Source organism: Nothoprocta perdicaria, unplaced genomic scaffold (genome assembly GCF_003342845.1).
Source record: "Nothoprocta perdicaria isolate Ctin4 unplaced genomic scaffold, notPer1 scaffold_53, whole genome shotgun sequence".
Lineage (NCBI taxonomy): Eukaryota > Metazoa > Chordata > Aves > Tinamiformes > Tinamidae > Nothoprocta > Nothoprocta perdicaria.
This window is the reverse complement of record NW_020455788.1, coordinates 2,065,483-2,126,877: the sequence shown is the minus strand read 5'-3', so window position 1 is coordinate 2,126,877 and position 61,395 is coordinate 2,065,483. Positions and strand designations below refer to the sequence as shown.

The 61,395-nt window shown below is 41.8% G+C and overlaps 2 protein-coding genes across 4 annotated transcripts in view; both read left to right on the top strand.

Annotated features, from left to right (window-relative positions):
* Positions 1-859: 859 nt before the first annotated feature.
* Positions 860-28,818, top strand: SEL1L (SEL1L, ERAD E3 ligase adaptor subunit). Its single transcript, XM_026048311.1, has 21 exons — positions 860-944; positions 6,994-7,031; positions 7,400-7,622; positions 10,704-10,871; positions 11,462-11,567; positions 12,857-13,019; positions 14,666-14,719; positions 14,800-14,859; positions 15,475-15,556; positions 15,803-15,957; positions 16,637-16,693; positions 17,659-17,727; positions 18,260-18,337; positions 19,061-19,123; positions 19,809-19,896; positions 20,136-20,284; positions 20,429-20,594; positions 21,346-21,420; positions 22,868-23,040; positions 23,875-24,003; positions 25,306-28,818. Exons 1-21 carry the CDS (start codon positions 860-862, stop codon positions 25,507-25,509), a joined length of 2,385 nt encoding a protein of 794 aa, XP_025904096.1. The 3' UTR covers positions 25,510-28,818.
* A 23,126-nt stretch (positions 28,819-51,944) lies between these two features.
* Positions 51,945-61,395, top strand: part of STON2 (stonin 2) — a 50,478-nt gene continuing 41,027 nt past the window's right edge. Inside the window, exons 1-4 of one of the 3 annotated variants that reach the window (XM_026048274.1) lie at positions 51,945-51,965; positions 52,714-52,927; positions 53,464-53,676; positions 58,195-58,392. In XM_026048274.1, coding sequence (XP_025904059.1) covers positions 52,840-52,927; positions 53,464-53,676; positions 58,195-58,392 — 499 coding nt within the window. In that variant the 5' untranslated portion in view covers positions 51,945-51,965; positions 52,714-52,839. Of the gene's footprint in view, positions 51,966-52,713; positions 52,928-53,421; positions 53,677-58,194; positions 58,393-61,395 lie in introns of those variants that run through there. The other 2 variants (XM_026048272.1, XM_026048275.1) reach the window with 2 other exon arrangements.

The window sequence follows — 61,395 nt, the reverse complement described above, 5'->3', positions numbered from 1 at the left end:
CGCCGCTTGCGCAGCGCCCGCCCGCGGGGAAGCAGCTGCTGCTGCTGGCTGTTCGCACCCCACCAGGAAGGAGCGCGAGGGACAGGAGGACGATAGATAAACCCTGGCAGACACAGAGCGCGCTTTAACTCAGCGCAGCCTCGTGCCCGGCCCTTGGGGCTCGCCAGGCCCTCGGGGCTCGCACCGCCCTGCGGACGCGCCTCCCAGCCGGCCCCTCTGCCGCCTCCACGGGCCGCTCGCTGCCAGGGGCAGCCCCGCACGCCCCCAGAGCGGCCTCGCCCCCGCCACGCCCCAACGCCTTCGACCGTTGCAAACGGCCCCTCCCCGCGCTCCTGCTTCGAACGCTCGGCCCGCCCGCCCCCCCCCCGCTCAGCCCCCGGCGGCCGCAGCCGCCTCCGCGCGCCCCGGGCGGCCACGCCCCCTCCTTCGCCGCTGCCGCGGGGCATGATGGGCCGTGTAGTCCTCACCGCCCGTCGTCACTTCCGCCGCGACGATGGCGTGACCCGCGCGAGGCACCTCGGGGGCTGTAGGAAAAGGGGCACGAGCCAATCGCGAGCGCCGCGCCAGGGGGGTGCGCTGGCACAGCCGGCGCTGCCGGAGGCACGTGCTTTCTTTCCGTGGCGCCATTGGCCAGCAGGAGGGCGTATCGCACTATAAATACCCCCCAGCAGCCAATAGGCGCGGGCCATGTAGAGAAAGCCGTTCCCCTGGTGGGCTGTGCGCGCCGCAGTTGTGTGCCGGTGATTGGTGGGCGGCGGGCCCGTGCGCCGAGCGAATTGGCGGCGGCCGGGCCGGTGGGCGGGCTCAGGAAGCCGCTCCCGGGGTGTCTCGGCGGCGGCCCGGAGGCGGCGGCGGCGGGATGGGGCGGCGGGCGCGGCCCGCGCGGCTGCTGCTCCTGCTGCTCTGTGCCGCGCTGCTCCGCGCCCCGGCGCGGGCCGCAGCCGGTGAGTAGCGGCCTCGGGGCCCGGCGGCGCCGCGGCCCTGCCCCGCGCGCGGCCCGAGCCAGGGCCGCCCGGGCGGGGAGGGCGCCCCGGTGCTCGCAGCGCGGGCGCGGGGGCCTGGGCCGGGAGGGAAGGGCGCGGTGGCCGCCGCGCCAGGTGCGGCCCGCGGGCGGGCGGGGGTGTCCGCGGCCGCGCTCGCGCAGCTGCTGGCTTGGCCTCCCCGTTGGGAGCCATGTAGCCGAGCGGCTCAAAACGCTGCCGSCAACGGAGTGGGACCGGCTTCCCCCGCACACCTGGGCAGAGCCTTTCTGGGCAGCCTGTGTCCCTCTAATGCCACTTCTTTCCCCCCAGCTTCTCTTGYGTCCCTGCAGATGAGTTCTTCCTCCTGTGTTCTCATCAGCTTCCTCCCTAACCTGCCTCTCCCACGCCCTTCTTTCCCCCATGGGAGGGGAGGCGGGTGGTCAGAGTATTTACTTGCACAGAGCCTTTCTGACGCCAGGGCACACTCCTTTGGTGGGCAGCTTTGCTGAGTGTTTGTTGCAGGGTGCTTCTAGGCCCTTAGTGTTTGCAGGTGGTAGTGTCATCTTTGGGGGTAAGTTCAGGGGGTTGGGGTTTGTTTTCATATGTTCAGTAGAAAGCTAGGTTGGGTTACTGTTAAATTAGTTTTTATTAATTGGATTGTTATTAGAAAGTAAGTGCGGTTACTGTAAGTTGATAAATGATGTTAGGCAGTGGTGCATGTACAAAAATATAGAAAAGAAGACATGTAAAGCTTGGTGAAGCTAGAAGCTATCTGTGTGGAGTTAATAGGCTATATAAGGAGAAATACTATGGTGAGGTAGGGCTGTACATGTCTTGTGAACCATCTGTTATGTGCTTGGAAGTTCRGTGAAAATAAAGGGTGTTGTTGCCTGGCATAAGCCCCATCAGTGGCTCTTTGTAGTGTGCAGAATGCAGCTGTTCAGACTGGACTGCATTTCCCCTCTCCAGGCTGTGCTTGTGAGTGTGAGGTTCTCATAGCTTCATTCTGCATTTCAGAAGCCCTGGTGTGTTCCAAACCAACTGAACAAGCACAATGGATGTTCCCCACGAAGATGCACAGAGCGTTAGCTGCCATTCCCAACCCAGCAACGGTCACCACGCAGCAGCGCTGCCGGTCAGGGTGCAGGGGTGGGTGCTGAGTGTCCTGCTCTTGGGAGCAGCTTGTAACAGAGAGGCCTTTCCCACTCGTGTCTGCCCAGAGCCGTTCAGCAGGGGCTGGTGCACAGACATGAAGGGCCCTTGGGGCAAAAGCAGCTCCAGGGCAGTAGCTGCTCCTGTTCTGGCCCSAGCTCCTGCTTAGGAAGGCAGCCGGGGCCTTCTGCCCTTTGTGTGATCATTTGTTACGAACATCGACCAAAGGGCTCCTCTTGCTRCTCCTTGCAGATTTTATTTGATTCCTGGTTTCTTCCTTGCTTGCAGGGCAAGTTCCCTCAAGATGACTGAGCAGGGGAAGTGATTCTTAGTTTGTGTTCTACCTCTCTTGGCTCACATCAGTAATAACTGAATAATAACTGAATAACTTTTAAGCACTCTTTCATTATTTTTCATGATATGATAGTACATTCACCTATCTTCAGGAAATTTCTGTAGCTGTTCTCTCAAGACTCATGCTCTCTGTTCTTTCAAGATTCATGCTCCCTGTTCAGTCTTGGACCTTTCAGATTTTTGTTATATAACTGCAAAATCTTCTGTCATCTTGTCTGATAAGGGTTTCCATTCCTGCAAGAGAGTTGGTGCAAAGGATAACTCCTGTAAATAACTGGCCAGCTCTTGCAAGGAGGATAGAAGAGATTTGTATTCAGGGTGAGGCCTGACCTGTATCTTAATCCTGTGCTTGCCCTAAAATGAAGGCACTGCAAAGATTGTAGCTGGAGCAATTTACTTGCTGCCRAGGATATTTTGGAACAAGCCTTGTGGAATAGATGGCAGATCAGGGTTTTGCTTTACTTGCACATATGCTGAAGGTTTCTGGAATACGAGCAGTGTCTCTGTTATTTCTTTTTTAAATTTAACAGTTGGGAAAAAAAAGAGCTGATCTAGGGAAGACTTTTCTGAAGGTTTCCTTTYCCCCTCCCCCTCTCAAGCAGCAGGATAAAAAAGCCTGTGTTCTGTTTCCCAGTGTGATTAGGTGTTTGTACAGAAAGAACAATGCAAGAAATAACTAAAAATGCCACAGGTTCTCATGTTCTCAAGCCTTGCCACTTGCCTTGTTATAGTGTTGCGAGCTTGGAAAAAGAGGCAGAAACAGGGAGCAAGCTGACTGTCAGTGTTGTGCTGGGGCTTTCACCAGATCTGTGAGATTTTCTGCAGTTTCTGAATTTTCAGCAATTTTCTGAAGGTGAGGGGTCATTCTGAAGTCAAACAAATAGCAGCTGCTTCCCTGGTAGCTACAGCTCTCCAGCTCATTTGTTCCTTGGCTGCAGCAGGGCTCAAGCTTTGGTGCTCTTGGACTTTCCCAGCATGAGAGTGGTCTCAGAACTTCACAGCCCCTCGTATTCCTACCCTCCCTCCGCATCTCCTTTGAAACCAGCAATTCCCCAGAATGGTAGGATCTTGTTTTCTCATTTAGCATAGGTTGCCAGGCTATTTTTACTCTGTTTAAATAGACTCACCGAGGAAAAGTGAATGAATTTTAAAGGTTGCTTTCAATTACATATGGAGTGCTGGATGCTTGAAAAAGTATTTAGCTTTATACAGTGCCCTAGAATCCTAGCTGGGCACCAAGACACATAGCAGTGTAGGTACTTTAGCATTGATTATAAATGAAGCTTTTTTAGCAGTCACCTGTTTCAGTCCTAAGTAATTTTGTCTACTTTTTCCTTTTAATGTATCTCTGGTTTGTTTAACAAATGGTAGGGATTAGCTTCCAACTGGCTTCTTTTCAGCAACTGCTTGCAGAATTAGGCAATCTTGGTGACAGCTTCAAATTCAGGACAAAAAAAGCTAGTTAAAATGTCTGTTGGAGTTGCCTGCGGAAAAACAAATGAAACTATCAGCCTTAATCTCGGAAGCAGGTGCACAAACATATTATCTGTGATTTTGTTCAGTAGCTGGGCCTTGAGCTGTTTCTGGGTCCAAATGTGACCTTCCAGTGACCGCCTTAACACTTTTGGCTTAGCTCTATCTTGAAGTAGATGCGCATTTATGAGTAGTGGGTGCATGTTAGCCAGCAATTTGGTGTGAGGCTGTAACCTATTACACCAAAGCTTGTATGATCATTACAAGGCTGCAAAGGATCCCTTTTCTAGTCCCATTATCAGTCATTACACCAAACATATCTGTTTAACTTAAAAGGGAGCCCAAGAGCCCTAGTTAAGCCAATATTTTGTTGCTTTAGTGCTGTTTTGGAACTACTATTTTGAAGATAATTGTGTGGCTAGAATGAAATGAAATGGGTTGATTTATTTTCAAGGAAGAAGAAATATTTAATGAGCGTGGCTTGTTCTGATGCTTCTTGCTGCTTAGTTTCATAATCCTTTTGCTGTGGATATTAAGTTAAAATAAAATTGTTCTCTGCTATGTGTGTGCAGATAATCTAAACATTTTGTATTGTTTTATAATTGGCTTTGTGTGGTCTTTTACTGCAAAGTCAGCAACCCCCAAAGTGAAATTAGTTAACTCTGGGCCATTCAGCCTTTCCAGGGAAGACCTTACTTTATCATCAGGTGCATGGACTAATTTTGACCAGATTTGGAGGGAGAAAAAAATAGCACCAGCCAGTACAGCTGTTAAAAATAACAAGATGCCTGTTCCTACAGTAACAGGCACTATACAAGTCCTTGGTATGTATTAATAGCCTTGTACAAACTACTAGGTAATTTAACTCCCTTTTCCCACACTRTAGAAGCAGTCTGAATTGCTTGGGAGCTTTAGACCTTGAAACTGCAGGCATGGCACTTGGTTTTAGGACAAGATTACTTTTTATGTATTCTTTAGCGTATACTTTTAATACTTTTAATGCATTTGAAAGCAGCTGTTTTGTTTCAGATGAGATGGTGATCTGAAGTGCTGAAGTTGGGTAGTAAAACTTCCTTCACGCCTTATTGCAGTCATTCCTGTCAGATTTCTCAAGCTGAAAACCAGTGTGGTCTCTGTGGAAATGTAGTCAGCCTAGATAGCTTTTTTTGAGACCTTTAGGTGTTTCTCCAAATGGGTGTGTGTTCATCTCGTGTCCTCCTTGCTCTTTTCAGGGTCTGTTTCATCTGTGCTGCTGGCTGTGCCTGGCTCTGAAGGGCTCTTTGCCTTTTATTGGTACTACAGGTTATAGCTGCTCAGCCAGTGCCTGATCCCGATCCTTTCTAATCCCGTGTCTCCTGGGAGCTAAACTTGTTCAGCTTCACATCCTGCTTAGCAGACTGTTATCTCTTGTTTCCACTGCYAGCAGTTATTCACCTGCACTTGATCCACCTTCACCAGCCACCTTCTTGGTTTTTATTATGCTATTCCAGCTTAAGGGCAACACTTATCTCTTACGTTTTGTAAGCAAGAGTTAGATTTCAGAGAACTGAAAGGAGATCACTTCTTGATCAAGAGTCTTTCTGGGATCTGGGTTCCGCCACGAGCCCTTGCTCTGAATGTACCCACARTTGTTTCCTTATGATAACACTAGAATCTTAAAAACTTCAAGTTGCTGAAATGCCACTTGTGGTTTGACCCTTCAGAGATAATTTGTCTCTGGTAAGGTGCTTCACTTGTGTGAAAATCAAAAATCTGCAAGTTGAGTTTGCTGCCAACTAAGCACAAAGTCAGCATTGTTGCCTGAACTTTTAGCATGCGGTATTTGTGGGAGGAGTCTTTAACAGCTAATCAGAGCACACAGTGTTATATCTCATGTACAATGCACCAGGACCCAGTTTAGATGCCTTTTGTATAAGTAAAGCATTTTTTTTTTAACTTATCAGCTGCTATAGGACATTCCATACCCCGAAGTTTCAGAATGGGGGGAGAGGAGAGGACAGTCCTGGATGTAATAGGAGGTGGTGGCAGGTTTTGTGCTTGGCTGCTCATTCAGGGTTTTGACCTGCTGTTTAGGTGTGAGTTCTACAGGGGGAAGAAAGGAATCTGGCATCTCTCTAATGTCATTTTGAATTCACATAAATGAGGTGGTGTCAGCTCCCTGACGGGTAGGAACTGTGACGTTTCAGCTGTGATATATTTATAAGGCTTTTGGGATGCCAGTGCAAGCCTAGTTATTTAAAGTAGGTGACATTCCTACTAAAGGTGCAGGAACTAAAAAAAATCAGAARGAGAAATAGCTCTGTGTAACAGTTGAGAAACTATCATAAATTTCCCAAATGACTCTCCTTCCCCTCTTCACTTTTTTTACTTTATAAYGGGCATTTATCTAATAGCCCGTACTGACAACTTTTCACATCTAGAATCTAACCAAAGATATTTTAGCCCTTTCAGATGAGCAATAGGGTTAATTAAATAGGGACAGAGCTCTTGACCACTTGTGAAGAGAAAATTTCTTCTGGAGGRATTTTTTACAGCTCTGAAGTGTCTGCAAATGTTTGAATGTGCCGGTCAAGCCAAATGAGCTGGTGCTCTCAACACAGTTTAGGTATGACTGAGTTGGGTGGTGCTAACATGACTTTCTGGTCACTGTGGAAGCTGTTTGTTAAAGTTGAGCTAGTCACTAAAAGCTGTAGCTTCTGCAGGTCATTTTTATTTGTTGCCTACATGCCTAACAGGTGGTTGAACTGGAACTCCCTGGACTGTGTGATTAACAAAATCCCTTCTCTAGTTTATCTTCCATGTGCTTTTTGCAATACCGGATACAGTTGTATTTGACATAACTTGATGAAGAAGAGGATCAGTTGGAGGATCAGGGGATCAGTTTTGATTCTTCTTGACAACTGTAGCAGGCTCTTTTGAAGGGTGCTKGTTAACTTGGAGAATATTTTAGAGAAATAGTACCATTAAAGCTCAACTCTTTTTTTTTTAAGTTTTTGTTATTTTTGAGAAAATTACTGTGGTAAATTATTTTTAATTCTAACATCTCTTATAGATGAAGAGGGAAATCAAGATGAGTCACTGGAATCAAAGGTGAGGGCATATGCCATTTGTTTTTGTGTGTGGAGTGAGAGCAAAGGTCTGAAATACAGGGCACTTAATCCATTTTTATACAGCTTAATCTGTTGTTCTCATGCTACATTAGTGTTCTTCCATGCAACAGCAGAACTACTGTTGTGTTGCCTCTTGAAATATCGTTCTCCTTCAAGGAACTAAAAGGAGAAGTCAGTGGGAGCTGACAAAGGTCCCTCAGCAATATACTGCTGATATTGCTAATTAAATTTAGTATGTTAGTATGTGTTTATATGTGAGCAGATCTTTAAAAAAAAAAAAGAAAACTTTTGAAATCCTGCTGTTCAGTTGGTAATCTTCTAAGTTATAATACGGCTGCTTTCCTTCAGTCTTTATCTGCAGAGGACCAGGTAAAGGACCCCTCCACAGGAACGCGTGTGGTAGCAGGTCAGATCTTCCTTGAGGCAGGAAAAACGGACTCTCAATCTGATGATGAAGAAAACTTCCACAGTCAAGAGGAGGAAAAAGAGAATTCCCTGGAAGAGCTGAACTCTCTGGAAGTGKCAAACCTGTTAAATAAGGATTTGGAAGAAGCAGAAGTGCAGAGTACAGGTAACTGGCTTGTCAGCAAGTTGCAGGAAAGATACATTTGATTAATTTTAGCATGTAGATGAACACATGTAGTTAATTTGTATGTATTAATGTGTGTGTGTATGTCTATGTGTTGTAGTTGTAGAAGGAGAAATTGCATCAGTAGGCATACAGCCAGCAGGCTGAAACAGAGAGTCAGTTGATAGAGGAACAAACCCAAATACGAAGAGAAAGTTACCAGCAGTGCATTTAGGAGCCTTAGGGCAATACCTGAATTGTATGTRAACTTCTGAATTTTCTAATAAACTTATGGTTTTGTACATAACTTTCCYGGATAAGCCTAATAACTCTTATTAGTTTTAAAAATAAATTTGCATATTATTTTTGACTTGCCATTAATGAAAAGTAGTCACAGCTGAGTACCTTAGCCTCTTCACCTAAGGACTATTTTTGCTTGTACAGAAAATAAACCTTCAACTTGAGCATTTTTTGTTAAGATTACCAGTATGTCTCAATGCTGAGTTGGGATGTGAAAAGAAAGCAGGAGTAGGCTCTTGATTCTGCAGTATTTCCTAACAAGCATTCTGCTGTTAATGCTGAACTAGTACACAGTTTAAAAATTGCTAACAGATTTAAATATTGCTGTAGAAAAGTGTGGTGGTGTACAGGAAAATACCACCTAAAATCCATAAAGGAGCTGACTGCCTCCTCTTCCCTCCCCCTTCCAAATAAGTGAGGTAAGCACCATGCTTATTTGATTATGTTACTGGTTGGGTCTGCCTCAGAAACAAACTTGAGGATACTTTTTATCGTACCTTTTATCGTACCTTACTTCAAGAAGAGTGGGAGCAGGTGCCTTTTCTCTAGTACTGCTTCTGCCTAAGATTTTTAACTACACCTATGAAAAAAATACTGCAAGTGACTTCCTAAAATCCTAAGTGTTCAAACATTCTGTGTGAGTTTTAGAATCCAGTATGAAGTAARTAACGTGGATTGGAGGGTTACTGGTTTCATTTTTTTCAGAATGCAGTTGTGAAGAGAAGGATGCCTGKGTTTTGGGTGAGAGAGCATTGCTAAAGAGCCAGCTGTACCCTGGGCTTTATAACTCAGCAGGGCAAGCATCTGCCTCAGGTGCAAATACTGCATCTCCTGAGTGAAAAAAAACAAGTTTCCATTAAGGGAGATTAAACTTTTTTTTTCCCTTCCCTAAATGCTGCTGCTTGGCTTTTGTGTATGGTGATAAGATTGAATTAAAAAAATTCTACGCATATTTTTTGAGCRGGARGGTTGGACTAGATGATCTCTAGACATTCCTTCCGACCTTGAATATTCTGTGATTTTCAAGTTAAGCAGAAGAGATTTTTTTTAATAATTTAGTAACTAGTACAATTAAGGCTTTTTAAGTCTTTAATCCTGTCATTAGGTTAGTTTTTCCAGTCATGAGGATTTTTGTATGTAAAGAAACTTGTAATTTTTTATAGTGAGTCAGGTCACTAGAATTGTATGGGTTTTCTATGTCAGTGTGGGACTTCATTGCTACAGCTTTTGCTGAAAACTGCCCACAGGGTTGCACAAAGCTATTTATTCCTGCTGCATCTGTTTTTCTCTTTGAGGAAATAGTTCAGCAATGTAATTCATGTAAATTTGCAGTTGAGTATTCTCCAACTTAACTACAGAATAGCATGGGGATATTTTTGGACAACATGTTAGAGTACCACATATTTGCTATAGGTGTAACTACTACTGAATCCTCACTTGCACACACAATTTGTCACAAAAGTAATTCCTTGTTAGTTATATGACCTAGTTTGGTGTATTTATTATTTAAGGGTACACAAAAAAAAAACTGTAATCAGCAGTTTATCCTGTAATAGCACTGTTTTGTTGCATAAGGGTTGGCATTTGTAGTTGTGTATGGGGGAACATTAGGGCTGAATTTGGAATTAGAAAGGATGAAGCTGAGCTTCTGAAGGATGAGCTGAGGAATAAATTTTATAGCTTTTTTTAGTTTTTTTAGCAAACTCATGTAGAACATTATCTGAATTCTTCCCCTGTAAGAGATAAGTAGCTAGACAGATGGGTAAAATTCCAGGTTCTGAGTGGCATTAGTATCTTGGACCTGGAGTTTGTGCAGACCACAGTGATAAGAGATCTCCTCAACCATAGTTATATGTACCCTTAGCATGACTTTGTGTATTGTGTCTTAATAGTTGCTCAAAACTGTTCCAGGCTAATTGCATCTAGTAACATTATTTTTGAATGCAGATTTTGGAGAATTTGGAAATTTTCCTTGTGTTTTAGCAGCTTTACTTGGGGGGAAAGGAGGAGAATATTTGCCAAGGAATCAAATTGCGAAGAGAATCTAAGCAAGTTTAACTAGACCTGGAAGTATTTCCTTATGTCTCAGAAAAACTGGAGCAAAACTTCTGAGCCTTGAAGAGACTCAAAAAAGTATAGCTAAATATTGCGATATCAGAAATGTTCAAGCTCTGATGCAAGAGAAACAATAAATCTACCTGTTTAATTTTCCGTGTAACCTAAATAGATTGCTAAAGTGGAAGTTTTCAATATCAGTGTATGCAGCAATATAAAATTTTTAGGAGGTATGAAGTAAAATTCTGACTGAAATTACAAGTCAAATATACTTGCTGCTGCATTAGTACCTTTAATAGTCTCTTTGTTGGTGTGGGTGCCTCTGTTTCATGAATACATTGGAGGACAGGGTTCATGACATGCAGTGTACTTGGTGGATAGTGAAAGGCAATGGAGAAAAGAGAAAGTGAAAGGAAAGGCAGTTTATCTTGRTAGTCAAAATACAAATGAGATCTCTAACAAAAATATTTCCTTTCTTTAGAATTGAGAAGTATATGATACTTCACACCTGTTTCATTTTCTACTTTTTTATAAACTGTATTTTTTCTAAGGAGCACTTGAGAATTGCTTTCTCTTTTATAAATTAGAAAATTGACTGGAAAAAGATAGTTGAAATGCAGATCTTGGAAGTTGGAAGACTAGCATTGCAGTGCTTTCTTGTGTATGGTGGATGGACTTAATTTGTGAGTTGAAGGAAAGCAATCTTATTCCTGKGTTTGTATTTTCCAGTTTTGACAGCTATTGGGGGCACGGCGGATGGTGAACCTTGCCACTTCCCCTTCCTCTTTCTGGAGAAGGAATACGCAGAGTGCACTGCGGACGGCAGGGAGGACGGCAGGCTCTGGTGTGCAACAACCTATGATTACAAGCAGGATCAAAAGTGGGGCTTCTGTGAAAGTGAGTAGTTGGATAGCTTTATGCACAACTAAAGAGTATTTACCTTAGTGATTACTGGACTGTACCCTTAATACATGACTAGGAGTTCTAGACCCCTAAAGAAAGAGCATTAAGGACCACCTGATGCTATGGCATGTTGGTGACTATAAAAGCAAAGTTCTCATGATAGAAATCATGAAAAAGATAAGAATATAATGCAGACATCTCTGGGAGCTCTTGCAGTGGAGGACTCTAAATTCCTCCTTTCTCAGTCTGCRGGAATATAGGAATTTGGCAGTGTTTCGCACTGTACTTGTTACACAAATGCAGCCTTTTCCCAGCAAATGTCTTGCTGAAGGAAGTGAGTTTTCTTTTTACAATTTCCTTTGGAGCATTGAAAGGAGAGACCRCAACCTGAGAGATCAAATGGGAAGAAGTTGTCTCCAAAGATGTAGAACAGCTATTTCAGATAACTTTTTGCTGTYGCTTGTGCTGTTCATTGATCTTCAGAAATATTTTTCTGGATATATTTTGCACTTATGTGTCCTTTAGGAAGATTGAGAGAATAACCTGGAGCTGTGTAATTGGAGCTTTTAATGTACTTTTTTCAGCTGAAGAGCAGTCTAATAAGAGAAGACAGATGCAAGAAGCTGAGGATGTTTATCAGACTGGAATGAAAATCCTCAATGAGAGCAGTAAAAAGGCTCAGAAGAAAGAGTAAGTGTATTGCTTCCATGCCCTGCAGGAGAATGACAATGTGGTTTGTCACTTGGGTTTAACTAATAGCAACCGATGTTTTCCTGTTTTTCGTGATGTTTCTGGGACTTAGCATTAAGTTATACAGTGATGGTGCTGAAATGGTTTAGGAGTGGTGGTAGATGGTTGGGAGTGGTGGTTTAGGAGTGGTGGGAGCCATAAATCAATTTGCTTTCCTCTAAATCAACAAAATACATAATCTTGACATGAGACTGAATTTCAGTACTTCTAAGACTATGTAGTGTGACTCCAAATGTTGACTTAATATACAGACTAGTGCAGTTATCTAGCTATGATGTATATGTAGCTGCTATACAGTAAAAAACTAAGAATGTGGTACAAGGTGATTGATATATAGCTATTTATATACACACATATATATGTCACTGCATTTCTTTCTATCCTTTCACATTTTCTTGCATTTCTGTTCTCGTTCTTCTTCAGTGATCAAGTAGGAAAGATGAACAGTTCTTATCCTGTTTTGTTTTTTTCCTGTTTTCTGATATTCTTACTCACCATAAAAATGTATTGAAATAGCACCAAGCTGCTGTAATTGCATCTGTATTACTGAATATTGCTCACAATTATTCAAATTGTTGCAATTACAACTGTAGTCATTAGTATTGTACAAAGTAGAAGGAAGAGGGAATGAAAAAAGAAAGAATGAAGTGGATGTTCATTCTGGTCAGTCTACTTCCCACTGTAATATCTCCATTTATTGATTAAATAGTTTTTGGCTTCCTAGTGTAAGTTAGACAGGTACCTAGTCACGTTAATATACCAGGATTAAACTTTTCTGCAGAGGGAAGGAAGCACTGGGGAAACTGAAGCACAGCTAGATGTTTTCCATCCCACCTTGGCAAAGCCAAAGCTAGAACCTGGCTAGTGTTTGTATACACTGAAAGAGAGCGGTGGTCCTACTAGGTACATAGCCCAGGACTTAAAGTTATTGTTATAAAAATGAAATAATTTGACTCTAAACTTTTAGCAAATCTTATAGCAGGGAGGAAAAAGCATAAGGCTTTTGCAGGTGTGGTACAGTTAACAGGAAATGGCTTTGTCTATTAGGTGAATCCTAGGAGCTGTTGAACAGCATAGATGTTTTACATCTGGAACAAATACCTATAAATTTATTGTAGACATATGGAATGCAACTGTTAACACAGGAGCAGAGCACTGCAGCTGTGTATATAGTTTATGCATGGGGCCTGCTTTGGTTGAAGCTGACTAGCAAACTCTTTTCCTTCAAGAGCATATCAGTATCTTCTGAAAGCAGCTGACATGAACCATACCAAGGCAATGGAGAAGGTCTCTTACGCTTTGCTGTTTGGGGACTACCTGAAGCAAAACATCCAGTCGTCCAAGGAACTACTTGAAAAACTAACAGAGGAAGGCTCTCCTAAGGGACAAATGGTATGTATGTCCCTGAAGTCTGCAGAAGCTTTTCTTCAGATTGGGCAGCTTTAGAGGGTTGTCTCTGGTACAGGGTAAGAACAGTAAGTGCAGGAAGCTGCCTTTCTCCTGTCTGTATCTGCTGCCTGGTTATGTATGACAGCAAGCAACCTGCTTATTCATTTTGTTTAAAAACTTAATGTGCAATCTTTGGTTCAGGCTTTGACTCAATCTTTTAGTTACTAATGTTTGAGCATTCCTACACCTGACTACTCATCACCCTTACATTTCTTAATTGTGTAATTTATTTGATTTGCTTTATAGATGTTGTGCTGGCTTTGAGGGTGCAGGAACAGTCTAGCAGATACTGGATAGAGGAACAGTCTAGGTTTGTGCACTGAAAAAGTAAAAATAAGTGGAAACACAGGATAAGTTGCATCTAAATGGAAACAGGAGTTTTCTTTGAGCCTTAAATATTAAACTACTGGTAATAGTGTAGTGATTTTGTCACCTAATTTCTTCTGTTATATGACTAACTAAATTGAATGTATAATCAAAACCAGATAAATGCTGATGACTGTAGGCAACAAATCCTCTCTGAATCTCTCCATTAAATCTTCTGTGGTTTATATAGGATTTCAGATGCAGTGGCTTTTCATCTGTAATTGTATCTTAAGGAGAGATGTAGTCAAGTTTATAACTCAGGAAATGATGAGCTCCTAGGGAATCCTGGCATCTGTTCAGTGGTCATTCCATTTCTCATGTGTCTTTGAATGTGTTGGAATTGTTTATATGTACAACTTCATATGTTTGTACGTTCAACTTCCAAAAAGGGGGGATTTCATGATGGAGTGTTGGTGTTGATCAGAAAGCAGGAACATGTGCTTTCCATAGAGGTCTTGTAGCTCAAACAGACTTCAGTTTTATTGATCTGCATTCATTGCTGTTTGCCTGAGGTCTTTTAGCACTTTGAAAATCGTCTAGAATAGTCTTAGGATGTTGTGATTTTAAGTGTTTAGTTGGATGTTTTATTCTAGTTTCTCGTTTGAACCACACAGCTGTTAACAGGTGTTCTGGATTCAGCAGTATTTGTGTAAATATTAAGAATAAAAATAACTTCTGAGAAAAGCTCAGGCAAGCAGCTCCTGACATTGTAACTACTTGTATTTATAGTCATAAATGCAACTAGCCTGCAACAGAGTAGACCATGCAAAGGTGTAAATTAATAGCATCTTGGACAGAAAATCAAACAGTGAAACTCTTCTGTGTCCCATACACTGGCAAACCTATGCAAGKGACCTGACAGATGTTGCTGATCTTCCCTTGAGGTCTCATTAAACTAACGAATTTTTAATGGTCAGAACTGCTGGATCTGCATCAACACAGACCAGCAGCTGGTGCATTCTCATGTTGAGTCTGTGGGAATGAGTTCTGGCACAGCACACTCAGGGCAGTGGTCAGGTGATGCAAAATTTAGATACTTCCCTTGTTAAAAAGGGCAGGAAAATGTGTAGATATAGCAGGTACCAGAGTGGGAGCTTTTAGCTGTTATGACTTCTTTGTATGTGTGTGTGCTCCAGGCAGTCTTGTGTTTTTCAAAGTATGTACTAACTTACACATTTACTAACCTTTTGTACGCACTTCTTAATAAAATCTTTTTTTTTCAGGCTCTTGGTTTTCTTTATGCATCTGGTCTAGGAGTCAATTCTAGTCAAGCCAAGGTAACTGGCAAATATTTTGTAGGTGTTCTCATATTGTATCATGTAGGCAAATGTTAAATAACCACTGGTTTTGTTTTAAGGCCCTGGTGTATTACACTTTTGGAGCTTTAGGAGGAAATCTGATAGCACATATGATCTTGGTAAGTAACAATTCATAGTGAATTTCAGTTTTGCACATAAAACTTTCCTCCCTTAAACTTTTAACAGAAGACTTGCACTCCAATGGTTTTATCTAAGTAAATGTTAGATTAGCATGAGTGTGATGGGTGGATCATGGTGTTTTCATTGTCCATTGTTAACTTACGGAAAAATCTCTGTGCTTAGCTGGGTATGAACATAGATTTAAATGGAAAAAAATTGTGTTTCTTTTGACTTAAAGCTTGAAGCATCAGATCTTTAATTCGTAGAGGGTGATCACAAATGAAAGGCAGAGATCTTATTGGAGATCCTGTTTTATTTGATGCTGCAATTAAAGACAAAGTGCAATGTGTTTAAGGAGAAGGGCCTTTGGGTTTTCACCTATAAATGTCAGTTTGCTTATTTGCTTTTGCCTGAATAATATAACACGTATCAGCTTCTGTTAATATTTAATGGTATCAACCGGTTACTTGTAAGATACAATGTCTTTCGCCTTCATTTTGTCTGTCTTGTCAAATCTTGCTCAAGTCATGGTCCTGTGAGGACATGTTTGTAACYTGGCAGGTAATTGTTGCTAGAACACCAGGCAGTACCATGTCTTTATAATTCCCTCCTAGGGCTACCGCTATTGGGCTGGGATAGGAGTCCTTCAGAGTTGTGAGTCTGCTCTCACTCACTACCGACTTGTAGCTAATCATGGTAAGGCTCTCTTTACTAGACTTCTGTTTCTGAATGATTTAAAAATACATAAACTTCTGTTAAATTTAGGTRTCTTATTTTAATGCCTTTTTTTTAGTTTCTTTAATGCTTTTAATTCTGAAAAATTGGCAGARTAATTCTCTCAGTGAACAACATTTTGAAGCTCTATAGAGATCTGTTTACTAGGCTACAATGTAATTTGTATTGAACAAAGGTGCCTGAAACTTTTCCTCATYTTTTTTGCAGTTGCTAGTGACATTTCTTTGACCGGTGGCACTGTAGTTCAGAGAATTCGCCTACCAGATGAAGTAGAAAATCCAGGAATGGCAAGTGGAATGCTGGAAGAAGATTTGATTCAATATTACCAGTTTTTAGCAGAGAAAGGRGATGTACAAGCACAGGTAAAATCAGGTTGACCTGATGGGGTGGGAAAGTATTCAGGAGTTACAGGAACAGCTTTATGAATTGTCTAAGACCTTAGAGCTTTAGTTTCTCTTCCTCCTAAATTAAATTGTTTGCTAGATATAGCCAAATACTTATTTCTCCTTTTAGGAGAAATTAAATAAGTTTTAAGTAGAACTTGAAGAAAAAATGAAGTTTTTTGTGGTAAACAAGTGTGAAAAGTTTACAGCTTTCACGGTTTAGGAAAGAGTATGTTGGCATTCATTAGAAACAAGCCAGACTAGTTTAAGGATAACTTTGAATGTTATGGTAGAAGCCTTGATCAAAAGAGCTGACATTACCAGGGAACCTCAGTTTGTCATTGCGTGTGTTTTGCCTGGCTTCTGTGTGCTGCAAGAAGCCCTCCTGAACACACAGCCTGGAAGGAGAGGAGGTGACTAACATGGGACATGGCAAATTGTTACAGTTCAGGTTGGTTGGATCTTGTTTAAGAATTGGGAGCGAGGATACAATTGGATAATCACTATTTTATACCTAGGACAGTTACTATTTTCCAGGGTTAATTTCTACTTTGTTTCAAACTCACAGGSGAAAATAGGACTGCTTTGTAAGCCTAGGGACGAATTTGTGCCTTCAAACTGTGGCATCTTTGGCCCTAATATAAATTTACATTTTTAGGTTGGCCTTGGTCAGCTGCACTTACACGGGGGACGAGGAGTAGAACAAAATCACCAGGTACCCTTTCTGTGTACTATGAATTCCTGTTCCACTTGTGGGGAATGGGGGCGAAGCATTTGAAGTATCATACACTAGCAAAGGCCACAGTGAAGCCAACTTTTGCTTAAGGGCTGCGATACAATTAGGTGACTTTAACAGCTTCCCTGAATAAAACTTAAGTATCTKTGTACTTTTCTGATTAATACAATGAACAGGTTCTTTGCTATGCAGTTAAAGACAACTTGTCTTAAACTAGAAATGTTCTAGAAATGTCCAAAGAAAAAGAAATCTTCATCAAGTAGTATTTGAAACTGACTCTGCATGTGTGGTGAGATCTACGTGCTGTACTGKGCGTGCATTAAAAATGATACTCTGATTTGCAAGAGCATTGTGCTTCCATAGCCAAAACTCTGACTTTATGCACTGTTTGCATTAAGTGGCCATAGGAAAATTTTCTGCTCGTGTAAACCAACCTAGCTACTGTTAAATAATTTACAATAGTGAAATTTTCAATTGAAACTTTAAGACTAAAAACGAAAAATGTAAAGCTAAAGATAGAGGTCCTGCAGGTTATTGCAGCTACCAACCAGGAATGATTTCATGGCCATCGTGTTAAAATACCTCAACTGACTGCTATGTAAGGGTTCAGAGACGCTGAGTTGTCAGGCTGATTGTGTCCAAGCTCCATGTAAAGTGCAAATAGAAACTTCCAATGTCCATCTTTCTGTGCAGAGTTTTTAGGGAAAAAAATATGCAGAACAATTTCTTTTTTCCTCTGCCTTTTGGAATACTGTTTACTGCTAGCTCTTGTTTTGAGGGAACACTGTAACATACATTAAATTTGATGAGATTGATAATTCCTGTCTATTCCCAGCCAAATATGATAGTTTAGCAGACTATCTATTCATGTCTCTTCTATTTGTAAGATAAGGTATTCAGATTGTATGTTAAGCTTGCCAAAATACTTGTTTTCTTCCTTACAGCGAGCATTTGAGTACTTCAACCAAGCAGCTAATGCTGGAAACTCTCATGCCATGGCCTTTCTAGGAAAGGTAAGATAAGAGCAGTCAAAAGTAAGGAAATTAGCTGTATTGCAGGAGAATATAGTAGGTAATTCTTTACTTTCTGATCTCAACATATCTTGAGTTTGAATGGTGGAGGTACTTGGTTTTGCTAGTGTTTTAGATTGTATTTCAAGATATGGGYATGATATTGTGTTACTATTTGCTTCTTTCCTTTAGGAAGATTTATTTTCAAACAGTGCCTTCTTTCCAAATAGAGTTTTAACTAGTAAGATAGTCTGATCTATAACTGATACCATGGACCTGTCCACCTGGTTGTATTCTCTACTGCATATGGGTACAAGGTGAACAAATGTGGAGAATGTTGCCATGAACATTTTTAATTTATGGGGAGATAATTCTCCATTGCAAAGTAAACCYTCAGGTGTTTTCTGCTTCTGAATAAGTTCTATGATGATTAATCTATACTAACATAATAAGGCTAATAGATTTCCTCATATGTGAGGTTAGAGTGCTTCATGACTTATACCCTGAATTGACTTATGCTGGGTTTTTTTTTCAGATGTACTCGGAAGGAAGTGATATTGTGCCTCAGAGCAATGAAACAGCTCTTCAGTATTTCAAGAAAGCTGCTGATATGGTAGGATCCCATATCTAACTAGACTATTTGTTCTTTGAATGTTATTCCTTCCTTCTTCCATGTATTCCTGATGGTAGCATTTGCAGAGTTAAAGCATAAATAATCCTCGAGGAAAGGTGGTGAGCTTGCAAACAATGAAGTTTTGAAGGGACTCTTAAGAAGATACTGTCTACATGTTTTCTTTATGCCACAGTTAGATTGCTGCTCTGCACCTTTGCCTTGAGCAAGGATCTCRTGTGCTCAGTTCAGGTGTTCAGCAGCAGTCTCCGGAGGGCCTCATTGCCTCCTTTGGCATTGACAGGCTGCTGTAGTATTTACTGCTTGAGGGGCACTAGTCAGTAATGCAGCCTCCTCTGCCCTGAACTTCAGACAGTTTCTCAGAGCTCCCATAGTTGTTCTGGGAGCTTCTGGCACATGCAGAACATCCCAAACTTGGAGAAGCTGCATATGGAAGTATTAATGCCTCTGCCTTTCTGAAGTTTGTATCCTAGACAACATTTTGAAATTGCACTGTAATTATAACTACTACTGTATACTTTGGGTTAATATCAGCTGTGTAGTTACTAGGAAAGAATTACCTACTGTTCTTTTCTCTGTGAATTATTACTTAATAGGAGCAATGATGAATTCTGTCTTAACTGTTCCAGTGATGTTAAAGAAGTGCCAATTTGGAAACAGCCACATGTTTTGCCTTTTTTCAGAAATATTCTCCTATGTTTTCAGGGTAATCCAGTTGGACAGAGTGGACTAGGAATGGCTTATCTCTACGGCAGAGGTGTCCCAGTGGTAAGCTTTGGCAGTCTCCTTTCTACTGATAGGTGATTATGCAATTTGTTGCCAACAAATGTCATCATGGGAGGGAAGTACCATAGAGAAATTATTCAGAAGACTTCTGCTGCATTTAAAAGTATGAGCATATATACTTCCTTCAACAGTTAAGAGAAGATGGCAGAATGTGTTASAGCAGAGTGATTTCTTGGTGATAGGTTTAAATTTATGGTTTAAATGTGAACTAAGAAATCTCAACTGTTTCCATTTCTTTCTTCTGATGMAAAGAAAACTGGAGGAATGCTTGAAGCCTGAGGCATTCCCCCTGTTTTTCCCCCACATGAAGGGTTTCTTTATCAAATGCTTTGTAGTTAGCTGTGCAAACAGTTATTCAAGCAGTTKAATTAACTGAAAGTTGAGGAAGTAAGTTAGAGCTTTGTTCTTAAAATGGAACAGAGCATTCATTTGACTAAGCCTTTCCAAGTCATGGCAGTGCTGTATGTGGCTACTAGCCTTCAGCTGGGCCACAGTGACACTAGCATTTGCTACATCTGAACTCAGGCTCAGGACGTTTCCACAATAGACCATCTTGTTGCAACTCTTCTGTAAGAAAAAAGGTCTGTCCACGTACATGGGCACGTGTTGGTTCTTCAGTTTGTGGTGGATTGCATGGCTATAATGACCACTCCCAYTATCCCTACAGAACTATGAACTGGCACTCAAGTATTTCCAGAAGGCTGCGGAACAGGGATGGGTGGATGGACAACTGCAACTAGGTTCCATGTATTACAGTAAGTGGCATCAAAAGGATGGATTATCAGGATTGGCCTCTGTTCTTTCACCCAGTGGTCACTAGGTGGCATTAGAGGACTAGAAATACTTAACTATGTGTAAGGTGATGTAAGGCCTTTCTGAATATTTGCATAATGTTTCCTTCTGTAAATTTTTAATGAAGTGCATACTGTTTCATGCAGCTGTCCTTTTTTGGGAGGAATGAGTAGTATTGACTTATACATTTTTTTTCTTTTAGATGGTATTGGAGTCAAGAGGGACTATAAACAAGCTTTGAAATATTTCAATTTGGCCTCCCAGGGTGGCCACATCCTGGCTTTTTATAACCTGGCTCAGATGCACGCCACTGGCACCGGAGTCATGCGATCCTGTCATACTGCTGTGGAGGTGAGGGTGTCTCACAAAACAAAAATCTCTAGCTTTCCCTTTGAAATATTAAATACCCTGAAAAGCTTTTAAAGGTGGACCTTTTACTAAATCTGGATTTCTGAGCTGCACACCAACCATTCTCCCTGTTTTTTCCCTCTGCAGCTGTTTAAGAACGTATGTGAACGAGGCCGTTGGTCTGAAAGACTCATGACTGCCTACAACAGCTATAAGGATGGTGATTCCAATTCTGCTGTGGTTCAGTATCTTCTTTTGGCTGAGCAAGGCTATGAAGTTGCACAGAGCAATGCTGCTTTCATACTTGATCAGAGTAAGGACTCTTAGCAAAATATTTAAATAGCTTAGTATCAGTACTTAAATAGTTTTTGTAATTTCTAAGTGAAACTTTTGTCCCTCTTCTGCTCTTCACACTGACAAGGAGTTAGTTTTCTTTGTACCTCTAAGGATAACGTTCTGGCTTAAAAAGACAAGATATATTTAAATTCTTCTAGGAGTTAAAAGAATGGAGGATAGTGAGAATGATTTACATGTCTGCACAGTGCTGTAGTTTCCCAGACTTTCTGAGGAGTTTTCACTTTTTTAATTACTGAAGTAGAGAATAATATTAGTTATCACATTATTTGCTCTGCGCACAAGCTGCACTTTCCCTTGTTCTGTAATTTGTCATGGCTTCTCAGTGTTTTTTTGCTTGTTGTACACTTGAAACAGATAAAGTGCCAAGCAATTGGTTCCCTTAGGCCTAGAAAAGCTTATCACTCTTTCACTGCTACTAAGCAACTAATTTTCAGATGCCTAAAACTTGGGGGTCACAGCAAAATGACAGAAATATAAATAACTTTTTTCAGAAACTACAAAAGACTGRTTTTACATTTGCTGTTCCTAGCCTAGTGTGAGCCAGAGATACAGAAAAGACAGAGAAATAGAGGTTTTAGTTGCAAGTGCTATCTTTTCTACTGTAGCACTAATTTGAATTATGAATATAAACAGGTTTTTTGATGTGCCTTCTGGGGCTTGTGTTTACATACTGTGTTCACTCATAACTGCATTATTTTCTTCTCTAGAAGAAGCTAGCATAGTGGGAGAAAACGAAACCTATCCTCGAGCCCTGCTTCACTGGAATAGAGCAGCTTCTCAAGGTAGGGCTCCTGCCTGAGGCTTGATAGCTAGGCTGGAGCGTGCCCGGTAACGGATACCATCTTTTTATTGTTATTATTTAGTCTCCCAAAAGAGTGTATTATCTTGTATGCAGCTGGAGACAGTTTCACCAAGCAGAGCCAGCTCTTAAGACTTATGTGGCATACGAGCAATTTCCCACTACAAGCTGGATCAAATATTTAAGTGACCTGTTCCACATCTGCCTGTCCAAGTCTTGTTCATAGTCTCCTTTGCTGTAGATGATAACTCCCAGTCATTCCACAGATACAAACTGTAATCTTCAAGCTTTTTTATACTTTACATTTCCAGTTGAGTTATTTAATAGAGGCACTAATGTTTGATTTCCAGATAATGAAAAAGGAGAGAAAGCTTGTGTTTCTTCTCRGCATTAGTTATATTCTGCATTAGGTTAGTTGCCATTCTTCATTCCACTAGCAATTATAATGTCATTGCAGTATACTTGCAATTCAGTGGTGCTGAAGAATAAAAGGAAAYTCAGATTTGTGGACATAGTGTGTGTATATATTGTTTCTCTCCCTATTCCATAGGGAATTATAGAATAGTATGGAAGTATTGAATAGTATTATGAAGAATTTGTATTGAAACTGACTTTCTAAGAATAGATCACTCTGACAAAATGCCTGTAAATACCCTTTTGGATGTTGGTTCTCGTGATAAATTAAGAAGCACTGTTTCCTACTCCGAGCAAGCAAAGTTCACTGGTCAAGAATCCAGCCTTGATATGCAATGAASCAGAGATTGTGCACTGGTGCATATGACCCTATCATAAAATAAGCAGAGAAACTTGGTTATTGAACACCTGTGAAGTGTAACTTTCACACGTGTATATGCACCTACATCATGCATCTACATCAATGTCTAGTAGCTGATTATTGAGCAGGTGTCATGCAAAGAGAGACAATGGGTTTGTCCAGAAATCTGCAGGACTACAATGTTGTCCTCTGAGTATTCAGTTACCAAATGATTACTAGAGACTGCTTTTCACGTCCTGAATATCTCCATTTTAAAAAAAAGTTAAAACCCTTARGTGTTACTAAGTAACTTAATACTATAGTCCCAGTAGTGCCTAAAATTATAAAATTATGTTTTCTTGAATATGTGACTATGAACAACAACATACAGCATTTTCAACTGATGATGTTAAATAGGAATGTGGCAGAGATTGTTGGTATTATTACTTTGGTGAAAAATAGAAAAACAGTTGTGCTTTTGTTATCTAAATTCAATTATTTCWAGAAAAGCTATTTACATGGGAGAGAAATAAGTAGGTGGTGCAAGCTGGAAAGGAAGAACTTTTTCAAAAGTCCTTTTTAAAGCAAATTCCTGTAAAATTAAAGACTCCTCTCTCTGGATCTTGGGAAATGTTTTTTATTTTTCTGTATTTTTCTACTCTTCCTTGATTTATAGGATATACCGTTGCAAGAATTAAACTCGGAGATTATCATTTCTATGGTTTTGGCACCGATGTGGATTATGAAACTGCATTTATTCATTATCGGCTGGCATCAGAGCAGCAACACAGTGCCCAGGCAATGTTTAACCTGGGTTACATGCATGAGAAGGGGCTGGGCATCAAGCAGGTGAGTAAGCTGTAGGCTAGYGGTGTGAGTCAGTAAAATAAAAGGTTAATAATGCTTGACAAAAGTCATAAGCAGTGATGACCTTGCGTGCTATATCATACCTAACAAAATAGCATCTGTGTGTGTGTTCTCCAGGAGCAAATGAGTAARTATATCTACTTCAAACTTCTGTATGTGAAGAAATGAAACATAGGCAGAGAAACTCTAGAATTATTGAAAACTGGCAAATAAAAGCACAGATTTAAAATCTTCTTGAGTGGTATTTTACAGGTTCTGAGGTATGCCAGACTGAATGTAGGCTAATTCCAGAGTTAGTATTTTAGGTTGTTCTTATTCTCCCAAACTTAATTTGCTTCCTACATCATAATGTTTTGCAAATGTCTGCTCTGTGCAGCTTTAAAAAACTAGATGCACTGGTGACAGTGGTAGCTTTTCYCCTCGAAGGACTGCAATTTCATTTACAAAGTATATTCCTTAAAACAAGACTCTATACYTGGTTATATTTGGAAACTTGATTCTTGGACAGCAATGAGCAATAAGATTTGTAGGCTCCTGTAAACCCTGTGAATCATGCCCTTATAGGTATCGAAATAGYAWKWMYYRMKYRRKWMWTRCTACTGCAGACATCTGTGAAAGGAGCATCAAGTATRCTTTTATAGTATCTAGCACTGGGCATTTACTGCATTCAAAGTGAAAACRGAAGAAGTCTTAATAGCTGTTTTCGTTAATTCAAGCAGTAAGTCCTATTTCTATTTGATAGTGTAAAATAGGGAAAAAGTTTTTACTGTGACCTTTTCTGTTTTTTCAAAATTGAGTATTATATCTTAATTCTAGGATATTCACCTTGCGAAACGATTCTATGACATGGCTGCTGAAGCAAGCCCAGATGCCCAGGTTCCTGTCTTCCTAGCACTTTGCAAGCTTGGAGTGATTTACTCCTGGCAGTATGTACGAGAAATCAATGTAAGTACTGCAGAACTAAAAAGAAAAGCAGCAAAGAATGTTGTCACAACTAAGTCATTGAAAAATAGCCATCTTTGAGAAGATAGAGAATTACTGAAAAATAGAAAACTGCTGAAACAATGATCCTTCTTACTTATTTTTGCAAGTGTATGAAAGTGCAATGTGCCCAGCCAATGTTTCTGTACTATTTCTCCCTTGAAGAGAATTTSCCTAGCCTTTTTGATCATTCTTATTAATTAGGATATGTTATCAGAGTTAAACAGATGATTCAGATGACATGGTGGTTGCTTAAAGAAAAAATATTGATTTAACCCTAATTTTATAGTGTCTGTAACAATCTCATTTGAGTCCAGTTTAATTTCYGTGAAGAGATGATGTGTTAGAATGGCTATTGTTCAGATTTTTGTGCTCAGTGATGGCACTGATACTTGTCTGAAATGTTAGGTGACTGTTATCCATATGATGTCTGAAAAGGTCAATATTCTGATATCTTACTGCCCCGGGGATTACTTGATTATTTCCAATGCTATTCCTACTTTAAGTAAACCAGTCTTCAGCAATTCAGCCAAGATTGATCACACTCAATAGACTACAACTCATTTTTTTTTCTGGACAATCACAATATTCTAAATCAATTGGGCAAATGTCCATGAACACTAACAGAATCTATTGGGCCACACGTGGGTATGTCCTATTTCAAGCTGGCAAATACAAATACATTGAGAATATCTCTACAGGGGAAGGTTAGTGGGTATTAACTGTGCACTAAGCAAATTAATCCAATCTAAAAGCAGTTCAGTCAAAACTACCAGTAAGTCATTTTGGTTGATAATGTGCCTGTGCCTTAGCTATGTGACTCTCAGCACTGGATTACATGAACATCCTGTAATTTAATGTCCTGTTGTTCACTGGCATCTGCTGATGGCTTCTGCTAGAACTGGACTGAGGGGCCRAGTTTGCTGTCTCTATGCATTTGGCATTTGCTCCTCTTGTTTCAAGACAAGTAGAATTGTTACGTATGCCATTCATATTTAAATTATGTTTCCTTTATTGCTACGTATCTGAAAGTCACAAAGCTACGTAGTGAGGAGTTCTTCTTAGAATAACTAATCTTCCATAACGTGGCTCATATACACCTTAAATTCCTGGAAATTCAAGATGTCACTGAGGTAACTAATTCTTCTTAGAGTAAAAAAACACCTAGARTCTTAAAATTACATCTTTGTATGTGAAAAAAGTCAAATTTAAAAACAACTTCTCGTTCTTGCTCTTTAACATGACCCTGTGGGTTTCTTGTCTCAGATCAGGGAAGTATTCTCGCATATTGACATGGACCAGCTGCTGGGGCCCGAGTGGGACCTTTACCTGATGACCATCATCGCGCTGCTGCTGGGGACAGTGATAGCCTACAGGCAGAGGCAGCAGCAGGCGCTCCCCAGAGCAGCAGGACTGCGGCCCCCGGCGCCTCCCCAAGAGCCACCACCAGAGCAGCAGCCGCCRCAATAGCAGCACGAGCCTCCACGGAAGAACTGGATTTTTCCAACAGGAACGACTTTCGTTGTGACTTAGGACTTTGGATTAACGGTCCCTCCCCCAAAAAGAGGCGCAAAGAAGTTGAGGGGAAAAAAAAAGTCTGAAAGCTGCTTAGAATGATGCCTTTTTTCAGGGAAAAGAAACTTCTTTTGAAACTGATTCGAATGTTATTTCAGTGCCAATGGAATAACACTATGGCTTTTTCCATGGAAGCACAAGTGTGCTACTACAAAAATGTTGCCTGCTGTATCTAGTTGCTCTTTATTCAAAGTCTTTTTCATCTCCTAGAGAGCAGAAGATGAGTGTTGGAAGGTTTTGCCTACCTGATAGAAGCTACCCTATTTAAAAAATATATATGACCAGTTTAAGTTCCAGAGGCTTAAAATATGTGAAGTCAAAGATATAAGTCCTACAATTCTAATTTTTTTCTTAATATTTCTTAATAGAGTTTGGTCTCTTATGTTGTCTTGGGTGGTTTAATGTGGTTTATTCATAAAAATCCCAAACTAAGCCAGCAAACAAATCACTCTAACTTTGTGCTGTTGTTGCAAGTTATTTTCCTCTGTTGACTTCAGCGTAGTCAGTAGCCAGTACGTAGCCCAGGAGTTTGCTTGGGACAGATTGGGCTTTTAGGACTAGTCAGTTGAAGCTGTATACACAGGGCCCAGACTTCTCCCCTTTCTAAAACTTTTGGAGTTCATATGTAACTTGCCATCCCTCCTGAAATAAAGATAAGATGCTAGTATTCGTAAACAGCTTGCACCTAGCGAGGCTTGGGCTAGATTGCAGAAATTGGCAGTATTAGGATGGACATTGAAGAGAGGAGAGAGGCAGAAGTCTTCTTGGTGAGTCAGCTTTCCTGTATTTACATGTGAAAGTCTTGTTTAATCCCAGCAAGTGACCTGCTTAGCAAGAAGGGGTTCGTGCAGCAGAAGTGGATCTGGTGTCTTCATGCATGTTTCCTGCTCAAGTTTGCCCAAGTRGCAAACTGTGAAGCAGCGAGGACTCGGGGCAGTAGTGCAGAGGTGCAGCTGGGTGGTTTAACAAACGCTAGATGACAGCAGTGCTCTGGCTGTGGCCTAGTTCCCCTGTCCTTGGCATATCATGGAGGGCCAGAAAGACATTCCTAAATAGCTAGGCCATCTGAGGATCCCTTTTAATGACAACAACAAAAAAAAAAAAAGACACAAGTGACTAATTTTTTGTGGCTTCTTGATGTACCACCAGGTCGGTGCAGAGGTCTTCTGGTAGGAGTAAAGAAATGACCTGTGGATTGATGTTTTTTTAGACTGCAGTAAGAGCCTTGACTTTTCTTTGAACTATCATTTGGGGGGKAGGAGAGGGCAAAATAGCTCTTTGGGACAAGAAATACAGATATTTCTGTTCCTTTCTGTTCAATAAGTTAATTTTTTTTCTGTATTAGCATTAAACTCTCTGAATATGCTCTCAGAGTAATGAAATATGAATAGGGAGGTCTTGCTTTCTGACAAAATTTGTTGCATTTAAAGGATTACAGGCTTCCTTTCATGCACAAGCTTTTTTTCTTCAGTGGATTGGCAGCAACATATCAATATGCTGTAGAATTGAGATGTCTGTATGACTTTATACTTAATGCAGTTGTAAGGAGACCATTGCACAATATATCTGCAGTTTGGGAACAACGGTAAGAAATCCACTGTCTTGGAAACTGAAATGTTATCAGTGACTAGTATTAAAATACAAGTAGTGCTTCTGAGTGCTTAGAAGTGCTGATGCTGGTTATGTGCTGACAAATTTTTGATGTTAGTGTGGGGGATGCAGCGTGATAAGAGCAATGTTGTGTTTCAGTCCCAATTATCATTAGCAAATGAACAGTATTGAGCTTAAATATAGTGTCGAAAGTGTACAGCACTCTCCAGCTCCATTTCTAAGATCTCCGTGATTTCTGAACACTTCCTCTGAAGTATTTTTACCTCTGTCACTTAATAGCTCTTTTTAGTTCAGCATGAATAAATTAATTGTATGGAAGCTGTTTTCTCCAGTTAACTGCCATTGGTTCATTGGTATTGGTCTTTTAGTATGTTTAACAATTTTGTTATGACTTTCTTAATCTTAAAGTTTTTCTTGTGTTTAATCTGTGATAACTAAATTATAAAAATTCTATCCTAATTGCATGAGAATCTCTCATTGTTGCTGCTATGTGAGAGTCTTAGAGCTGACTGTTCACTGAACTGTTGTATTTTACACCCAAGGAATCAGCAAAACCAATTGAAGATCAGTAAGTTGTTTCACTTGAACTGCTTTTTGAAGAAGCAATAGGGAAGTCCTGCTCTTTCCCTTCCCACCAAATTGCTGCCACTTAACTTTTTCAGATGGCATTCATCTGAGGTGTGGTAGTGGTAGATACCATGAGTAATAGCAAGTTTGCTCAGGGACTAAAGTGCATACGTTTTCTAAATCTGCCTAKAACATCACTGAAGTTTTTCTGACAATCCCCTGCTAGACTTTTTGAAACTTGCATCTGGAGAGAAGCGCGTATGACTCTTACTAGCGATCTTTTGTGTTGTGCACCCAGTTCATCAGACAGCTTCTTTCCTATGGGAGATGGGTTTTACTGGAGTGAAGTACCCTTCCCTTGTTGTAGCACACGTATTGTCTTATACTTTATATGCAGGAGTAGTTTAGAAGGGAAACTAAGGGCTGCCTTCCTAGGAATGTGCAGTGTGCATCTGAATGGAAGAATCGTCATCTTTACTAGGGAAATACCCTGGGTTTGACTTTCTCAAACATGTCCTCTCTGCATGGAGAATAGAACAAGAGAGCAGGAGCTGTTGTCAGTAGCAGCTCTGCATGTAGAAGAGCAGTGGAAAGATGATTTAAGGGGAAAATGTTGTGCAGCATCTCAAATGACTAATCAAACACATCAACTATGATAGCAGTTTGAAAAAAATAGCATTGAACTGTTGTGGAAGAGGGACTCTAGTTCTTCCCTCTGGTGCAGTTTGACTCAGAGCTTAGTCTGTTAATACTTCTTGCTTTATATTGTCTGTCAGAGGACAATGTAGTGGAAGATACAGTCTTTGATTATAAATATCCCCAAGACTTTTGAGACAATTTTACTTGTTTTTTAGTTATATTCTGTAAGGCATCAGCTCTTTTTGATTAAATTTGCAAAAAAAAAAAAATCTATAAAATGTTTGAGGAAGAATATTGAAACTTGGCTGTGAAAGGACTTTTAAAACTATGCATTATCTAGCTTCCACCTACTATGTGGCTAGACTTTGACCTATAAAAGGATTATTACAGGAGACTACACTCCCCTTTGCAAGTTGCTTCCTTTTTAGCTAGGCAACAAACAAATTCTATTTTTGTTTCAGAGAATATTGAACTAAGAAGATTTAGTTTGATTTGAGAACTACTGCAAATGCATATGGCAAATAGGGATTATTGGGGGGAACCCTTTGTTTTTATCAGCTGCAGTTCTTAAAAGGGTGTTGTAGGAGTTTTGTAAATTTATTTTGTATTTAAAAATCAGTATAAAGGCTGGTCAAATGTAATATAATTGTGTAAACAAATTCTGTTAATAGAAAGATGTACAGATTCATTTTGTACTGTATCTTTAATCTTGTGAAATAAAAACACCACGTGTGTGGTYACCCTCTGCTCACAGTGACTATAATACAAGGATGTCCATTGCTAATGGTGTTTACTGATATAGTGTGACCAAATGAATCTCTTTCTCTGAGGACACTCACATTTCTTTCACTCCTGTTCAATCTTGAATTCTGGAGGAGCAGCAGAAATTTCTGGATTACGTTTTCTGCACTGCTGGAGATTTACTGTASGCATTTTGAGCAGCCTGTGCTGTTCCTAGCAGGTGTGGAACCCCTGTGTGATCTGAGAAGGGGGCAGTAATTTTAGGACTAATATTGTGTCTTTAAGACTTGGAGCGGCACAGGTACCCTGATGAGTTGTGGTAGGTGCTGGGGACAGGGTGTGCTCCRACCGAGCAAGCTGCCTCCGTGTGCTTCCCGCCTCCCGGCCCTGTSGGCACCTGCTCGGCCTTCCAGGCCCTGCCTAGCGGCCTGTGTGTCCTCCCTCAGAAACACCATGGGCCTTTGCTCTCCAGCGTTGCCTGTTCATGGGGAAGGAAAACAGTGAGCAAGGAGGCAAGGGATGTACGAGCCATCAACAGGACAACTGAGTCTTKGATGGTCTGATAGAGTTGTCTCTTGGAGAGAAGCAGGTTCTAAACAGAGCTGTTGACAGCACTTGTTATGTAATTAGGTACTTCCCAATCCTCCTGATACTGACACCAGCTTCTGCCAAATGTAGCTCGGGTTTAGGGCTTTTCTGCTCTTCCCAGCAAGGCTGGGGTTTGCAATGCGAGTGCCCGTGTGCTCAGCTGAGGTGGGGTCAGAGCTGTAGCCAACTCCTTTTACCTTCCTAGCTCTGAATCAGATTTGTGGAGAGCGGGAGAATGGATTTGCTCGTTTGTCTGAAACGCTATTTTAGCCTTCTAGGTTGGTAAGCTTGTAGCAAATGGGGAGTTGTGTTCTGTGGAGGGTGAAGGGGCCTGGAATATGAATGAGCATGGAAATAGCCCTGCATCTRCTTCATTGGAAGCAAGGGCACCTGCAGGCTCCTGGCTCTCTCAGCTTGGTGGTTCTTGTTTGTTTTTCAACTGCTGTATTCTTTTTAGTCTAAAAATGATATTTTGCATTTTCTGTTTTTAGGGTTACTTGATAAGTACCAGAATGTTCCTACTCTAAATGATCAGCTTGAAGGTATTTTTGGGTCATGATGGTAATGCCTAGTTCCATAAAGAATTTGGGGGGAAAAAAGGGTTTGCCAGCTGCAGGGGTCAGAACACTGTAAATTACTTCTTCCCAAAGCAAAGGTATGGAGGAGTTGGAGTCTTCCCCTCAATGAAGACTTCAATACTTAGCTMTGACTTGCATCTACAGAAAAGCAAGTAGAGATGGAGCACCGTGATTGCACCATTGTGATTGTGCCGTGTGGTGAGGTAAATGTGGTTTGGCTTCTATGGCACTATAACTCGTTTCCATAGTAAACCTTGGAAGGACTATTTTCGTATTAAAAGGTATCAGAGGCACTGTCAGTTTTTCTGGTAAGCTTTTCTGAGCACAGGCAGTCTCTTGTCAAGCTAAAAATCCTTTTAAAGGTGGGTTGCTCACACATTTGTATCTTTAGAGCTCATCTTTTGGGCTTACCACATGACACTGCAATTCCAGATTTGGGGAAATAACTTGGGGAAAAAAATGCTTCAAGATGCTTGTTATCTCTCTGGTTTTCTTCAGTGGTGCTTTCCTATGTGCTTCCCTCCAGAGTTGTTTCTTTTGCACTTTTCTGTCTTCTCTATGTTCTAATCAAACTCAAAATAATGTCCTATTTAAATGAGATGTTCCRGTTTCAATCCATGCTTATTTATAATTGAGATCTATTTCTGTACAATACTCAATTTTATTACTTATTTCTTTCGCAGGAAAAAAAGAAATATCTTGGAGTTTAACTTCAAAAATAGACTCAGAATATCTGGTCTCTGAGCACAGAATTTAGAATCTATTTTCCCTGGAAAAAATATGGAAGCTCTTTCAAATCATTGTTCCAATTCAGTGTTCAGGGTCTGTCTGGACAGACTTATAATCCAGTCAAAACTTTTTGCTTAAATCTGTTAAGCATGAAACTGTTCTCACACCCTTAGAAAAGATTTTTTACCTGTTTACTTCTCATCCCAGGAGATGCTCTCTAATCAACATCTGACTCTTCCTGCCTTTCTCTCTGATCTTGCATGATATGGCAATCTTTTCATTCTTGAGTTTTCATAGAAAATCTTAATTCCATTCTGTTGTTATTGCCCTCTTCTCTGATTATGTGCCAGCTTTACTTGTTGCTAGCAACAAGGCTAGAAATTCAAATGTTCAGATGCCTTCTCCCAACAGTATGATGGTCAAGCTGCAACMATTTCAGTTGTTAATTCTCCTCATGGATCAAGTGCCTGTTCTATCTGATTTTGTTCAAGTATTTTTCATTTCTTTTCTTCCTCCTTTAAGTGCTAAAAATGCACACAGTAGTATGAGGAGTAGAAGGGAGAGGAAGAAGCTGAGTAATCTGCAAATATATTATCCTCTAATTGTATATTTTTTCACATAAAATCATTTTATACTGCTATTTTAAAGTAAATTCCAAAACAGTCCTTTAGTATAAAATCTTCCCAGAAATGTTCACTCATTTATTGTTGAATAGCTTTCAWATTGATGTTTCTCTTCAAGTTAATCTAAATAAAATATTTCTAAGCCTTGCTCTTTGGACTCTTAAATTATCTTGAATGCTGTCTTTTTCCCACTGTTTGCTGCTCTTTGCTAATAAATATTCCCCCTAATGTTCACTGTCCTTTTCTTGCTGTCAGCTAGAGCTTATTCTGGTAACAGCAGCCTGCATCTTTTCATTGTTACATTTACATTGGGCATTGCATGGAAAGCACTACATTAAATATAAGGGTAGTATATATTTGCATTGTATTTACTGTGCTAGGCAGAGGGCTCATTTTGTAATGTTTCTGCTGATTTTGTTAAAAGTCAAATAGATTAAAAGTCAGAACCCCAAGAAGTTGGTCCATGCATAAACATCCAAGCAAAGAAGAAAACATTGAAATAGTCTGATTGCCTCCTATAGGCCCTGTTATCTGTGCTAGTCTGTTCTGCTACTTTTTTTTTTTTTTTGGAATATTCCTTATAGACAACATGTCAATTAGTTGAGCCATAGCTGCCTGGACAGAGGCTAATATTGCAAATTTAGATCCACATATTCAGAGTACAAATAGTTTCTCATAAAAAAGAGTGAACGGGTTTTATACAAGTTGGTTAAAAATTATTTTTTAATGGTTCTTTTTTTTGCTAATGAGACCATCTGGTGAAGCATTCATGAAGTTGTCCAAATAACTTTAAAAAATGCATTGTACAAAAGTGTTTGCTTCTACCCATTCCTACTCTGATTCTTGTCAGGCTCTGGATATTGCCATTTAGTAGCCATTAGTGACTTAATGCCATTTAGTGACTTAATGGCATATTAAGTGATTTTTAATAGGATATTTCTATGTTTCTCTATTAACAATTTTAAAGACAAACCTTGCTTGCATTGCTAGAGTAAAAAACAAATGTGATTAAAAAATCAAGTACACTTTATCACTAACTTTAAGAGACTTTATAGCTGATGTTACAGCTACCAAAGAAATGTGGTGTGCTCCAGGCCACAGCTTACAACACTGACTTGATAAAAAAAAAAAAAAAAAAGAGTATTTCTTGGAGAATCATCCGGCTTTAAAAAAAAGCCTGAAAATCTCCTCTTCAATGGGTTTTCCAGTGTTGAGTTACCTTTGTTACTGATGCTGTGGTTCTCTCGCTTGAATGCTGTTGATGGAGCTGATTTTGTTTTGTTTAGGTTGTGTTTAGCTTAATCTCTGGTTCTGACTGGTTAGACTGGACAGTCCAGTAATAAGACACACACACACACACACACACAAAATCTGTATTTTATAGTGTAATCCAATGGTCCTTGTCTAAAGCTTCGTCTATAAGGGGACTGGTGAAGCCTTTCGGTTCTCTTGCAAATAATTTTGAGTCTGACTTGATTGTTTTGAACTCTATTTAGAGAAGCCTTGCACAGAAGGGAGGTGACGAGAAAGAGGGAATCCAACCCAGTGAGATAACTGGTGATCTCACTGCTTGCAGCTGTGTTGGCTTTTTCTGCTGCTTTGCTAAACAAATAGTGTTGGTGATTTCCTGCAAGGAACCTCGTCTTTTACCCCATGGAAGGTAAAGGATACCTGTAGGTAATTATATGTATATTTTTTTCTGATGGTATTCTAATGGACAGAGCACAGCTGTCTTGGGTTTTGAGAAAAGAGATTGCAGGCAGCCCTTTGGCTGAAAACTGAAGCACTATATGGTAAATATATATATATTTATATATTTATATATTTATATATTTACCATATATATATATAATATATAATATATATATAGTATATATTTATATATATACTATACTAAAAATTGTGGGGGGAAAGGAAATATTTTGCACAGTAGAAATAAATCTGTCCTTGCGGCATTTCAAATACAGAGTTTCATTAGTCTTTTGGGAGCTCTCTGGCACTGTGAAAGGTACTAGAACAAAATGTAAAATATGCCATTTTAAAACATTATTTGATATAAATATTTTATTTACACCGTCTGCTAAAGATTTTCTTGCAGCCACAGAAAGGAGGTTTTTGAATGATGTAGGCAAGTGTGTTTGCTCAGTTTTGAACTCTCCCTGTGCTGCTGTTGTGGCCCCAAAATTTTCATACTTCCCAATCCCTGTGCTAACTATATTCATGACACGTGTGTCTTATAAATGTRCTTGAATGACAGGCAGAACACTCTGCTGCTCCGGGTTGCTCCTTTGGGCATGGCAAAACAAAGGTGCCAAGATGCCTCTCTCTGTGGAAAGCATCCTGTTGGTGTGAGGAAATGAATATTATGGCCTAAAGAGCACCCTTGGTGTCGCATCCCAGCGTTACTGGTTTTGAACACACCTTGCCAAGTAGGATTCTGAGGATTTGAGACGTGGCAAATAGGGCCACGGTCACCCCTCCTTTCAGGCTTGCCTGTCTCCGCTGAAGCCAAGAGTGTTAGTCTGTCTCGATATCCGCGCACGGTAAGGGAGCCAGTCTGAGGGCATGGCACCTTTACAGGCATTTATTTTCTCTACACGGACTCAATATCAACTTACAGATAGAGGAACATGCACGGGCAAATACCGGTGAGACTCCCTGCAATACTGCATCGACAGGTATGAGATGAGCAGAGGTTACCTAGTTGGGAAACCAGTTGCAGGTAAGCAGAATTTCTGGGGATGCTTCAGTGCACTTTTGATTTGACCTTTTATTGGGATAACTCCCGGTGTTAAATCCCTCTCCGGAGATTAAACTCATTTTGTTCCGTACTGTGAAGAATATTTCACTGTCTTAGCTAATGTAATTCAGCTAAGCCTGCAGGGAAATTTGCTTGAGAATCATTCATATTCTTGATTGGAATAAGAGTAAAGAGTTTCCCAACACAGAATGAATTATTGATAGCATTTTTAAATTAAATATTAATATTAAAAATAAGAAAAGAATGATAAGCTGCCAAGTTAAAAGAATGAAAATTCAGGTGATGTATATATTCAAAACATATTAGAGTAGGGATCCTTCTTGCATTAAGCAGTTGTTTGGTATGTGTGTTTATAATTATGCTCTTAGATGCATTTCATGACRCCTTCATTTTGAATGCAGATCGGAATGCAAATAAAATAAAACACTTTATAGTTAATATGCAATACTATGTCATATTCTAGAAAACAAAAGGACTTATCTCTATTAATCAAACCCTAACGCTTCATAGTGTATTAAATTTTCTTATTTGGAAAAAAGTGTTCTAACTTCCATTAGCAGGTTTTGAAGTGGAAATTTAATATACGATTTCTGATTCTCTAATTCTGAGAAGACAGAGGGAAGTATAAGAACTGTTTTGTTTTTTACGACAATTTCTGTTACCTGTTTGTGCTTCTATTCTATATCTCATTAGTGAAAGTGTTTGGGAAACAAAGTTAAAAGCAGTTGAATCATCTTACAGTTTCAAAAGGAATAATGATATGAAACAAATTTGTATGTGTCAATGGTAGAAATTATAAATGATTTTGATTAAATAGTTCAAGAGAGTGAAATGTTCAAAAGTGATCATGTTGCTGTGTATTAAACAGGTGTTGAATATAGCAACTTTGGTTTACTTAATACCAGAAAAAAGTAATTGCTGTTACATACAGCTTAAGCCTCTTATTCAATCTGCAGARAGGAGGAAAAAATACTGAGTAAGCACTATTACATGCAAGTCTTCTCCCTTTAATAATTTTTATAATGAAGAAACATCTTTCTCCTCATCCTCTAAACCACCCAAGGACTATTAATAAACACACAGTGGTGGGGAGGAGGGGGAGAGAGGGCAAAGATGGAAAATACAAGTTCTATTCCTGACACTGATTCTTAATTACAGTGTGACTGATAAAGAAAGCCCATAGCATGAGTTTTTATTTGTGAATGTAAGTTCCCTACCACCAGTATTGGACTGGATGTGATACCATTTTAACTATCTTTTTGGCTATATGTTAAAATGCTATTGTAAAGTCGGCCTGTAATGGCTAATCCTGGCTGTTATTCACAGGGTGAAAGAGGAAAAGGAATAAATGGGGCTCAGGACCAGACCAGTGCCAGGGAGCTGCTGAGCCTTGGGGTCCTGATTTGCTTCTCCCTCTGGTCAGTGTATCCCCCAGGTCAGTACATTGGAGGTTGGTGTCATGTGGACCTTGGATGTACTAAGGATGGGAAAGGAAAAGACAAACTGTTTGAAAATYAATCCATGAATATTTTGATCTACAAATTAATTATGTGAGAAGGAAAAGAGGCTACCCTTGTCAACATAGCCCATGTCAATTCTGTAAAACAGTTAATGTTTGTGCATGAGTGTGGCTGCTTTTCTAAGCCACGGGATCACAGAATGGTTAAGGTTGGAAGGGACCTTTACTAAGGATCATCTAGTCCAACCAAAGGGAAGTCCAACTGATCCAAGTCTGTCATGGCCAACAAGGATTGCAAGTAAATAAATTGTGTTTCCCAGGTACTTTTATCTGGAGAAATCCTTTTTTCTTCTGATACAGGCTCAAACCGTGGAGCATGTGCAAAGAGCGTTTGAATGTTTGAGCTGCCTGTGCTTTTCTCCACGCCGCCCCTAGCTGGCAGTCCTGCCGGTGGTTTGTGCGGCGGGATTTATCCCACTTAGGTCACCGTGGCTTTGGTTTTTGCTGAGCGGCGGTCCCCAAGTTAGTGTGTACCCGWAGGAGAGCGCAGAGGCCTCTGAAAGCTCCTCCAGGACAGACACAAAATAAGATGGACGGGATGCCATAGAGAGACAGGTTATCGTAACCAAGTGGTTTTGTTGCGCTTTTCATTTCAGGTTTTCCAAGTGTTCGACAAGAATATTTTTGTTCCTCCCTTTGAGGAGGAGCTAAACTTGTGTGGTCTTTTTAGAATGAGTCCACAGCCCTCCTTAGGGCTGTTAAATGGCACTTTAATGAGTTGTAATTGGGATAATTAACACTTGTCGGCTGGGAAGGTTCCATTTTCTGGGAAACTTGTGGCTGACCCGTCTCCTGGCAGTCATTCCGTGCGTGTCCGTGCGCCCTGTGCCTGTGTCTGACGCCGGGTGCTCCTCGTTTCCATCACTCACCTCTCATTAGATGTCTTGTACTTGCACTAGGGTTGGAATGTAAAGGTTCTGGTCTTAYGTATGTGCAAATAATGGTCCAAAAATCTCCAAAGATAGGAATTCATATTTAGATTAATAGGGTTAGCTCTGTGGCGCTGCACTCCAATGCTGGCACGGTATCTGTTTCACAGACATTACAAATTAATTACCTTAATCCTGATTAATCCATCATCTGAGGTTATGTGACCTTTAGTGAGCTTCATCAGCCTCTAACACCGTGAGCCGCTCTGATTAGAGCAGGGTACGGGACAGAGGTGTGCTGGGGACGCGTTAACGCTGYATTTCAGCACTGTTAAGAATTCGAGTGACATTTATACGCGTCCCTGTATGTGTGTTACATGTAGGTGTAGTGTCCGTGCCTCCACCACACACGCAGCACGTTGTCTGTCCTGAGGCGCCGTCAGAGCCGCCCCGCGCGCGCCCCGCTCCGCGGCTCCAGCAGCGCTGGGACGGGGCGCTCCCCGCGGCAGGGGGCGGGGCGGGCGAGGCGTTCCGGCCAATGGGGCTCCGCCGCCCCCCGAGCGCGGCCAATAGCGGCGCTGGGGCGGGGCCGCGCCTCGGTGGTGGCCGCCGCGGCCGGTGGGAGCCGTTGGCGGCGGTGGGAGGCGGGTCGGTGCGGGCAGTGAGGGGCGCGCTCCGCTTCACGCGGCGCTCGGAGCGGGCTAGGGCGCCCCGGGAGCGGAGCCGAGGCGAGGGCAGCGCAGGTGGCGGCGCCGCTGCCTCTCCCGCCGGGGCGCGGCGGGGACACGAGCCCCGGCACCGCCGCCACCCCCGCTCTCGGCTGCTTTCTGGGCGCTCCCCTGTGGCCGCGGAGCCCGCGSGACCTGCCCGGTGCCCTCGCGCTGTGGATCCCGCCGTGGCTCGCGGGTTAACCCCGTCTCGTCGCGCGCTCGCCCGCGGCGCGGACGGTGCCGTGGGGCTGGCGGCGCCGCTGCGCGGGGCGCGCACGGGGCCGAGCCCCGCTCCTCGCCGCGCTTTGAGCACCGCCGCGCCGGCCGCGCGCTCGGACTCGCTTTTATCTCCGTATTTACCCGCTTAGAGCGCGTGAGGAGCCGCCGCGGGGCTGCAGGCGCTGCCGCCCGCCGCGCGCCCAGCCCGGGAGAGCCCGCGAGGCCGGCGGCGGCCGGCGCTGCCCGCCCGAGGAGCCCGTGCTGGGAGCGAGCGGAGAGCCGGTAAGGGCAGCTTGCGAACGCCGCCTCGCTCCCTGCGGCACCCCGCCCGCGGCGTCTCTGTTGTTGTTGTTATTTACTTGTGTGGCATTTTCTTTTTGTACGTAGCGGCAGATGAAACGTGTTGCTTATTCAAGTTTGAGGATCYGCTTCTCCCATCTCCGGTGGGATGTGTTGCTTGGGATTATGCAGTGCATGCGATTTCCCTAAGCATCCAGAGTTTCTAAATGCCCAGGTTTGCAAAGGTTCCTCTGTAAGGAGTTTTCACAGGTTTAGCTGATTCTAACTGAAGGTAATAATTGCTCTGCTTTGCTTTGTTCAGTGTTTGCTTTAATCTGTGATATTATGCCTTTGCCAGGTTAGGACTTTTGGGTTTCTGCTTAACATTAATTGTTAGTATTAGTAATTAATTTTTATTTCATGATATTCTTATGGAGATCTCAAGCAGAAAGCAAGTAGCAATAATAGTAAGATTCTGCAATTTCTCAGGCAGCTCTAAAACACAGTATTGCCTAGATACAGGAATGCAGCTGGCAGCTTTAGTGACCAGTGYTTTTGTATGGGTGAGGCTTCTGTGTTCTTCTTAAACGATTTATCAAAGCCATCGGGAGCATGAGAGTGAAACTTTGCAAGAGCAGCGGTGGTCAGGTTTTCTCTCACACATTGTCCTGGCTACTGGGCCCTCCTACAGTTCAGGCCCTGCTTCTCCTTCAGGTCGTGCCGTTCCACCTTGCTCTTTCACGCAGGCCTCTCCTTTACTCCTTTTTCCATCGGCTCCCTCAGTGGCACAATTAATATTAAGCCCTGGYGTGGTTTAGATAGGATCTCAGGAGGGCGGATGTATCGCAGCGTGACCAGCTCCAGGTCTGGCACCCCTGTCTGCACCACCTTGCTGGGCTGCAGCAGCCGGCGCCGGTTCCTGCTGGAGAATCCCAGGCTGTGCGGAGGCTGAAACCATGCTGTGAGTGGGCTCAATTCCCCCTCCTTAGAGCCCTTTTCAGCTGTGTCAAGTCTGGCATCAGTAAATGAAGAGGAGAAGAAGCTTCTGTGCAGTGGGTGTACTAGGAGCTGCTCACAAAGATGTTCTGCTGGGCCAGGCTTTGCTGCCCCTGTTGTGCAGGTGAGGAGTTTTCCAGCCAGAAGGCAGGTGTCAAGGTGGGACCAGCTGCAAGCTTTTAGATGTCCCTGCTTCGGCACTGCTCCTGCGGGGCAAAAAGCAGGTGGTAACCCCTGAGGAGAAAGTGGTACCAAGTGCCACACCAGGGCTTCATGCAAAGCAGCCATCCGAGTAAACTAACAGAATGACTTACATGGGCAACACGTTTATAGTCAGGCTGAAAGTAAAAGTCCAGGCTAAAGTGGAAGCTTTTTCAGCAGTGTTAACTTCCTCTTTGAAAGCAGGCAGCCTGAAAAACGTCAGGCAATAAATTACAGAGATGTGGGATTCACATGGTCAGATTTTGTGATATAATTGCAGCTATTGAAAGCTGCTTGTATGGAATCTTGTCATTTTAACTTGTTCTGGAACAGAACAGAACGTTAACCAGTTAACATTCTAACTGGTCAGCTCGGACAGGAGGGCCTTCAGAAGGTAAGTCTCAGGCATCAGGGGTGCAGAAGAGCTCAGTTCTCTTCTGGAGCTGTCCTTCCTCCTCAGCTGACTGTAGCTAGAGCCTTAAAGGCTAACTTAGAATACCTGGCTTTAAATTGGCTTAAATGAGGAAACCTGAATCCTATGGAATTCATCCCACCAAATCTCTCATCAGCCAAATTCAGCAGAGCCATTTGTATGGATCTGTATAGCTGCTTGCTGTGGAAGTGCTTCCAGGACCAGCTCAGAGATAACCTCAAGTAAAACCTCCAAAAAGGAATGATAGAGCAGTCTTTAAGCTATAGCCTTAATGCCAAGTGTTTCACCCTACAGATCAGCTCCTGTTGGTAAGGTTTACACTGCTCACTAGTGTGCACTTAACACACATCATTTTGAGCTACATGTTTCAGATTTTTCAAATGTAATGTAGTGTTAGGTACATATTTGCAGAAAAGTATGAGAAACATATGAACACCACTGCATACTGTTCAGAGAGATGTTACAGTAAGAGAAGACATTAGTGTATGTATTTCTTGAGTAGCTATAGATACAAACAGTGCTTTCCTATTAGAAAATAGCATTATAGAAAATATATTATTGAAATATGTAGGTTTCTTAAATATCAGTTCTGTAGAGATATAGTTGAGGAAAGCGATAAAATTAAAGAACCTCCCCTGTTACCCATTCTAAAACTTCTTTCAGTTGGTAATTTGGCATAGTAAATGTTTTCTAAAATATTGATATACTGCAAATATTTTTTCAGCATTTTCTAGAAATATTTATGGTTTTGGAAGTTTATGTTTTTATCTACAGAAGAGGTAATGCAGTATGAACATCTTGATTTGTTGAGCTGTTACTTGAAATCAGCACTTGGTGGTTTCATCTTGTGTTGCTCAGAGGCATCCGTGTGCAATGGGAAGAAAGCCTTGGAATGCCGAGAAGCCAGTGCTGGTTTCTCTTGTTCGTTCTTTTTATGTACTTGAGGCTGATAAGAAAGATGGGGTGCCGAGATTGGGATCCTGTTTGTATTAGTCATTGTGAAAAGTCAGGAGTATTGTGAGTATTAAATGCAGCTTGTGAGCTTTGTTGCAGGAGTTTTTTCTCTGACAGGGCTCAGTGAAGCTCTTAGGAAAGAGTCCTGAAAAAAACAAGTAGTGGAAGGAGGGAGCTAAAGGGCAGCATCAAAAAAATACCCTGCAAAGGATGGAGCATGTTCCTTGGTAGCAATGATAATAAAGGCCTGTGTAGAAGCCCAGAGGGGTSAGAGGACATAGTGCAGGGTTTGGGGAATTTGCCTGAAAGAGGAGAGGGTCGGCTCGGCTGGGCAGGGTGTAAGCTACCCCAACACCGATGAAAGGGGAAACTGAGGCAGACGACATTATTTTTGGCAGAGGTTCAACTGCCATAACTTAAGTGCAACATGTGAGCCTCGGTTATTTGCCATAGGCTTTCCGGAGGATGATTCACTTCATGTTAAAATAGCTCGGATGAAGGGTGCTCCGGGGGTGTCCTCTTCTTTCTATTGACTGTAAACAGAGTATCAGGTGACTGGCGTAGATATCTGACTGCGTCTGAAGTTAGATGATTCATCTCCCTTTATTCAGGTAACTGCCCCAGAGTCTCCCGGGAATTCCTTAGGCTCAAAACCAGGATGGAACTGGAGGCGCCGCAGCAGTGCAGAGCACCCCGTGTTGACGGAGCCGCGGGAGCGCGGGGTGCGGAGCAGGGACCCGGAGAGGGGCTCTGGTGCTGAGCTCTGCTTCCTGCCCCCCTCCTTCCTGCTGGGCCAAGCTCTAATTGGCGCTTATAGAAGTGAGTATTTATGGAAACTGAGTCTGTCTGCGGGCTCTTGGGCTTGCCTGCTGCGAGCTGAGATGAAAGAACTATCTTTAATTTACTTCTGAAAAGGGGGGTGGGTGTATTAGGTAGTAATTTTGTGCTCTTGCTGTCTAATCCAGGGGCTTCCTGTGAACAGAAAGTGCCATTTTGCAGAGCTGCATGGTGGTTTTGTGGTTGTGTGGGTGATGGAGACTCGTGGAAAAAGCACTGCTAAGCATTTTTGAAGAGAATAAGTATTACTAGCCACATTTCTGAAACTTGAGCTAGTGAAGCTCTATAGCAAAAGGGCATTTTACTTTGCAATAAARTAGTTTCAATAGAACAGCGGTAGGGAAGATTTTGGTCTATGAAGCTTAATCATTAGTTGCTGTTTAATGAGTAGCTGCTCCTAAGGACTGAAACTTGCTACCAGTAATTTCTCCCTGCTCTGATTTTTGAGTGGTGTTTCTGGTTTGCTGAAGTTGAAATACTTGGCTGAAAACTCTGTCCCCTCATGTCTCATTCCTGCACCTGCACCTGGGGAGGAATAACCCCAGGCACCAGGACAGATTAGGGGTCGACCTGCTGGAAAGCAGCTCCATGGAGAGGGACGTGGGAGTCCTGGTTGACACCAGGTTAACCATGAGGCAGCAATGTGCCCTCGTGGCCAAGAAGGCCAATGGGATCCTGGCCTGCATCAGGAAGAGTGTTGCCAACAGGTCGAGAGAGGGGATCCTGCCCCTCTGCTCAGCTCTGGTGAGGCCGCACCTGGAGTACTGGGTGCAGTTCTGGGCTCCCCAGTGCAAGAGGGATGTGGAGCTTCTSGAGAGGGTCCAGTGGAGAGCGACAAAGATGATTAAGGGACTGGATCATCTATTGCATGAGGAGAGACTGAGTTGGACCTGTTTAGCTTGAGGAAGAGAAGGCTGAGAGGGGATCTGATTAATGTGTATAAGTATCTGAGGAGGGAATGTAGGGAAGATGGTGCCAAATGCYTCTTGATGGTGGCCAGTGATAGGACAAGGGGTAATGGGTAACTGCAGGAACTGCAGGTAACTACASCTGAAACACAGGAAGCTCCATCTCCATGTAAGGAAGAGTGAGGGTGACAGAGCCCTGGCACAGGCTGCCCGGGGAGGTTGTGGAGTCTCCTTCTCTGGAGGTCTCCAAAACCTGCCTGGATGCYGCCCTGTGCCCCGTGCTCTGGGTGTCCCTGCTGGAGCAGGGAGTTGGACTAGATGATCTCTAGAGCTCCCTTCCAACCTTGACTATTCAGTGATTCATGATGGAGACATTAGGGATATGTTCCTACGTCTCATTCCAAGTTACAAAGTACCTGAATTCAGCATGAGCAGTAGGTGCTCAGAGGGGAACTGAGTGCCCTGATTTTTATGTGTTCACAGCCAGAAAGTCAAGTGTCACTAAAGGAATAAAGCAGAATCTGGAGATATGTGGGCTTTTACTTTGCCTCTCAGTAACTCCTTGCTGTGACCTCTGCAATTCAATTGTTCGAGTCTCTCTGAATAGAGGCAGCTGTATTGGTTTACCACAGTACATGCGTGCTCAGATGTTGGCACCAGTGTATCTCTATTGACTCTTTTCCAGAAGAGATTGCACATATTCCCTGTATTCAATCCAAGTGATTGCTATGAAAATGCTTAGAGCTCAAACATATTGAGGGTAGCCACAGACTTTTGGGAATTGCAACTTCAGGCTGCCAGAGAAAGCTCTTCTGTGGTGATGAAACAGACTCTAACTTTCAAGTTTTAATCTCTTCTCTTAAGGAACTTTGTCAGCCTTGAAACAAAACTTAAATTCTTCTAAGCTGCTCCATTCAGTAGTGCAGCATTTGCTCTGAGCCGGTGTTTCCATGTACCATCGTGCTGAGCAGGTCCGAGACATCCTGAGCTGAGGAGTAGAGTGGCCGTGGCAGCTTAGAGCTACACGAGCTCCGTGGTGGCACCAGGGTAGCCTGGTGTTCACAGAGTCGTGCAATGGTTGAGGATGGAAGGGACTTCTGGGGACCATCTAGTTCAACCCCCTGCTCAAGCAGTGCCACATAGAGCACACTGTCCAGGACCAGGTCCACTGAGGTTTTGAGTATCTCCAAGGATAAAGGCTCCACAACCTCTCTGGGCAAGTCCTTCCAGTGCTCAGCCACCTGAGGCGTCTTTAGTTTTGTGTGTGCATGTGTGTGTTTGTAAAACTAGTAAATAGCATAAAATCATGTACCAAGAGCTCATTCATCTACAAATCCTAAATATTCTTGTTCTTCCATGTCCAGAACAGGTTCAATAAGCAGCCGTGCTCCCATATACAAAGCACTGTTGGTAATTTTACCTAACAGGAATTTCAAAAAGCAAAATATCTAGATTTTAAGTCTTACTTTTATTGTCCATGTGCCTAGCATCCCTCTCAGTGTACACAGTACATTATATTAAGTTCTCAGCGAGATAAATTAGATCTTCATTAAGTTCTTGGAAATTCTTGTCTAAAAATTTGGAAGGCAAAATATTCCATCAGCCAAATCCGACTAAGAGCTGAGTATGTTCATGACTAATTGTCTTACCTCACAATGTTCATCTTGGTGTCTTAGTTTCCTCATGCATAATTTAAAGTATAGGTAAGTAGAACATTTTTTGTCAGGCATACAGAATGCTTGATGGCCTAATGCATTTAAACCTTAACACGATCGAATGTTAAATGTCTGCTGCTTGAAACAGGAGGCTGTATACCTTTTTTTTATTTGAAGGACAAAACTGAAGCAATTGTCTGACTAGGAAAGCACAGTGAAATGCCTCACCATAGATTTGTGGGTTTTTTTTTCTTTCTCACCTCCTCACAAGGAACATGAATTTGATACAGCCAGCTAGCTTATTCCATATCCGTATCCTTAAAATGTAAACTTGGAAAGATCAAATAACCGTCCTCCTTATGTATGTTCTCTTCCTATACCTATACATGGCTGTTTATATTTTATATGTGACAGGAGAGATTTTATATGGAAAGACACATGCCCAGAGAGTTTATACACAGCTGGCTCAAGCCGGGGGGCAAGAGGCCCCCATCCCAGAAGCCTCCCTGAAGAGCAGTGCCCAGKTCAGCCTGCAGCAACGCTTCTCGCCAAGGTCTCCGCACAGCTCCCTGCTGTGGCCTTTCTTGGCAGTGTCTGATAAGGCCCTGAGCATCAGTGATTGACCAATGTCCATTGACTAGTGTTTATTTCTTATTTAATTTTCAATCATTTTATTTGACTACCTGCTGGCTGATAGCTCTACAAATGCATGTTGTTGTGGGCCGGATGGGTGTTCCCTTAGGGCCATAGCAGGCACCCTGAAACCAGGGACAAGTGTCAAACTTCATATGTTCTTTTTGGCAGTGATTTACATGAAATTCAACATGTAATACTGCGTATTTGCCAATATCTTAAATTCTTCATAACTAGGCATTAGTATAAGATGACAAGATGAGGATCTTATAGAAGCCCCATAGTAGTGTTTGTATTAGCTCTTTCTACATGATTTGATACTCTTGAGTGCAACTGCCCTATGTTCCTATGGCTGATACGCAGGCCTGAAATCCCTCCTCCCAGCAAAATCCTAAATGTAATAAAAGGCAAGTGATTTGCCATCCCCAGCTGGGGTTTCCCAGCCTGGCTCCAATGTGCTACTTGCATGATCTCATGCGGATACAAGGCCATGTGTCTTGGATGCTTTTCCTGGAACCCGCCAGGGAAAGGTACCTGCTGTGTCGCGGGCGCAGCTGCCTCCGTCGAAGGGATGCCACAGCACCGTGCAAGACAGGAGCAGCAGGCGCTTGCTGAAACCAGTCACTGCAAAGTGCTGCTAATTAGCAGAATATTTTGAATTTAATTTTCAGCAAAGGGGGCAACTCTTTTGTATCAGAGGTAAGAAAGCTGTTTTGTTATGTTCAAATTAACAATGAATGCAGAAGATGAGTTATTCTGAAGGACTGACCTCTTTATTTCCATCCCTTATAGGTATGGTCTTGCTGATAGAAATATTCCATAACAGGTGGTGGTTCTTCCCCCCCTCTCCAGCCAAAACATGTTTTATTCTTCCTAGCACCACTGTATTTTCTCATACACCGTGTTTCAGATCAGGCTGGTATACCACACACTGTTTCATGTTTGGATGATTACAGAAAAATGCAATTAAACCAGYATATTAGACAATACTGTGATGCAAACATATGTATTTTTTGTACTGTATATGAATTTGACTTGTTGAGAAATCAGTATATGCTACTTCATTTTTTTTTTAAATGAGTATATCAGATATTAGGTCCCTTTAAATACCAGCATTGCTCAAACCTGTCTTTTTCCAGAGTTCACTCTTGAAACAGAGGTTGTCATGCAATAAACACACAGAATCAATGAGTTTAATGGCCCTGTATTTAGAGAGTCTAAAATAGACAGCAACAAGGTATTTGTAGATTGCCCAGAAGGATTGCAGTGCTCTGCTATCATACAAAGTTGCATAATCTCAAAGGGTTATCCAGGCACTGGAAATGAGGAAAGACCAGTTGGATCCTCCAAGGAATTTTCCTGCCAGGGCAGGCTTATTTCCTTTGATACCTCTTTCAGTCTGTTCTGTTTTGTCTGGCTTCAAATAGTCAATCAGGACTTCCTCAAACTGGGAGACAGCCACACATTTTACAGTTCCATTTATAAACAGCCCTCAAACAGTGTCTCCCTTCTAGCAGGAATCCCTTTTTAAAGTCTGTTCCTTTGAAAGCTGCTGATACAGCTTGGAAATTGCAACTTTAAAGCATGGCAAAGACTCAAACAGAACACAGCTTTCTTGCTTATTGCTCYTAATCTCCCTTTCTATTCAATTTTCTGCTCAGAAAAGCTTCTTTGCTTTCTTTCAGGCCTGTATYACCTCCTTAAAGGTCCTTGTATTTCTGCTGCTTTCACAGCTGGCTTCTGTGTTCTTTTCCTCCCTCTGAATCTGTTTTCCCATTCTGTGCAGCACATGGGATGAACATCCATCCTCTGGGTAGGCATCCAGCCCCCAGTGAACCATCTCTACAGGTTGTCTTGAATGTGGCTAATGTCTTCAGTGCTTGACGACTTTCTCTCAACTTTCTTAGTCCAAAATGAATTTAACTGGTACTGAATGATGCAGCTAATTATGCTGTTTTCAGTCACATTTTTGAACTTGCTAGTATGGATGATAGCATGAATTCAACTGTAACTCGGAAGATAAAGCCCTGAATTCATTTGTGTGACTAAAACCAGCCTTGAGGTGTAGGAATAAATTCACTGTTTCTTTTCAGTGATGGAGACAGTGCCAGCTGTACAGTGAATACTGTCTAAAGCAGTAATTTATTGCAAGACATCTAGACAACACTAGAATGGTAGCGTATGACAGCATAGGGCGGCATTTCCTGCAACCAGGACGTGCCTTTACTGGAAGAATGCTTATCATCCAGCAAAATATGCCAGTAAACATTTATGATCACTCACTTCCCTGCTTTTGTTGTTGTTAATCCCAGCTAAGAAGATGGATGCAAGGGGAGAGCTTTGCGACCTGTGTTCGCCTCCTGCCACGTTTATTTAGTGATATGGGGCTGTGGTACCAAGAAAACAAGGAAAGGTTGAAGGGGGCTGTGCTTGTGACCTCTCATAAGGTGATGTTACCACTTTGTCCCACTCTTACTTCATTTAGATTTTTTYGTGTTGCCTTCTCTTAGGATTTGCAGAATTTCAAAGAACAAGGCAAGCCTAATTTAGCTGTAAAAACCTTCTGAATTAGCCTAGACATTGGGAAGTTAAGCCCTTAAATGTTTTGCCTTTTTTGTTTATCTTTATTTTCCCCCTCATATTTGTGGTACAGTGACTAGAAATTTTAGATTAGRCACAGTTTTTAGAAATGCAAATGACCTGCTGAGTAACTTGGTGTATTTCCCACTGTTTCTTATGATTCCCCCCCGCCGCCTCCCCCCCTAGTCTAGTGTTAATGTACGTGGGTCTGTAAAGCAAGCGCAGTATTTGACAATGAGCAGCCTTTCTTTGCCTCAGATCCCAGCTTGAGTTGCAAGGCTGACCGTTTGGGAAATTATTCTTATAGTTTTAATGCAGTTGTGCCTCAAACGTATCATGGGCCCACAGTGAGCTCAATTTAAAGCACCCTGAAAACCAAAGCCGTTTCTGCTTTCCTGATGTGATGGGGGATACAAAAATGTCTGTTTTGGCAGACATTTTGTCTGCCAAACATTTTGTCTGATGTCCTCCCTTAATTTCTCCCTGTTACATATTATCTGTAATTGCCAAAAATAATTCCTATTATTTTTCTATTTTGCTGATCTTGTACAATGCCTTTCTACATTACTCAAGTTCTTAGAGGTAAAGGAAGGCACTGTACAATTTTCTTCCGATATCAGCTTTTTCATCACTGTAAATAGTATCTTATCTGATAGCCGGTAGTTACGAGCCCTTCTGAACTCATGGAGTGTTTCTAAAGCGTGYCCTCCGCAGAAGAAAGAGCGAGCTCTGCCTTCTGACCTCCCTAAACATCCCAGTGTCGTCTGCAAGAGAAGACCTCAAGGGTCCTGTCTGTCATCTGGAAAATAGAGCTCCTGTGACAGATAAATCATGATGTAAAGAAAACAGCAGCTGCTGACCTTTCGGATATTAGACTTGACACAGATCTTCCTGGCGGAGACACTTATCACTTTCTTATCCACACGTCACCCATGGGATCTTTTCTTACTGTCACTAAACATGGGCTTCCTGCATTAGTGGGGAACGGTTTCATGTGTAGCTGCTGGAGATTTTGTGGTCCAGGGAAAACACAGGCATCCCTAAACACCTCAGCGATAACGCTGCTTCCGGCACTGACTTGCATTGTGCATTTAGATAGATGATTTCTTATCTGTAGGAATAAGTGGGCATGGCCATTAGCCTCTGTGACTGGGCCCTGTCCTYGGGGAGACCCCCGAGCACTTTTCTGTCATTCAATATGCCAGATGGCCCTGCTCTGCCTGCTTCATCTCTGCCTAAAATTGCCATTTCTGTCCCCAATGCCAGGGATAATAATATACTCAAGGGGAGGTGTATGTGCAGAGTGYTATTGAGAGTCTCCTTGCTGTTCACTTAGGAGCCACTGTGACAGGCAAAGCTCCCAGAGAGGCCAGAGGAGCCCTTGTGAGTGGATCAGTTGGGTCCCTTGGAGCCCTGATTCTTCCTTGTATATCAATAGCTTTCATAGAGATGRGTAGTACATGCAGTAAACAGTGACTGAACCTATTAGGGTAATGCTGGAATCAAGGAACCCCGTACAGTAGCACGTATAAGTCGGAGTGAACAAAACTGGTGTAAGTTCTAAAATCTGCTGTAAACAGAACTTTTCTCTGAGGGGCAATTTATGAGCTGAGGGCCTGTACACATGGGGAAAATAGTCTTCGATATCAAAAATATAAAGTGTAAAATAATTGAATATGATTTCTTTCATCTCTGTCATTCATGAACTTAGGGATCATCTCAGACATTTAGAGGCTGTTGCAATGATTTCTCAGTAATAACAAAATTGAAATCCAGTTCCTTTATTTCACTTTTTTTTTCAGTTATTTTTACTWGGTTTTGTTTGTTTTTCCTGTTGTATCCTGAGGTAGTTAAGATTTTCTTTTGATGCTTCGGAACAGGTTTCCAAATTGGGGTTTGTTTATTATTCAGATCATAATGTACTGATGGTCAGTGCTTGTTGCAGGCCAAGTTGAGAGGAAGAACCATGAGCTCTCACTCATTTGGAAATCTGCCCAAGGCAGCAATTATTCTGTACTTCACACTGCTAGAATTGTTTTGTCTCTAAAGGTTTACAAAACAGATGTGGTCAAGATAAAAATTGCATGTTTTACCTTGAGACCTTCCTAATATTAGTGAAACTTGAGATTGTTACAAGAAAATCCATCATCAGAAGGGTAGTGATATTTCTTTGTATCTGTTAATAGAACAGGAGAAAAAAAAGATCAGGGAGAGAAAACTTTATCACATAAAGAAATGGCAGTGAACTGGCTGTGAATTTGTGTAGCTTTGAAATCAGAGGGTGCTTCTACTTAAGCAATGGGTGATGGTTGCTTTGCTAAAAAAAGGATTGGGACTTTTCCACAGAGTCAAATAGATTCCCTAGAGACGTGCACTTCTGTCTTAATTCAGCAAATTGCAGCATCACTTTGTTAACTGAAAGCACAGTGACATTGGTATCCTGCTCACTAGGCTTCCTTGGCTACCAACTGGATTGATTTGGTTTTCTGTGCAGGATTTTGCAATGTGAAAAGTGGTAAAAGTAACTCAGGCTAAAGCTGTGTAGCTCTTTTTGCACTATCTGCAAAGGAGTTAACTATATGTGATTCACTGTTCTGTAGAAATGTCTACGTTAGATTGTTGAGTAAGATTAGGCACTGTGAACACCTGAGAGAAATTCTCTCCTTTTTATATTCATTTCATCCTAACATATGCATCCTCAGATTGCCCCTGCTTTGGAAGTCTTTGGCAGTACAGTCTGCTCGGGCTGACTTTCCTTTCTTTCAGGTTACTCCTGTGAAAAGTGATGATAACCCTGACAATAAACCATCACACGCTCCATCATATGCTAAACTGGGAAGTCTGTAGAAAATTCCAGCAGTGGGAAGGTTATGTAGGTAGAACATGCACTTAGTGGTGCCCTTTGTGGTGCTCTCTGATGCCTTCCTGGGCTCATGCTGCTCACTGCTCATATCGAGGTGGGTGGTCACTGTATGTGCTACACAAAAGGGGAGACCATGACCCAAGGCTGCATCTAACAGGCTGGATCTGGAGGTCCAGCTAGGAGCAGTCATTCCTCATACGGTGGCATGAAACAGAGCAAACGAAACTCTGATCAGATATTCTAAATGATGACGTTTGGTTGCTTAGTACTGAATGGTTTTAGAAAATGTGCTTATGTCAGGGTGAAAGCAGAAATCAAAACAATGGTAGAATAACGGTAAAATTATCCCACCTGATAGCACATCTGGAACAGTCTCTTTTTTTTTTTAATGGCTTCTACCTTGGACATTAAAAGGAAAACAAACAAAACCCCGCTCTACTGGAGTCCTTGTGCGCTAAGCGCAAGATAAACTGTTTTCTTTTTTCATTTCCTGCCCTTTCGTGCTTCCGTGAGGACTTTTCCAGGAGAAGGGGGAGAGGTCACCATTCAGATGTCTAGGGAAAATAAAGACCTGAGTTACAGATATTTAAACAAAACCAAAACAAGCAGCTTAATTGGTCACATGGGGAAAGCAAATGATGAAGGTTGGCCTCCTCCTCCCTCATACAGCGTCCCTGTGACCCTGCACATCTGATGATTCCTCTTCTGCTCGCGGGTCCCTGTTGAGCTTTGTTAGCAGTAGTAGCTGCTGTGAGTAGAGGCCCGGGGAGGCCCCGCACACAGGGCGAGCGCCGTGTCCCGCCCRGGCCTGCGGCCGCTCCTGCCGCCTCAGGGAGCGTGAGGAAGGAAAGGGCAGGCGGGTGGCAACGGGCTCTGGCAGCGCGGAGCCGACACGACGGGATCAGTCCTCTCCTGGCAAGATGCACCTAGCAGTCAGAACTGCCCTGGCAAAATAATTTTCTCTTTTGCAGGAAACTGGGGGGTTTATGTTAAGTTCTGGTTGAAGAGGTCCAGGTTTCGGCTTGCGGGCAATTAAYTTGGATCTGTGGATCCTCTCTGCCAGGTGTCACATCCAGGCTGAAGAAATGTGCAGCTCTCTCACGCGGCTTTTATTTACTGACCCACTTTTAGCAGACCAATAACTTTGTGGACCCAAAGAGGCAAATTGTATTGCTGTTAGTTAATGGTCTTCTGCTTCTTGCAGAAAAAGATTAAAGAGTAAATACATTTAAATGTTGTTCTGCTCTGTGGAACTTGATGTTACCAATGTAGGGTAAAGAGATACCTCAGTAAAATAYCTGTTCCTTTAAACCAACATGAAATTTCACCAGAAAAACATTGAATTAGGTGAGAGGCAGTAGGCCAAGAGATGCCACTTATACATCATTAAAATAGCCAAGTCTGAGCTTGTTAGTATTTTCAAGTACTTAGATACCATGGCAACAAGAGCTTCAGTATTTCAGATAATTAGGGAGAGAATTCACACACTTGCCTAGGAGGCCGTTGTCTTGTGAGAGTTTCGAGCAAGCTGCAAACACGTCTTGAATGCTGGTCCAAGGACCGATTCTCTCCCCAGACTTGGCTTTTCAAGCTTGCAATCAGACCCGTTGGCTAATTCTAACAGATTACCATACCTATGCAAGGTTCATCCTCTCAGARTACATCCTGATTAAACTTGTGCCTTGTGCAAAAATATTTGCTGTATTACAGCAAAATCACGCCCTGTTCCTTAGAAGATGTAAAGAATTTTTAAAATTAAAATGTGAAATGCTATTCAAGCATCAAAGCGCAGCGAGCTGACAGGGCATCTTTTGACACTGAGACTGCAATCTGAGTCCTGGACGACCGCATCCTTCAGGTAGTGTTTTCTAGGTTATGATCCTCTACTTGGCATAAGGCTCTTTCTTGTGTTTATCTTCCTCACATGGAAACACTAATCTTTCTAATCAATTTAATCAGGCTATTAACTTGTAATTTTTCTGGTTATACTCTGATTTTTTTTTTTTTTTTGGTAGACAAGAATGTCTTTGCAATGCACATCTTTACTGGGGGATTCAAAGCTTGCAGTGGTAATTTTATATGATGCAAATGTTGGTTCTGCTAAGCGCATTCGTTGTAATTTCAGATCTGGCTACATATATTTTATTGATAATGAGGAACAGAGGCTATTGCTGKTTCTTGAGAGGTATCAAACATTTTAAATAGCAAGAAGGATAAGGACCATTTTAGGAATTGGAGTAGATTACATCATTATCAAAATTTGCTAGTTTCTAGAGAATCCCTTCACAGTCTTTTCCGCATAGTTACGTGAGATGTGGATCGTGGAGTTAGTAATGAAACATGGTTTTCTGTGACTGATGAAAGCATCTGAGGCTCTTTAAGCATCCTAATCTTCAAAGAGTTGTTCTAATGTAGGCCTCCTCTGTACCAGGAAACCTTCCTGTCTCAAAAGTAGCAATATTTTGGCAGTCTTGTGCCTGTAGAAATCAAAGTGTTTTAATAGTCTGTAGTACTGGAATGGTGGCATTTTTTTCCATTTAATTTTCTGAAATATATGATTTCATCCTTTTTTTAATTATTTTTAAATTTTCTTGTCTTAACACCAGTTCAACAGAAAAGAAAGGATAGCATGAGGGAGCTACTTGCCTCTCCTGGCTCATCTTCAGCAAACCCTCTCTGGTGCTGAGCACCTCTCCTAAGCACTGAGGGAAGATGAGGAGCCTTGTGCGAATATGACGTCTCTGACTGGTGTCATTGCTTCCCACCAGTCCGAGTGGGTGTCCTTCAATGATGACCTGCTCCTCCCTGTTAAACCACAAGGTATTTGTTTGTTTTTTGAATCTTTTAAAGCTTACTTTATGTAAATTAGGCCAAATATTAATGATGGTAAGGATACTAAATTATTTATCATAAGTAATGATACTTGTGATGTATCATCACAGACCCTGATTTCTTAGAGAAAGCAATATGAACAGAACTTGAATTTTCTCCTCCTATTCCTATGTAATGGGAGAAATTGGGGGAAAAATGTAAAACACTATCCTTATGTGAAGTTTGTTGTTGCTGTTTTCCGAAGTSTGTTATAGGCGTAGGATTTCACTCTATGGTTGCTTATAAAGCACAACATCCAAAGGACCATAGAGGAAGTCTCACTTATTAAGTGCACACTGAGTCCACTGTTAGATTAAAGTCTACATAAGGTGATTGAATTTTCAGCACCAATATTAACTGCCAATTTTAGAGACTTCAGCAAAAAAAACAAAATGAAGTTACGGTAATTGCTACCCATCTCTCCATTCTGCCCTTATTTTTAGGTAGCACTGAGGAACCTCTGGAAAAATGTTTTTCTTCCTCAGACTCCTCCTCAGAAGAGAACCATAATGTGGATGGAGAATTTCAGGACCTCTCCCACAACGATCTGAGTGACGGAGCTGACAAGCCCAAGGCGGGTTCTGCTGTGCTTGGGAACCATGTGTCCCCCAGAGCGGATCTCTCATCGTCCATCAGTGCTTGGGTTCAGTTTGAAGATGCACCATGGACCAGCGCTCCATCGAGGCAACCACGAGCAGGTGAGGCACGTGCATGAGAAGGCCTATTCTAATAACGGAACAGAATACAGTGAGGGCTTTGATTTTTTTTTTYCCTTGCTTTATGTTTTTCAAATGTTGCATTTGGCTAGTTTGTGTCATAATTTAGCACAGTTAATCTTACAGGAGTTTCGGAATCTTACGAGGGTTTCAGAATGGGCTCATAATTTAGTTTTGGGTTGAACTAACACAACTTGGTGGATTGGACAGCAGTATAGACTCAGTGTTTTTTCTTTCAGAAAGACCCTTCACTTTCCTTTCCAGGAGCCTTGCTCAGCTACACTTTCTAACCCTTGCATAGGAGCCTGTTTCCCCTCTATTAGCTATAGAGCTAATATAGCTCTATATATAGCTCTATATAGCTAATAGAGACTTATAAAACAAAGTGATGTGAATATCACTTTCTTTAAAAGACTCGTGGGCTAAACCCACGCCTGTTCTGGAGCTCATCTTATAAAATTACCAGAAGTGGTGTAGCTGACAATCTGTAAAGGGCAGGTCATAGAGCACAGTGAATGACAGGGTTTTGTCTGGCTGTCTGCCCTGGGGGACTTTTGACAGCAAGAAGTAGAATAAACTTCAGCCTTGTTGTTTTCAATTAATTTGCAGGTCACATCTTTCCTCTGTGGGCAGCCACAAAGCCAGAGCTTTTCTGTTACCAGCACCATCACTGACACGCTCTGTAGAGAGCCTGTGGTGACAGCATCATTCATTTCCAGTAGCAAACAGCCCACATAAGAACAATAGCAAGAAGCCAGTTACGGTGAKAGGATAAAAATGGCAAGTGTCAGCACACATGCTGGAGAGAAGCAGGGAAAGGTTTGAAATTGCTTTTCTGGGTAGGCAGCTGCAAGGAGCAGTGTGCTGAGGACCCAGCGCTGCAACCATGTTCCTGTCAGGGCTCCAGTGCTGTTGGGAAAGCGTCTGCGTGTCCTTCCCCGCTGGAGCAGCTGCGGGGCTGGCTGGGCAGTTACCCAGAGTGATGGCCGGGCTGCTTGAAAACATGTTTTGAAGATGGCTCACAGGATGGCATTTCCAGAATGACTTAAGGTCAGGTTGGAGAGGCCCCAACAGAGAGAAGTGATGTCTTGTTCAGACTTCAGGTCTCCCATATTTTTTTGCACAGATTCACTGGAAAGAGAATCTCAAATCTCAAGTGATCGCAATCTGAAAAATTAACACTTTAAAAAGAATGAATCTCATGCATCATGCACGCCATGCTTTTTTCCTTTTTTTTTTTTATTATAGGAAATACTTTTACAAGAACAGCAAGTCTGATGCTGGGCCTTTGTTTCTCTGGGGAAACTGGAGACCTTGTTCAAAAAGCAGAAGTCTGTGGGACTGGTAGCCAGAGATAGGGCTGAAAGCGCAAACACGGAATTCAGAAGGAATGAATGAGGTTAAAGTGTGAGGTGTAGAAGTGGGAGATGCAGTTTGAGTTTCATAGAAGTTACCTTTGTTCAGAAAAGTCTTGTAAACCCTTAATTCTACCAAATCCAGCCAGCATAAATTGTAGCAAAAATCTTTCCTTCCAAATATTTCTCTTCTTTAGGATCATCAGCAGATAGCTGACAGCTGCCAAATGATGAGGATTTTTCCCTGGGAACCAATAACTCTTAGGCAAGGCCTCAGATTTATTTAGTCGCAGAAATGGTGCATTCTGGTATCCTTTAGTTAATTCTTATTTTGATGGAGAAATAAGAAAATTGATAGTTTTTCATAGTTATTATCAAGCTAGCCTAAATTAATACCACAAAAATGAAAAGGAAATTTTAGAATGGCCTGACCGTTGCTGTCAGAAATGTTACCCAATTTGTAAATAACCGCAGCCGAGAGGTGACACAACATTTGCATTCGTTGCACAATGGCCTTTCAGTGGCCATCTCCTATTCTGCTCTTGTTAGCTGCAGTCCTGAATTCAATGAGGTATTCAGCGGAGCACCAAAATTAGAGCAAGGCGAGATCTATTACATCATCTGTTCCACCCCCCTCCTTCCCGAGAGCTTTGTCTCGTTTTAAATGGCTCAAGTAACTTGGACTCCTACCACGTCCCTTGGGAGGCTATCCCACAGCAAGGCAGATCTCCAGTTAACTGCTTTGTGCTTTTCTGGCTGGAAACAGGAGGTAAGTGCMGCACAAAAATGCAGTAGCTCAAAGGCAGGCAAACTGTGGTGCTGACCTAAAAGTGGAGATGAGAGATGAGAAAGGAGCCGATGCTGACGCTAATAAGGTCTACTGGAATTCACTATAAGGATCAAAGAAGTCCCCCAAAGAATCAATACTTAAAGATAATTCTGCATATTAATAATAATAGATGTGCATATTAAAAACCACTCCTATGTGCCGTGAACTAATACATCAGGAAAACAGAGTAAACTGCAAGTGGAGAGAAATGTATTTTTCAGTTTGGGAAACATTGATTTGCAGTTTGTAAACCCGTGCAGCTGCAGGGTTTGTGTTTTGGAGACAATTCTGGCACTGGTCTTTCAGCACAAACAGATTTCTGAGAATTCCTGCAACTGAGAGGCCTTGACTTTGTATGGAGCAATATTAGAGATTAAGTTCTAAAATCCTAACAAAAAAACCTACTTCATTTAGGAATTCTGTTACTTCAATTTTGAGAGGCTGGAGTGTGGTAAGGAATATCTAAAAGGAGTTTGAAATGTGTAGATGTTTGCTTCATCTTYTTATTTATTTTTCTTGTTTTGAGATTGGTGACAGTTATTTGAAACGGTAGGAGTAAAAATATCCTTTCACTGCTTCTGAGTTTCAGTGTTGAGGAACTTAGAATATTGACTTACTATAAGGGACAAGTACAAAGCACACATTAAAAAAAAAAATAGCTTTTGCCACTGGTTCCTGTGAGGAGCTCAGTTTTTAAGCTTGTCTTCTATGTCCAATTAAARCATTCTAGCTGTCAAAGCAATTTCAGGTGAAGTTTTAAGGCTGATTTTCAGATACCTTATACATGTTTAATAAAAGTGCTGAGGGAGGAACTGGCGGGTTACAATCATACACTWGCCATCATTTCTCTCTACACACTCTGTCTTATACCGGGCTAAGCATAATGCAGTGCAGAATTACTGGGGAGGTAGGTGGGTTTTTGGTCATATCTCTCTAACTCAACAATYGTCAACCTAAGGGTAGAGTTCAGCTAACTTTCATTTCCTCATCCTTAGGTATGATTCTGCTTCARAACAGCTCAGTCCATTGGTCACAGCTGTGCAAATATAACTAGATTAGTGTCTGCTTACCTGAGGGTAACAGCGTGGCTAAATAAAATAAATTTACATTTCTCAACTGGTAAGACAGGGAGCACTGTTTGCATAGCTAAGCTATGCAAACAGCAAGCTAGGTATGTTGCCATAAGTAGATGAAGGCCCATCTCACTATTTCCATTAAAATGGAAATCTCTATCTAGGAGTAGATAGAGATAAATCTTCCTTGATACTAATTTGCTGTTGTCTTCCCAAGTATCAGACAATCTAATAAGAATTGGTTTTATGTGTTGAGAAAAGAACCGCTGTACCACAGATTATTCCATAAATGTAAAATTTGGGATGCACTGAGGTCTCGGGGGATTAGAAGATAAACACAGGTTGTAATCATTTGAAAAAAAGAGTTGTTATGCTGAGATCAAATTAGATCAAATTAGATCTATACCAATACAGCCTTCCTTAATTCAGCATTTTTTTTTTTTTACTGTGTCATTTGTTTAACATCTTTACTTGAATCACTCATTGCTGCTGACATTCAGGTGATGATGTGGTCAAAGAGTCTACAATAGAAACTCAGAGATAGGTGTGTAAGATTGTTTCATCACTTCTGCATGGTAGGACTGAGTCAGGACTTGGTTTTTTGCATTTGTCCCTGACCAGTGAGGAGAACAAGATTTTTCACCTAAAGTGAGCAGAAATTACATGCAACTTCTTCAAATTGGGGTACTCTATCCTGCATCTGCACCAGTTAGAAATAAAAAGCACTTTTAGTTCACATCAGTAGGTCACTTTCATCTCATACAATTACTCCTGGTAAGTCTTCTTGAAATGACTACAGCATTTGTGTGGGTGGTACAGATGGGAAATGCTTAATTAAATATAATAAAGCTACTTTATAAAAATTATGATGATATAAGAACCCAACTGTGCTGCACAATGCAGATATTCAGATCTCGTTAGTAGTRGCAGAAGGATGGAATTTTCCTGCTCTGAAAAACCACAGCTTCTAAAACACATGAATAACAGGAAAACTCAGAGCTGTCAGCAGTGTGGGATCCAGGGCAGACAGCTGAGTTTTGATTCCATGCAGCGGAGGGCAGTTAAATGGCTGTGTATTTTTCTAGAATAACTAACTGTGTGTGTGTGGATGTGGAATCTGTTTACAAGGTCGCAGTGCTGTGGCAGGGCAGATCTGCCCCTGCCCGTGTAGCTGTGATGTACCACGCCTGCCAGAGGACTCTGGTGAGTCCATCACTGATGCCTGTTTCTTTCCTGTGTCCAGCGTCCCCATCAAAAGCACCCAGCTGGACTTCCCCCTCGTCTGACTCTTCTGAGAGACGAGCCCGTGCCTCCGAGAGCAGCTGGACGACCAACTCGGAGGACACCAGCAGCCCAAGCATTGCCCCTTCCTACACAGACCTGCAGTCCATCAATACCGAGGACCTGACGAGTGCTGCAACATCTGCAGCAGATTCACCTGGTAAGAGGAAAGGCTTCAGAATTCTCTCTCTCTSTGTGTGTATATATATATGTGTGTATATACATATAYATATAYATATAYATATATAYAYACACACACAYAYAYATATATATATGTATGTATCTTCCTTCAGTTATTCAATTGTCACTTGTCTGTCTGCCCAGTCTTATTTTAGGTTATCTTGCTTATGCTCTGTATGTAAGATCTGTGAAGCCACTAGCAGCACAGACRAGAAGGCATTGCCTGCCAGTGGTTTGGATGCCCGTGTGAGCATCAATTCTGTTGTGATGAGCTGATGTCCTTTAGGATAAAGATTAAGAGTTTTCATCTCAAAGATGCTGTTTTACTGATTTAATATAGGCAAGTAGGTTGTGGTCACTCAAAACCTGAGTAGGTGGGCATAGAGATGCCCTGTGTATTTATATCTTTGCATCGTTTAGGGAAATGAAAGGCAAAGGTCATGCTGTAGATTAGTGGCATACTGGGGACCATCTGCTATAAATGGCTAAAACAGATGTTGATACTTTATTGGAAGTTTTGTACAGAACCTTACTTCCTTTCCCAATCAGTCACAAGCTGATACATTTTATTAGCTGTTAATCAAAAAAAAATCATACCACTTACCTATTAACTTCTAAAAGTAAAAAATATTTTTTAAAAAAAGGTTTCATTTCATTCATTTTAGGATTCATTTCATTCATTTTGTATACACTGGCCTATTTACAAGCTCTTGTTGGCCAATATGTTGATGCCAAGTCAAGCTTGAATTTTAAAAACAAACAACAAAAAAACAGATTCCGTTTACTGCTAAAAGACAACAAAAATGAGAAGTTGAATTTTGATCTGTTTGGTSATAGTAGGGAGCAATAAGACTAGCTTAGTCTTAAGTTTAATATTGTTTCATGTGAGAAAAAGCTGTCAACAATGAGAGTGAGAAATCTGGCCAGTGAYTCAACATAGAGAGTTGGTCCCCGCAATGAGAATCCCTGTCTTAAGGTCCAAGCGTGTTTCACTGCAAAGCAGGTAGTGTTAGCTGAGAATCAGCTTTCCCATAACTTACAAGGTTTAAGTATCATTAAACAGTATCATAGGCTTCATCTTCACCTAGAGCGTTTGCATTAGATACAACGCTGGAAGCTGCCTGAGGTAAGTGGTGAAGCCGAGAGCCGTCCAGCCCCGAGTCTACCCACAGTGTTGCAAAAAGGCTGTGATGAAGTTGGGATGGGCTCAGTGTTTTCAATGTGGGTATGGGAGCTCCCAGCAGTGAAGGTGAATCCTGCCGGAGCGCTGTAGGAGGGTGGTGATGGACACTTCATTGCCTAGCTCCAAGAGGCCCCTTATGCCTTCATTTCTGTCAGTAGGAAGGTCTCTTTCAACCTGCAGCTGATAAATTTGGATCGAGGGATAGCAGAATGCCCATGTGACAAGGGTGTGTTTGTGTGGTTACAGCAACAAGTACTCTACAGCCCCACGTGGCTGTGGCCTCGCGGTGCTTTTGAAGCTGTGTTGGGTGCTAGGAAGGGGCCCGTTGCCTCAGAGCTTCCCGCTCTGCTGTCCTGCATATCTTGTGTCAGTGAGCACGCAAAAAAAGCAGCAGCTTTTTGCATTTGGGCTGCACTTTGCAAGTTAAATAATGCAGGACCTCTCTCACTGATACAATAGAAGAATTTATTTATTCTGGAGTAAATGTCTGTCTCCATTATCAAAAAAGGCTGAATATTCACATGTGAGGGGAGCAAGGGAGAGACAGGATTCCAGATGTGGAAGCACTGGGTTCTGTCCTTAGGTGTCGCACAAATATGTAGAGCTAAATGCTTAGAGCTAAATGCACATAAACATAGTGGTCTCTTACATGGCTTGACTTGAATTTCTGTATTTCAGTGTTCATGTTGAAAATAATTTATATTTATAGATAAAAATTAAACATAGATTCTATAAYATACTAAAAATAATGATATTTGTACATATACAAAAAAATATACTGCTGGTTAGCCTTGTAGACAGAGTTTCTCTGATATATTTTTGGTGCGTAGGAGTCAGCTCTGTTGTTTCTGTTCTGATTCGTATCTTAGGAGAGCTGCTGCTACACAATATCTGGTGTTGATAGTTCACTGACAAGTTGCACTGTTTGGCATTCTCCTAATGCTTTGGGACTGTTGGGATTATGAGGGAATCACTATGTTATTGTTTTCTAAAAACATCTGCATGTTTGGACACAGAAGGTTGCATATGTGACCCCTAACTGCTCAAACCCAGGAAGCAAGTAAATAACTTTCAGAATAAACTTTCAGAAATTCACTATTTTTGAAGCAGATTGCGTGATTTGAGGAGGCTCTGCTGCTTTGTTTTTAAATGTGGAGGTGACAACACTGACAGACTCAGTTCCAGCTGTTCACTGAAGGCAGTGGGGGCGAGTACTAACTTCAAACCTTCCCTCCTCCTATTCTGCAATAACTCTCTTTCAAATACTGTTTATTTTGAGTTTAGCCAGCTAGCTGCAACATCCCGATATGATGACTGCAACAATAATGTTCTGTAGGTTTTAATCAAGAAACTTTAATTAAGACCAGTTTATACAGCTGTGTAATATGTTTGCACTTAATGTCAAAACTAGGCTACAGGCATTGTTAYAAGCTGTGAAGATTGTAGTAATTATTGTTAGTAGTAGYAGCAGCAGCAGCAGCAAGATTATTAGTAAAACAGTAATTATCAGAGCATGAGGAAAAGTAGCATGTGCTGTTGGCTGCTTCCTTCCACCTCAGAAAAGGCTGCACCCCAGTTACATCTGTGTGACCATTAGCACCTTGCTCAGGTATCTGACTGCAGTCACAAGAAAAGTTCAGTGCCTTCCAGCTGGAGGAACTGCTCATGGGAAGAGCTAAGCCTGTGCCCAAGGGGGAGAGGATTTCCACAGTGTGAGAGCAAAGAGTACCCAAAATGTGCCCTCTGCATCTCCAATCTGTGCAGGTCAAATCGGCGCTAGAGGCGGTTCTCCTCTGCCAG